General features: G+C 48.0%; 1 pseudogene; it reads left to right on the top strand.

Moving 5' to 3' along the window:
• Positions 1-43873: 43873 nt before the first annotated feature.
• Positions 43874-48225, top strand: LOC112898203 (annotated as a pseudogene).
• The last annotated feature ends 23864 nt before the right edge of the window (positions 48226-72089 follow it).

Here is a 72089-nt window from a genome sequence, read left to right as displayed (position 1 = left end):
GCATCTGACGCCGCCGCTTCTCCGACCATGTGCTGAGCCTCGGCCGCTCCCCGGCGCCACCTCCAGCTTCTAGCCACTCCACGCGTCGCTCCTTAGCCCAGCTACCGCCCTAGCTCTTCTTGCTGGCCCCCTCGCCGAGTACCACGTTGCCTCTGATGCTGCTAGTGCCGCCCGGTCTCGCCGGCACTTCTGTTCGCCACCCACCGCATCAACGCAGCCACCCAGGGCCGCGGCATTGCGCCCTTTCCACTCTCCTCTATCTCTACGGCCTATAAAAGGCCGGTTCTAGCTCACAGTCGCACTACCAGAAACCACCGTTGTCCTCCATTGTTGCTGCTCAACCATCCCACGCCGAGCTCGCCCCTCCGGCCTCTCTTCCCTTGAGCTGACCCCCAAAATCGCTTGCCCCCAGCCCCTTGAAGCTCCTCCACCTGTTCCCCATCGACCCCGCTTGCCGGAGCCCGCCGGAGCACCACTGCCACCATTGGCAAGTTACTGTCACCGTCGTCGGCCCTCCTCCGGCCACCCCGGCGTCACCCGAGCCCATCCAAAGGTAGCCCTCGTGTCCCTCATGCTCCCCCACCTATCCCTCGCCTCCGGGAAGCACCCCATCGCCGGAATCGAGCTCCCTGAGCTTTCTCTGTTCCAAAAAAATCGCGACCAGGGACCCCATACAACAATAGGAATAATTCCAGGAGCCTATCTGCACAGACCATGACTCAGATGAATAGTATCGAGCTGGATCTTTTTGAAATCTTTGGCTGAAACTTTGAAAAATCATAGTAAATCATAGAAAAATCAGAAAAATGCCAAACCAGTTTTGTTGGAATCCTTAAGTAAAATTCGACTACTTTTATTTAGGAAGTTTGAGCTGTAAGTATATATTTTCTGATGTAGATTAAATATTAGGAAATGAGTGTTTTATTTGTATCTCATGTTATATGCATGTGTTGTGGCTGAATTTTGGAACCTAGGTTGTATGTTCCAAAAAATTCGAGTACTTTACTGTTCATTTACTTAGAATTCGAGTACTTTTTGTTGTATGTTGATAGAAAGTTCATAATCTAATTCTAGCTGCATTCCTTCATGTTTAATGCTGAAAATTTTACCTTAGTTTTGCTTCAACATGTTTAGTTCACTGTAAAAATTTCATGCGCAGAAACTATGTGTATGTTTGTAAATCTATTTTTGTTCAGTTTGTCTTGTTGAGGCTAAAATAAATACTTTAGGTTGGCAATAAATGCTGGTAAATTGTTTTTACACTCCTTATCAGTGTGTTATCATGTAAGTTAATCTGTGCTACCAGATCCTTGCTGCATGTCAAGTTGTTGCATTTATTTAGTTCCTAGATATAGTTTTCTTTTTTAGTGTTACTAAGAGGTGTTTTCCTACTAATTTCAGTAGCTAATTCTTGTTTCTGAGTAAGTCATGTTACCCTTGTTGGATACTTATAACATGAGTTATGGTTACAACAAGTGTCTCTGTACGGCTGCTCAGATTTTGAGCATGTGCTTTAAAGTTGATTGCTTACGCGTGGTATTGTTTGTATGCTTGCTAAAACTAGCTCGTAACCCCAGTACAACTTAGCTAACATACCTGAGACCTTGTGACACTTGAGTCATAATGTACGACTTGGAATAAATTATGAACCATTTAAAGCTATATTTAGTCGTGTGCTTGTTGTTACAATATGATTCTTGTGCCACTTATTCGAATCTTAATTAGACTTGTTGTGCAACTCTAAAACATATGAGATGTCTAATCTGAAAGTGAAACATTTGATTTATATTTAACCTGCTGGTTGTGTGACGCTAGACTTAATTAGCTCTTGGTAGCCAAAGTCCTTGCGATAGATTGACTGAAGTTAATTTGTGCACCATGCCTGATGTGCTTGCTGCCCCTATGGCAGACTGTTGTGATGTTTGGTTAACCTTCTCTGTCGGCACACTTATGTCAGCTGATTTATCGACTGAGATGTTGGCCACACACCCCTTTAGCTATATACCCATAGGACGCACACCTATCGGCCACATACCCTCAACCACACTACAATCGGCTGCACATCTGTAAAATATATCCTCCTCGGCACAAGCCCATCGGCCACATTCTCGTTAGACTAGTTCCGCGCTTGTGATCTCATCAGCCTAGTCCAATATTAGTGTTCTGTTCCACCTAGTTCTTGTAGCAGGTCTGATTTAGATGAACCCATCGGCTGTACATCAATTGATTATTGTACTGACGTAATCAAGCCGATACAACCACACCTAGTTACCTAGGATAACACTTAAGCACATTTTAGTTAATCACAGTTAGTGCAGAGTAGGACAATCAGCTACACGGCAGATGTACCCCAATAGATGTAGGAGAACATTAAGGATGAAAACCAGCTACAGCCGACCCACCAATCGGCTGAGCACGCCGAGGCCCAAACCGTACGGATACATAGTTCGACTAGTCTACCAATACACCATCGGCTAGTTACTTGCACTAATCAACTAGCTATGCCGAAACATCACTCGACTAGTTCTACCCGATGTGTAAATCGGCTAATGTGCCGATGCACTAAATCGATTAGTATGCCGATTCACCGATCGACTAGTACACGTACACAAATCGGCTTAGCCGATGTTCACTAATCAACTAGTTTACAAATGCACTGATCGACTACTTGTATCTTATCGATTCACAAATCTAGTACATGCGCACATATCAGCTCGGCTGATGTTCACACTCTCGACTAGTTTACCAATGCGCAAGTTGAGTAGTTGTTGCACAATCGGCTACTTCCAATATTGGATCGTTACATACCCTGATCGGCTAGCGTGCCGATGTTCGCAGATTGGCAAGTTAGCATAGTAAGAGTCTCTGTTAGGCACAACCAATACAGCTTTAGCCAATCACCTAGCACCAGTAGACATCCAATCGGCTAAACCTGATGCACCCTCGTCGACCAAGGCAAGTCGATACACCAACCATTAGTTAGGAAAAAACATGCTGATAACTAGATCTAATTAGCAAGGTCCTTCCTTGATCTATCCTTGTAACCCTGTACCTTTAATATTCCTATCTCTATCAGCCGTTTTAACCTTTGCTGAAACCAAACCGGTTAATCTCTTCTGCTCATATCCAGGAACTACTCATGCTGATCCTCTTCCGAATAGAAATCAGCAGATTTCCTAATGATGTGTAGACAGTTCCCTCCTTTGCCAATTCTATCGGCTAAACTCCTGTTGTTCCAATCGGCTCTGTTGTAATCTTCAACAAGTAGCCGATTCTAATTAGTTGTCCCCCTAAAGCTCTGTCTAAGTTTAGTTCAGATCTTTCTGGTTGTTATGTGAGTAGTATGTTAAATGAGTGTTAGATTGCAACCTCATTGTGAAATGAGATAGTTTTATGTGCACACTTGAATGTAATGTTGCATTGCATGTAGATACGACTACTTCTACAACGGTACCTACGAGGTCTCCCCGGAGTCTGCAGAGGATATTCCTGAAGACCAAGTGAATGTCACCAAGGGATTATCTGAAACCCCGAACCAAAGTTCGGAAGATAATAATACTAACATTCCTGACTTCAGCCCCACCAGTAAAGGCAAGCCCCGGATATAACCCACTATTTTCTTACACTGCCATTTATATCTATTTATACATTTCTATGCATTAAGTTCTTAAGATTGTTTGGAACCCTAGTTGCATAATTCCAGGAACCAATGTACTGAACACTAGAACTTGAGTTCGATTAGCTGCTATGCTAATAGGACCGGTAGAAGTCGAGTGATTCCCTGTCACTCGCGCGATATAGGAATTGTGATGTTTACATTCCTATTATCACTATAAGGATGACGGACGGGAGGTTTGTGAGGTATCATGGTTGAGATGATACCCCGTCTGTGTTGTGGAACTTGATAAGGTCGCAGTGTGTGGTAGCGGTGGTTAAGCGTTTGAAAGTACTAGCCACATGCCGTGAAATATGGTAAGCGGTAAGCCTAGTAACCAATCGGCCCGAGGAGTGGACATACCCCCCACCACTCGTATTTTGGTTTGTCCTGTTACTCGATTCGACGTGTAGGAATACGTGTTGCTGGGCAACCAGGAGTACGGGTTTTGTAGTCGCGCTACAGACGTACGTCCTGCACTTTGGAAGTGCGTATGGTCCTGCAGTCGCTTGTGGTGGATCTGATCCACGAGTCGGAATGAAAGGCAAACGATTGCTTCGGAACGACCCTTTGGTGTTGCAAGCGTGTGTGTTAGGTTTACCCTTGCAAGGTTGAATTCGATTCAGAATCGTCCGCTTCTCACGAAGATTGAGACTGCTTGATCCCTTTGCCACATAGAGTAATAAGAGCAATTATATGGTTATCAAAGATGATGTTTGGCTAAAGATTATACCATGCTTGCTTAGTTATAAGTGCTTATCTAGAATGGATAATCACATAGAACCTGAAAGCTAAAAGTTGAAATTAAGGATCTACTTTTTATTGCTTTTCAGCTGAAATTAAACCCAGAACCATTATAAGCTTTCATAAGTCTAGTTACATGGCTACGTATACCATGAGACGGGTAAGCCTTGCTGAGTATTAGTATACTCAGTCTTGCTAGTTTTATGTTTTTCAGGTAAAGTCTTTGAAGACCCTACTCTTCCCCTGCCTTGGCCCTGTGCTCTTCCAGAAGGTTGGTCCATGGAATGGGATCCGTCCCCGACCAACATTGGTGATACCGAGTGATGTCGTGCCTGGGCTTAGCATGACATCTGTCTTGACGACGTGTTGTAAATCATCGCATATGTTTTTTCGCTGCCAAAAACCATAGTCTTAACAGTTTGTAGCAACTTTTCTAAATTTAGAACTTCGTACTGTTTTAAGAAACTCATGTATTGTAATTTCCTGTGATGTAAGATATGATGGTGACTGTATCTCTGGACTCACCTTCGTGTGAGGTAACCTTATTTGATCCTGTGTATCGGTGGTTTATCGGGACGTTACCCGACAGGCCAAGGGATTATACCATTTGAAGCACGTTGGAGCCCTCAGGAGTGGACTCGCGTACTTGAGCCGGTATAATTCAGGTTGGTTCTGCCACAACGGCCGGGGTTATGTGCAGTACCATGGCATGGAATGGTACCCCGTGTGTCTTGATCAATTTGATAAGGCCGCAGTGTGTGGTAGTGGTGGTCAAGTGTTTGAAAGTACTAGACACATACCGTAAATATGGTACACGGTAAGCCTAGTACCTGATTGGCCCAGCAAGTGGACATATCCCCCACCACTCGAATTTTGGTTTATGTACACACGCATCAATGTGTGGGAGTATGTTCTGCATAGCAGACGGGAGTACGGTCATACAGTCACGCTGTAGACGTACATCCTGCACATTGGATGTGCGTATGGTCCTGCAGTCACTTGTGGTGGTGCTGATCCACGACCCGGAATATGAGGGGAATGGTTGCCCAGAAAGGAAAGTTTCCGAGCATGTGAGTTAGGATCCCTTGCAAGGTTATGAAATTCGATTCAGGAATCCTCCATTTCTCGTGGTGATTGAGACTGCTTGATACTTCTGCCACATAGAGTAACAAGAGCAACAATTGGTGGAATAATATTGATGTATGATTTAAAACCTAACTTGCTTGTCTAGTATAGATGCTCACTTAGAATGGCTAATTGAACTAGAATCTAAAACTAAAATATGGAAATAAGGACATACTCTTTGTTGTTTTTCAGAAAAAACCTAGAACCTTTCAACCTCTCATGGTCTAGTTATGGGCTAAGTATACCCAATTGACGGGTAAGCCTTGCTGAGTATTAGTATACTCAACCTTGCTAGTAATGTGGTTTTCAGGTATGTCCTTCGAGGACTCAGTTGCTAGTTCTCCTTGGCCCTGCACTTTACCACCTGGCTGGTCCGTGGAATGGGATCCGTCCCCAGCCGGCAATGACCCTTCGGAATGACGCCATGCTTTGGGCTAAGTATGGTGCCTGCTTTGCGACGAGTAGTCGCGTTGTTATATCTTTTCCGCTGCCATCTCTGAATAATGTTCGTTAAAACTTGAAGTTTTCGAACAATGTCTGTATAAATTTGTTTCAGTTAGGTTTGCAGTACTCTACTAGAAACCGGTTTGTAATAACTACTATGATTATGTTGTAAAAATGTAACGGTGATTGTATCTCTGAACTCGCCTTCGTGCGAGGTACGCTTGAACGATCCGAAATCCGGTGGCTTCATCGGGACGTTACCCGATAGACCATTGGGTTATTCTGTTTGAAGTGCGTTGAGGTCATATCGCCTGTATAGCAATGATTTGCACAATTGAGCCAGAATAATTCAAGCGGTTCTGCCACAGAAAGCTATCCCCTAAAGGAAATCATCTAACTCCTTCTACATTGAGAGATCAGGCAACATCATTTTTGAAAGATTTACCTTAAGAATTTCCCGCACGAATCAGAAGAAAGATGAAGGGGATCAGATCTTCCGAGGAGTGGAGAATCCAAAGAACCCACGAGCAAAGAGATCCCACGGCTGTTGGTGTTTTACCGCCATGCCCACCGAGGGATACCCCCGAGGTGGTGAGTTTGTAGGTAGGGTGTCGCTGAGATCAGGAACTTGAAGGTGCAAGGAACATAAGGTTTAGACAGGTTGGGGCCTCTAAGAGCGTAAACCCTACGTCCTGTGTGGTTTGTATTGCCTTTGATGGTGATCGGGTGATCTCCTAGGTGATTCCCCTTTGTTGGGGGTCCTGTCCGCCCTTATATAGTCCGGGGGGACAGGTTTACATGGAATTTGTAGTCGGGTACAAGCCTAAGAGTCCTACCCCGAGTACTTTTCTGGTAGTTCTCTACTTTATCCGACTAGTTTTACTACTGTAGGAGCAGTTCTACAAGGCTAAGAGTAGTTACAACCTGTGTAGGGCGTGGGCCATGTCCCATCCCTTATTCTAGGAAAAGTATACCACGTGTACAGTCCCGTGTACCCGGGTCTGACAAGCCCCTGAGCTCTTCGTAGCCAAGTACTGCAAGTGTCCGAGTGCTTTTGAAGGTATCTTTGAGTTCTCTCGAACTTCATCTTGAAGATGTCCTCCGAGTACTTCCTTGGCTGCATCCAGGCTGTGAGGTGCTCATGCCTCGAGTAGTTGTCTTCTTTTATATGGGGTCAGATTAAACTCGCACTCCATATGGAGTAGCCGCCGAGCCTTAGGTTGACTCGTAGAATCAAGCTGAGCATCAATTCAATCTTGAGTCTTCTATCCTTATCTTCCAGCAGATTTGAAAAATAAGTCGCTGATAACACGTGTCCGGCAGCCCCCGAGCCTTGAATCCAAATCTCCAAGTTTTAGAATAAAGGGTCCAAAGAATCATGGCATGCAATCTTCATTGCTAAGAGCCGTGTCGTATCCAGCCCCCGAGCCTAAGAGCTAGATAAGTCGCATAGGATATGCCTAGTAGTCAGTGGCGCCAGCCCTCGAGCCTAGGTATTGGCCAAGTTGCCGCTGAATCTTGAACTACCATTGAAGCAGGCTAGTCGGAGTTGATTCCGACTAGTTTTGAAGCAGTCGGCAACGTATCATCGAGCAGAGTTGATTCCAACTAGCTTGTAGGCAAAATGAGGAGTCGAAGTATTTGCCAGTGTGTCACCGTGCATTCTTTACGAAGACCAATAGTCGCCGATGGTTGTTGATGAACCCAACATGTTGGAGTTGAATCCGATGAGTAGTTGTTGTAGTCAGTGTAGGCGAGCATTCTCGTGAAATCAGAGTAGTGGTTGGCGATTGTTGATGAAGCCAAGTGATCGGAGTTGAATCCGACTCGCCCAGCAGCACGGTCCAAATCAGGTCCCCTGCAAGATAATCATAGAAGTATGTTGTAACTGATAGACATGAAATCATGTTGGGAGCAATGCCTTTGCAGTAAATTCCATGCATAACTAGTCAAAAACTAGTACACAAAGAAATACTGAAAGGATGGGAGCGAGACCCCTTCAGTAACATAGAGTACTAGCCAGAGACTTAGTAGTCTGAAGGTTACTGGAAGTATGACATTAAAACCCCTTCAGTAATATAAGATATTAGTTGGTAACTAGTAATCAGAGCGTTACGGGAAGTATGAGAGCGAGGCCCCTTCAGTAAACTATGCATAGTACTAGTCGAGAACTAGTAAAATGGAGTCTTACTGGAAGTCTAGGAGCGAGGCCCCTTCAGTAAACTACACATAGTACTAGTCGAGAACTAGTAAAACGGAGTATTACTGGAAGTATAGGAGCGAGGCCCCTTCAGTAAACTACACGTAGTACTAGTCGACAACTAGTAAAACGGAGTCTTACTGGAAGTCTGGGAGTGAGGCCCCTTCAGTAAACTACCCGTACTACTAGTCGAGAACTAGTAAAATGGAGTATTACTGGAAGTATGGGAGCAAGGCCTGTTGGTGTTTTACCGCCACGCCCACCGAGGGATACCCCCGAGGTGGTGAATTTGTAGATAGGTTGTCGTCGAGATCAGGAACTCGAAGGTGCAAAGGAACACAAGGTTTTAGACAAGTTCGGACCGCTGAGAGCGTAATACCCTACGCCTTGTGTGGTTTGTATTGCCTTTGATGGTGATTGTGTGATCTCCCGGGTGATTCCCTGGATGATCGCTGGGTCCTTCCTTCGAGGGGGTCCTGTCCACCCTAATATAGTCTGGGATGACAGGTTTACATGGAAGTTCTAGTCGGGTACAAGCCTAGGAGTCCTACCCGAGTACTCCTCGGGTAGTTTCTTACCATGTCCGAATAGTTTTACTACTGTACGAGCAATCCTACTACATTACGAGTAGTTACAATAGTTTTACGAGTAGTTTTACTACTGTACGTGGCACACTCCTAGCAGAAGTGTGCCACGTGTACAGTCCCGTGTGCCTGGGTCTGACAAGGCCCCTTCAGTAAACTACGCGTAGTAGTAGTCGAGAACCAGTAAAATGGAGTCTTACTGGAAGTCTGTGAGCGAAACCCCTTCAGTAAACTACGCGTAGTACTAGTCGAGAACTAGTAAAACAAAGTATTACTGGAAGTCTAGGAGCAAGGCCCGTTCAGTAAACTACGCGTAGTACTAGTCGGGAACTAGTAAACAGAGTTATATTGGAAATATGGGAGTGATGCCCCTTCAGTACACTACTCGTAGTACTAGTCGGAAACTAGTAAACAGAGTGTTACTGGAAATATGGGAGCGAGGCCCCTTCAGTAAACTACGCGTAATACTAGTTGAGAACTAGTAAATGGAGTTATACTGGGAATCTAGGAGCGAAGCCCCTACAGTAAACTTGCACGTAATACTGGTTGTGAACTAGTAGAACGGAGTTGTACTGGAAGTTGGGGAGCAATGCCCCTTCAGTATACTACACGTAGTACTAGTCAGGAACTAGTAAACGGAGTGTTACTAGAAATGTGAGAGCGATGCCCCTTTAGTAATGAAGAATACTAGTCGAAAACTAGTAATCTGTTAGAGAAAGTATGGGAGCAAGGCCCCTTTAGTAAACTTGCATGTATACCAGTCGTGAACCAGTAAAACGAGTTGTACTGAAAGTTTGTGGAGGTGACTAGAAGTCAATGAGGGATAAATAAATCTTGCTGGTAGCTTCAGTCATATCCTTGGGCGGACCATGAGAATGCACATGTTGATTTATGAAAACATCACAGTTGGCCCTAAGGGATTGATGAGGAGAGCTTTCACATGAGGCGATGAGTTCCTTGGGCGGGCCAAGACAGGTCTCGGTTGGCCCAAAGGAAGGGACAATGCAATCCTATACTTGCGTTGGTACAAAACTAGTCGTTGAGCAAGGATGACTTGGCTAGCCCAAAGGAAATCCTTAGGCGGGCCAAAACAAATCGCATGTTGCCGTGCGCAGATGTCTCAGTTAGTCCGAAGGAAATCCTTAGGCGGGCCAAAACAAGTCGTACGGCGCTGAAATATTGCTCAACAAACAAACCCTATTGTGGGTAAACTCCTTGATCCCCTGACTGAGTGGTTGAACGAATTCTTTGGAAAAACCCCTTGTGTCGAGATACAAATCGAGATAATGGTTAAACAAATTCCCTAAAGATCTCCGCAAAACCTCCTTGAATCGGGTCTCAGTCTTCTCGTGGGTGATTGGCGATCTTGATTCGTTGGTGATTGCCGATGAAGTCGTGGCGCTAGTTGATGAAGCTGCATCGGGTTGTTGATGATCCCGACTAGTCCGAATAAATTCCAACTAGTCACTGGTGAAGTGAGTCCCGCTCCCGACTAATTGAGTAGTCGAAGTAGTAGTCGGGGGGTCATCGAGTGTGTCACACCCGGTTTATAAAGAACATAAACCGAGCAGTCATATATGCGCCAGGATCAAGTCATGCATATATACAATAGAATCATCAAGATATCACAACACATATCATGAATAAAAATAATATAAATAGTAAATGAATCTTTATTACAACCGAATCAAGTATCGGTTCAAGGAATGTGGAAGCGTAAAATGAATACATGAAGAATAGGGCGCCACAGGGACGTCAACTGGGAGACAACGCCTAGTAGTCATAGAATCTGTCGATGTAGTCCTCCACGTTGCCTGGTACTGAGCAGCAGTCGAAGATCCAGAGAGAACAGAAGAGTGGAAGAGGCAAGTGTGAGTACACAACTTGTACTCAGCAAATATAACACAAACTATGAGACTCTAAGGTTGGCTGACTCAACTTCATTAGCTTTTAATCTTGACAAAATTTTATTAAAGCTATTTACTACAAGTGGATGAATTACCATGAACCCACGTTGCATAAGAAATTAATCAGAATTGATTATGAACTACTGAGAACCCATACCAAATCACCAAAGATAAACCCCACTAATCAGATGGAGGATCTGGGCCGCTCATAACCGTGAGCACGGCTAGTATACCAGTTTTACACTCTCGAGAGGTTGCACAACTTTACCCACAAGTCGTGAGCTACGCTAGTTGTTCATCACACTTCCTTAGGTGAGATGACTAGCAAGCGCACAACGAGACCGTTACAAAGGATCACGTTAGTAAGGTGTAACTGCTAAGGTTTCTGGATCAGCAACGATGGGGCCCACCTCACGGGGGTACAAGCACACAGCACAGACCAAGCCGGAGGAGCAGGGACCATTGAAGCTTACCACCCCTCTTGCCCCGCAGGTAAGTTACTCCCAAACCAAAATGACCTAATTAGTAAGTCAAGACCGTCCCATTCCAGTCTTGTGGTTGCGCGGTTGTCCAGGTTGTCGCTCTATGAACCGGTCCTTATGGAGAGTGGCCAACCAAGCACTAAGCACCGTGCTGGCCCCCTAAACCATGTTTCTAATAAAACATATTTTAACAAGTCGTGAGCCGCTCAAGCAGACAGCACAGAGGGCCACTCTCAGAATCAAGTTGCATATACCATTAATCAAATTTAATTACAAAGGACCATTGAATGTGAGAGTGTAGCACCTAGCACAACTAACCAAAATGCAGCCCAAGGTATTTATATAAAGGATAAAAGTGGCTAGGAAATCCTTATAGGCGTACAGTATTAAAATGCAGTATGAAATTTGTATTTAAAAGTGATAGGATGTTCATGTTATACTTCCCTTCCTCAAAGTTCTCCTGCTGCTGCTCAAAGGCTTCTGAAGATGGTGGCTCCTGGTACTCCTCCTGTGGCTCGACGTCTACTCACGATCGTAACATCAAAACATGGTCCACACATGTAAACAATGTCAAAATATAAGAAAAAGTACAACAATACAATGAAACAACACACAAAACTAGTCTAAAGCCATTCTATGCGTCACAACGATCACGTGGATATGAAAACCACTTAAAACGGAGCTAAGACGCGAAAACTAGGGTTAAAACAAGGTCCAGGGGCTTTTCTATAAGAAAATAGGAGTTCCAGGGGGTTCTGCACAAAAACTAAGGGCTTAAACCTAATTAAAGGTTAGACTTAGGGTCTAACATGCAAAAAACACAAGGCATGGACGGCGGGTACTAATTCTAGGAAGCTCAGGGGCCTAAACCTTAAAAACAGGACCTAACTGTAATTACTTTTGAACTAGGGGTGGACTGCGGGTTGATTCCTGGAAAACATAGGGGCTCTTTAGCAAAACTGGTAGGCTGAAGCGGTATCTTTAAATCTGGGCCGCCGGATCTAACTCTAACGGCCCAGATTTGATCTCTCCCACGAAGCGGTATCTACGCGTATCAGCCGTAGGATCTTGATCTAACAGATCGAGCCACTTACTTAACTGGGTCTAATCTGGATCGCCTATTCCGGATCGGACGGCTTTGATCTATCCCATGCCCCGAACCGGTATGCTTTGCTTGGGTCCGTTGGATTTCGATCTAAGGGCTACGTTTTGGGTGAGACCCAATCTAATCATGAGCGCAGGTTACGGATCGGACGGCCCGTGGAGTTTGGGGCGCGGGCTGCGGTGATTGCTCACCGGAGACGGCCCCTGCGGCGGTGCTTCACCGGTGTTGGCCAATCTCGGCCGTCCGGGCTCGATTCTGGGCGGGGCTTGGCCGGGGAGGAAGCTCGTGACACGCCTAAACTACCTAGGGGCTCGCTTGGGCACGGCACGGCGGTGAACTCCTGTTACGGCGGCAAACCCGTGTGTGGCAGAACCAACCTGAATTATACCGGTTCAAGTACGCGAGTCCATTCCTGAGGGCTCCAACGTACTTCAAATGGTATAATCCCTTGGCCTATCGGGTAACATCCGGATAAACCACCGATACACAGGATCAAATAAGGTTACCTCACACGAAGGTGAGTCCAGAGATACAGTCACCATCATATTTTACATCACAGGAAATTACAATACATGGGTTTCTTAAAGCAGTACGAAGTTCTAAATTTAGAAAAGTTGTTACAAACTGTTAAGGCTATGGTTTTTGGCAGCGGAAAACATACGCGATGATTTACAGCATATCGTCAAGACGGATGTCATGCTAAGCCCAGGCACGACATCACTCAGGGTCATCAGTGTTGGCCGAGGACGGATCCCAATCCACGGACCAACCTTCTGGAAGAGCACAGGGCCATGACAGGGAAAGAGAAGGGTCTTCAAAGACTTTACCTGAAAACATGTAACTAGCAAGACTGAGTATACTAATACTCAGCAAGGCTTACCCGGTCATGGTATACATAGCCATGTAACTAGACTTATGAAGGCTTTTAGCTTTGGGTAGAATTTTCAGCTGAAAAGCGATAAAGAGTAGATCCTTAATGTCAACTTTTAGCTTTTGAGTTCTATGTGATTATTCATTCTAGATGAGCACCTATAGCTATTCAAGCATGGTAGAATCTTTGGTCAAACATTATCTTTGATAACCATATAATTGCTCTTGTTACTCAATGTGGTAAAGGGATCAAGCAGTCTCAATCTTCGTGAGAAGCGGACGATTCTGAATCGAATTTTTCAACCTTGCAAGGATAAACCTAACTCACACGCTTGGAACACCAAAGGGTCGTTCCGAAGCAACCGTTTGCCTTTCATTCCGACTCGTGGATCAGAGCCACCACAAGCAACTGCAGGACCATACGCACTTCCAAAGTGCAGGACATACGTTTGTAGCGCGACTACAAAACCCGTATTCCTGGTTGCCCTTGCAACACGTATTCCCACACATCGAACTAAGTAACCAGAAGAAGCAAAATACAAGTGGTGGGAGGTATGTCCACTCCTCGGGCCGATTGGCTACTAGGCTTGCCGCTTACCCAAAACTCACGGCATGTGGTTAGTACTTTCAAATGCTTAACCCGCACTACCACATGCTGCGACCTTATCAAGTTCAACAACACAGACGGGGTATCATCTCAACCATGATACCTCACAAAACTCCCGTCCTTCATCCTTATAGTGATAACAGGAATGTAAACATTACAACTCCTATAAAACTCACGAGTGATAGGCAATCACTCGACTTCTACCGGTCCTATTAACATAGCAGCTAGTCGGACTCAAGTTCTAGTGTTCAGTACATCGGTTCCTGGAATTATGCAACTAGGGTTTCAAGCAATCCCTAAGAACGTAATGCAAAGATAGATATAAATAACATAGGTTGCAGTGTAAATAAAGTAGGGTTTATGTTCGGGGCTTGCCTTTACTGGTGGGGCCAAAGTCAGAAATGTCAATATCTTCCGAACTTTGGTTCGGGGCTTCAGTTAATCTCTTGGTGATGTTCACTTGGTCTTTAGAAACATCCTCTGCAGACTCCGGGGAGATCTCGTAGGTACCGTTGCCGAAGTAGTCGTATCTACATGTAATGCAACATTACATTCAAGTGTGCACACAAAACTATTTTACTTCACAACAAAGTTGCAATTCAACACTCATTTAACATATTACTTACATAACAACCAAAAAGATCTGAAACTACACTTAGATAGAGCTTTAGGTGGACAACTAATTAAGATCGGCAATTTGTTGAAAACTACAGCAGAGTCGATTGGAAACAACCGGGGTTCAGCCGATAGAATTGGCAAAGGAGGGAACTATCTACTTTGCCTTAGGAAATTGGCTGATTTCCGTTTGAAGGAGAAATTGGCAGTAAGAACAGACAAAGGAAGGATCTTGCCGATTGGATTATCAGCATGTCTTTGGTCTATCTAATGGGTTGGTGCATTGGTCTTGACCTTAACCGATGAGGATGCATCAGATTTAGCTGATTGATATGCTTTGGTCGTGCCTCACAGAGGCAAGTCTATTGTGCTACCTTACTGATCTAGGGTTGTGTACTTTGGTCTGGGTAGCCGATTGATAGGTACACCGGTTTGGATCGATTGATAGCAAGAACCCTAAGATTGTGGGTGAATCTCCGGTACATCGACTATGTGCAGCCGATGTAGGACAGAACAAAGGAATTGTATCGATAGTAGCCGATATTAGAAAGATAACAACCGTATCAGCTAACCAGCCGATGGTAGAAACATATCACAAGAAATGTATCGGCTAACAGCTGTTGCACAGAAACATCATAGACTCAAAGAAAACGGATGCTAAGTGGCTGGGTTGATAACCTGACACTGAAGCATAGCTGTTGAGATGTATTAGCTAAGCAGTAGATGCACACAGACTAATAAGGATCCTTATACGAAAAGGATCTTAAGGAAACGGCAATCAAAACAAGGACAAGGTCTGGATGGTAGGGATCTGAGTACTCGTATGAAAATATTAACTAGATATTACACATCTCTACTTAAGACATATATCCTATGACTTACTTTTCAGCTATAACACAAGCATACAATATAAAGTACAATCAAGCATTCATTCCCTAATATTTAACCTAGATCACAAATCAAGATTTTCAATTCAAGAGCACAACATAAAACTTGTAGATGTTCACTAATTTGAAATAAAGAAAGCCTTAGAAATTTTACAAAGAACACCCTAGAACTTTTTAAATCAAAGCAATTAAGTCCCTGGTCAGGGAAAACAGAGAACAGGAAGATAACGACGATATTCCGGCAAAGGGGTTGCCAGCATTAAGAAGATTCAGTGAATCAGAGCAAACCTTGGAGTAGCCTTGGTTGTGGAGAAGAATGAATGGAAAGTGAATTCCTGTGGCGAACAAGATCGGTGATGAGAAGTGCTCGACGGTGACGAGGTTCCGTAGGTGACGAAGAAACTTGCTAGGGGATTGTAGTGGGTGGAAGATGGCCGGAGGGATATTCCTCACGGTGACCTGTGGCGACGATAGTCGGCCTTGCCACGGCGATGATGTTTCAGCGAAGGGATCCGAAGAGGCTTGATAAGAGGGTTCACGGCTTCCTTGAGGTGTTGTGGTCTTGCTCGGACGATCGGTGAAGGGTAAGAGCTGCTGGATGTCGTAGACTCAAGGAAGAAGCCGATAGGGCCGGATTGGTTCGCTATGCCGACTCCTTTGCGAACCTCAGGGTTTTCCTGCTCACGGCTAAGCCTTCTCTGCTCACGCACGTGTGACGCTGAAGCATGGCCGGCACACCCGCGTAGCCTCTTGCAGGACTGCCGCGCTAGGTTGCATCTCCGGTGCACCGCTTCTGCTCTGCTCCCACACCAACGGCCCCCAGCCTGCATGCGCGTGGTCGGTTGCCTTGCATACGCATGCGCCTGCGGAAACGAATTGAGTCGGCCGTCAGTCCCGCGTCACGCGTTGGACCCGCGTCGCGCTGTTCCTGCTTCGACCTCTGCATGGGTGAAGGGAGCTCGCCGTGCCTAGCTGCACCGAGGCTCCTCCGAGCTCGTCACGCCCGACCGCCGCCTTCGCTTGCCATCTCACACTGCAGCTCCTCCCGCATCGTGCGCAACCTTCCTGCACACCAACTCGGTCGCGGCCTGAGCTCGCCCAGCGGAGACACCGCCATGCGCTGCACGCCGCCGCTCTGCACATTGTTGCCCTGCACGCCATCGCTCTGCACGCCGTTGCTCTGCACGTCGGTGCTCTGCATAGCTCCTCCTCCTTCTCCTGTGACCGGATCCACGCTTACTCGGGTCTTGCCATGTCACTTCCGCGCACGCTTGAATCACGTGCGTTCTTGGCCCGCGTCACGTCTAGCTGCGGCCGCCCGCGCCAGACCATCACCAGGTACTCCACGCGCGGGGCCTTGCTGTCCTCGTGCTAGCCCACGCCAAACCGCCGTGCCAGAGCTCCACCTGCACGTTCAGTCCTGCACGCCGGGCCGCGCCATGCCCGCACACGCGCTTGCGCACATTCTGCTCCAGCGCCTGCGCCAACGTCGCCAGCGCCGTGCTCTGGCACCGCCTGGATCCCGAGCGCTCGCGCCGTTCCAGTGCCTGCTCGCCACGTGCTGCTCCACCCGTGCGCCCACATCACCAGCCTGCACTCCTGCCCGCGCCACTCCCAAGCCGCCGCGCTGCTTCCGCTGCGCTGCGCCCAGCTCCCGCAGCCACCCGAGCCGCCGCCAGCTCCCGCGCCCGCTCGCTGCTGCCGCCTGAGCCAGCGCCTCCTGGGCTTGCACGCCCGCGCCGCGAGCCACTCGCGCGCCTGCCTGCTCGGCCTCCGCTCCACCTGCGCGCGCTCGCCCGCGCCACTGCCGCTCGCCTGTGCCGCCCGCTCGGCGCCGCCTGCCACGGGTCGCCGCACCGTCCGAGCCGCTCGCTCCAGCACGCCAGTCGAGCCGCTCCCCGCCCACTTCGCTCGCGCTGCGCCTGAGCCACCTGAGCCACGCCGCACCGCACATGCCTGCTGCGCCAACGCCTGCGCGCCTGGGCCTGCCCGCGCTCGCGCTGCTCCCGCGCCTGCACCGAGCCGCGCCGCCAGCCGCGCCCTTGCGCTCTGCGCCGAGCCGATCTGCAGCCGCCTGGTGCCGAGCAGAGGGAGAGAGGAAGAAAAGAAGCGCTTGGATGTTGCTGCCGCTGGTGGAAGAAGCAAAGAAAGAGACGCCTGGAAGAAAGAAATAGAGGAGAAAGAGAAAAGAGACTTCCCAATGACTTATGCGCAATTTTAGAAAACTGCAAGGACCTCTCTGTAAAGCATAAATTTCCCATCAATCTAGAACCCTAATGAAGAAATGCCCAAAATTAATGTTGGAGAGTTTTTCAAACTCTACAACATTGCTTTAGGGCCCAAGTTCAAAAACTCAAAACTTATATTTTTACATGTGAATTTTTGAACAAAGGTTGGATTTGAATTACTTTTGTCCCACAGAGTGTAACTTTATAAAATTCAGGACCTAAATGCAAGCATTTATGACACGTCATGATGACGGGATAGACACGTCATAATGATTGGATAGACATGTCATGATGACTTGCACCTTTTACACTTTAGTCCTGAGTAACTTTGAGAATTACTTTTGTAAATCAAATACTTGCATAAAAGGACTTATACTTTTATAAAATTACATAAATACCCTTATTTTCACAACTTTACCCAAAATTTTTACACACTTCAACACATACATTTTAGATGCAACTTTCGGATAAATATATATTTTTACAAGACATAAGGTAAGAAAAACATATTTGCAAAACTACCCTTCACTTAATTTGAGATTACCTCCCATCCAAATACATTTTGCAAAAACAACCCTAGGTTTTTCTGTAATTATAAAAGTACCCTTTTTACTTGCACTTTAAATTTTCAAAAGCTTCACATAAACACACACAAGCTTTACACTCACAAGCACATACTTCACACTAACAAAATATACGTCTAGCTTACAAGCACATGAACTGTCACACCGTGCGCGCTCGGCGGCGCTCCGTCATGACGACGTTCTTCCCACGGGGCTGGCCTACAAGCTACGACTTCTACCTTAAGAGCAAGAGGGGATTGGGGCGGTGCTCACCGAGGCACGAATTTGGCCGTGCTGCCGTGCGGGGTGCCGGTGTCGAGGTCAAGCGGCGGCGCGCACGGGGTGATCGCGGACAGGCTGCGGTAGGGCTCCTCCTGGTCTGCTGTTCCTCCAAATCGACTCGTGCGGGTCCTACGAAGGTGTACAGGGGGTCAGCTCAGCCCATGGCTTACCGGCGGCGAGCAATTGCTCGGGGGCGGCTTGCGGCTTACCTACGGTGGCGGCTAGGGTTTGGGTGACGGTGAGGGTAAGGCGCAGAGGGTTAGGGTTCAGCTTTAAGGGGAGAGTCGGGGTATTGGCATGCGGGCCGGGCGCGGGCTCACCGGGATTCTTGGGAGGGTGTTGCGCGCCGGGGAAGAAAGAGAGAAGGGGGAGGACTGAGAAGCTGACGGGTGGGGACAGGCTGCCAGACAGAGAGAAGGGAGGAGGCGCGGCTTGGGCTGGCGCTGAGGGAGCTGGGCTGGGGTGGCTGTTGGGCCGCGGGGAGAAGAGAGGAGAGGGAAAGGAAGAAGTGGGCCGCCGGTGAAAGAAAATGGGCCCGAGGAAAAGGAAGAAAGGGGGAAAGGGCTTGGGCCGCGGACTAGGAGAGTTGGGCTGCCAGCTGGGCTGCTCTTCTCTTTTTCTTTTCTTCTTTTCTTTTCTTTTTCAAAACAACTCAATTCAATTTGAATTCAAATGGGATTTGAATTCAAACTTAACCATTCAAACAAACAAAAGAGATGCACCAGCATGAATGCACAAACATGTTGACCCTAAAGTAAGTTTTAATTACTTGTGAATAAAATTAGTTTAAATGCAAGATAAATCAAGAAAAACCTTAGAAATTTTATTTAAGCCAAAATAAATTCATTAAAATTTAGGAAATTTACATTAGGGTGTTACAAACCTACCCCCCTTACAGGAATCTCGTCCTGAGATTCGAATAGGCTAGCTAGCAAAGAGATCAGGATATGCCTTCCTCAGCTCATCTTCTCGCTCCCAAGTAGCCTCATCCTCTGTGTGATGACTCCACTGAACACGGCACATCTTGATCTTCTTGTTCCTGGTAACTCTATCAGTCGTCTCCAGAATCTTCACCGGATGCTCGGTGTAAGTCAGGTCCTCTTGCACTTCCAACCCTTCCAATGGTGCGTGCTCTTCTAGCACTCTCAAGCACTTCTTCAGCTGAGATACATGGAAGACATCATGCACTCCTGAGAGACTAGGAGGTAACTCCAAACGATATGCCACCTCACCCTTCCGTTCCAACACCTTGAACGGACCAATGTATCTAGGGGCTAACTTCCCTTTCACATTAAACCTGCGGATTCCCCTCATCGGCGAGACCTTCAGATACACATGATCATCCACTGCAAAGGTCAAATCCCGATGACGCACATCCGCATAGCTCTTCTGATGAGTCTGTGCGACCCTCAGGTTCTCTCGCACCTGCTGTACCAGCTGTTCTGCCTCCTCAACAATATCTAGACCAAATACCTGCCTCTCGCCAATCTGATCCCAATACAGCGGAGTTCTGCACTTCCGACCGTACAAGGCCTCGAAGGGAGACTTCTTCAGACTGACCTGATAACTATTGTTATACGAGAACTCTACAAACGGCAGGCATTTATCCCAGCTGGTACCATACTGAATAGCGCAGGCTCGAAGCATATCCTCCAACACTTGATTGGTTCTCTCTGTCTGTCCATCCGTCTGAGGATGATAGGCGGTACTGAAGCGTAGCTTCGTATCCAACGAATCATGTAACTGCTCTCAGAACCGTGAAGTGAACTGAGATCCTCGGTCAGATATGATCTTCTTCGGAACACCATGCAGACAGACGATCCTGGAGATGTACAACTCTGCGAGTCTGGCACCAGAGTAAGTAGTGTTCACCGGGATAAAGTGGGCAACCTTCGTCAACCGATCCACTACTACCCATATAGAGTTGTACCCTTTCTGAGTACGAGGCAATCCCACAATGAAGTCCATGGTGATCTCCTCCCATTTCCACTCTGGAATCTTCAATGGCTGCAATAGACCTGCTGGTCTCTGATGCTCTGCCTTAACACGCTGACAAGTGTCACAGATAGCCACGTACTCCGCAACGGAACGCTTCATTGCATACCACCAGAACCGTTCCTTGAGATCATAATACATCTTTGTGCTGCCTGGGTGAATGGAATACGCCGTATCATGAGCCTCACTCAAGATCAGCTTCCTGAGATCCTTCACATCTGGCACACATATCCGTCCCTTGTACCACAAAGTACCCTGATCATCTTCCCTGAAATGAGGTGCTTTGCCAATCTTGAGCAGCTCACGGATCTCCTGCAGCTTCTTATCATCTTTCTGATGCTGCCTAATCTCTGCCTCTAGGGTGGGTTCTGCCTCAAATGATGCACTCGAGGTGTGATGCAAGAAACCCAGACTCAACTGCTCAAATTCCTCGCATAACTCCTAAGGCATCTGAAAAGCCACGGCCATGTTAACATAGCTTTTCCTGCTTAGAGCATCCGCTACAACATTGGCCTTGCCTGGATGATAGTGAATCTCCATATAATAATCCTTGACTAACTCTAACCATCTTCTCTGCCGCATGTTCAGCTCACTTTGACTGAAAATGTACTTGAGACTCTTGTGATCGGTGTGAATATCACACCTCTGCCCAAACAAGTAATGCCTCCATATCTTCGGAGCATGCACAACTGCGGCTAACTCCAAATCATGAGTGGGATAATTCACCTCGTGCCGGCGCAACTGCCGTGAAGCATAAGCTATCACTCTGCCTTCCTGCATCAGGACGCAACCAAGACCATCCCTTGAAGCATCACAATACACTGTGAACCTCTTGCTCTGGTCTGGCAGGGTAAGGACTGGCGCCGTAGTTAACCTCTTCTTCAGCTCCTCGAAGGCCTTCTGACGCTCATCAGTCCAGGAGAAGTCCACACCCTTCTCTAGCAAGGAAGTCAAAGGCTTTGCAATCTTGGAGAAATTCTCGATGAACCTCTGATAATATCCTACTAAGCCTAGAAAGGAGCGGACCTCCTTCACTGTCTGTGGTACCACCCAGTCAAGCACATCTTTCACCTTGACGGGGTCCATAGCAATACCTCCCTTGGAGATGACATGATCGAGGAATGAGACCTCGTCAATCCAGAATTCGCACTTGCTGAGCTTGGCATACAGCTTGTGCTCTCTGAGCCTCTGCAACACAAGCCTCAGATGTTTCTCATGCTCTACCTCTGTCTTGGAATATACCAGGATATCATCAATGAATATCACCACAAAGGTGTCCAGATAATCAATGAAAACCTTGTTCATCAGATGCATGAAGAAAGCCGGAGCATTGGTTAGGCCGAAGGACATGACCGTATATTCGTATAGCCCATACTTGCAGGTGAATGCCGTCTTCGGGATATCCTCGGGATGAATCTTCAGCTGGTGATAACCCGAACGCAGATCAATCTTCGAGAACACACAAGCACCCTGAAGCTGATCAAAGAGATCCTCAATATGAGGCAATGGGTGCTTGTTCTTGATGGTGACCGCATTCAGATCCCGATAATCGATGCACATTCTCTTCGCGCCATCCTTCTTCTCTACAAGCAATACAGGAAAAGCCCAAGGAGAGAAACTACGATGGATATAACCCTTGGCTAGCAACTCGTCGACAGTCTTCTTAACTTCCTCATGCTCAACGGGTGCCATATGAAAAGGCCGTTTAGCAATAGGAGCTGTGCCAGGCAAGAGATCAATAGAAAACTCAATATCGCGATCAGGCGGCATACCTGGCAGATCATCTGGAAAGACATCCGGGAATTCAGACACCACGCGAATACCATCCGTGGGTCTAACCTCCATCTGGCAAACAAATCCAGAAGGCTTCGAAGCACTGACTGTGACATCCTGTACATCCGGTGCTGACAAGTGGACAGTCCTCTGAGCACAATCAATCCTGACACCCCATCTAGCAAGGGTCTCCATTCCCAAGATCACATCGATACCCTTGGTGTCTAGCACCATCAGATTTGCACTAAACTCTACCCCCCTTATGACAACACTGACTCTGGGACAGAAGATATGAGACCTCAACTGCCCTCCCGGTGAAGATACTAACATGCCCCTCTTTAACGTGCTAGTATGAATGCTATGATGCTCGACAAAAGACCGAGTAATGAAGGAATGCGTAGCACCGGTATCAAAAAGCACTGTAGCAGGGTGGGTATTAACCATAAACGTACCAATAACCACGTTGGGAGCCTCGGCCACCGAATCGGCCATCACGTGGTTCACCCTGCCCTGGGATGGCGCCTTGGGCTGAGCTGGGTGCCCCTGCGGTCCAGACTGCGCCTTCCGGGGACAGATGTTGGCGTAGTGTCCCTGCTCGCCGTAGTGATAGCACGCCCGTGGGAATGCTGGAGCCTGCTGTCCGGTAGGAGGAGTAGGCACTCCCTACCGTGGAGCTGGAGGAGCCGGTGGAGCTGAGCATGCCGGAGGTGCTGGAAGCCTCTGGCCCTGTCCCGCCTGCTGCAGCTGAGGATGAGGCGGGTACTGCTGCTGTCGCTGCTGGTATGACTGGATCTACCTCTGCTGCTGCTGGTGGTGGTACTGGTACCGAGGCCGAATGTTGCTGCCAGACGCAGCAGGAGCTATCTTCCTCTTCTTGTCCTCAATCTCCCGGCGTTTGCGCTCGGTGTTGAGGGCAGAGTCAACCAGATGGTTGAAGTTGTCGAAGCGGTGGTTCATGAGTGCGTACTCCAGGTGAGCATCCAGTCCCTCCCTGAAGCGCTCCTGCTTATCGCCATCGTTCGCTACCTCAGCGGGGGCGTAGCGAACGAGCTGGAGGAAACGATCACGGTACTCGGTCACCGTCATAGTTCCCTGAAACGATAAGCACTAGAAAAATAAGGATAGAAATCACTCAGCATTTCCGGTTTCACGGAGATAAACAAGGGTGGGCTTGAGCTCATTGCGGAAAGATTTTACTCCAATTTACCTGCTTAAGCGCAAGGAACTCCTTGTGCTTCATCTTCATCACTCCAGCAGGGATGTGGTGGTTCCTAAAGCACCCCCGGAACTGGCCCCAAGTGAGGACGTCGTGGTCCCGGGCTGGATAGGACTCTCACCAATCGAGAGCCGAGCCACGCAGCTGCCCTGCCGCGTATAAGACTCGCTCCCTGTCGTCGCACTGAGCGACATCCAACTGGCGTTCCACTGAGCGAAGCCAGTCGTCAGCCTGGAGTGGATCAGCCGCATGGAAGAACGTCGGTGGGTGACCCCTCAGAAAATCCGCACGCCTGTCGCGGTGCTGCTGTGGTGGAGGAGGTGGTGGCTGAGCGTGGATCTGCTGCAGAGTCTGAATAGTGTTGTTCAGGGTGCCATCATCTGCATCTGGAGCTGGAAAAACTGCTCCAGAGTCAGAGGTGGGGGCATCGGCAGCGGCTGGTCGGTACCCTGGTTGTTCTGCCCCGGCTGGCCAGAACCGGTGCCGGTGCTCCTGGTGTTCACCATCTGTTTGCAGCAGAATAAAGTTTATAAGAGACAGATATTGTACGATCCTGGAAAGAAAACTCTGGCAGGATAACGTAGGGAGTAAAGAGTGTACGGTTTTTCCACTCAACGGTCTATCTCAATTTTATTACTTAATTCAAGTTTGCATTAAAGTCATTTTGCATGAGCAAGTTTAACTTCTAACTATGCAATCAACCAAATATCCAAATCAAACACTTTGCACAATCACAAACACTCAATACTCAAACATTAGTCGAGTTTATCACGCCACTCGACTACACAAACATGCACTCTAGTGTATTTTTCCTTTGCGAGGCACCCTAAGCTTATTAGGACCGACAGAAAATTGCAGGCCAACGTCTATGGAAAATATCAAACTAATTCTTAGAAAATACAGAGAGGGTTAGCAAATTGAGGTTTAAGGCTCAAGGAATAGAAGCAGAAACAAATGTGTGAGTTTGGCGGAAGCAAGGCAAGCGAAAGGATTTCCATAACTCGACCATTTCTATCTAGGCTTCGTCCTACAGTCGACACGGCTCTGATACCAATTCTGTCACACCCGGTTTATGAAGAACATAAACTGAGCAGTCATATATGCGCCAGGATCAAGTCACGCATATATACAACAGAATCATCAAGATATCACAACACATATCACGAATAAAAATAATATAAATCATAAATGAATCTTTATTACAACCGAATCAAGAATCGGTTCAAGGAATGCGGAAGCGTAAAATGAATACATGAAGAATAGGGTGCAACAGGGATGTCAACTGGGAGACAACGCCTAGTAGTCGAAGAATCTGTCAATGTAGTCCTCCACGTTGCCTGGTACTGAGCAGCAGTCGAAGATCCAGAGAGAACAGAAGAGTGGAAGAGGCAAGTGTGAGTACACAACTTGTACTCAGCAAATATAACACAAACTATGAGGCTCTAAGGTTGGCTGACTCAACTGCATTAGCTTTTAATCTTGACAAAATTTTATTAAAGCTATTTACTACAAGTGGATGAATTACCATGAACCCACGTTGCATAAGAAATTAATCAGAATTGATTATGAACTACAGAGAACCCATACCAAACCACCAAAGATAAACCCCACTAATCAGATGGAGGATCTGGGCCGCTCATAACCGTGAGCACGGCTAGTATACCAGTTTTACACTCTCAAGAGGTTGCACAACTTTACCCACAAGTCGTGAGTTACGCTAGTTGTTCATCACACTTCCTTAGGTGAGATGACTAGCAAGCGCACAACGAGACCGTTACAAAGGATCACGTTAGTAAGGTGTAACCGCTAAGGTTTCTGGATCAGCAACGATGGGGCCCACCACACGGGGGTACAAGCACACAGCACAGACCAAGCCGGAGGAGCAGGGATCATTGAAGCTTACCACCCCTCTTGCCCCGCAGGTAAGTTACTCCCAAACCAAAATGACCTAATTAGTAAGTCAAGACCGTCCCATTCCAGTCTTGTGGTTGCGCGGTTGTCCCAGGTTGTCGCTCTATGAACCGGTCCTTATGGAGAGTGGCCAACCAAGCACTAAGCACCGTGATGGCCCCCTAAATCATATTTCTAATAAAACATATTTTAACGAGTCGTGAGCCGCTCAAGCACACAGCACAGAGGGCCATTCTCAGAATCAAGTTGCATATACCATTAATCAAATTTAATTACAAAGGACCACTAAATGTGAGAGTGCAGCACCTAGCACAACTAACCAAAATGCAACCCAAGGTATTTATATAAAGGATAAAAGTGGCTAGGAAATCCTTATAGGCGTACAGTATTAAAATGCAGTATGAAATTTGTATTTAAAAGTGATAGGATGTTCATGTTATACTTCCCTTCCTCAAAGTTCTCCTCCTGCTGCTCAAAGGCTTTTGAAGATGGTGGCTTTTGGTACTCCTTCGGTGGCTCGACGTCTATTCACGATCGTAACATCAAAACATGGTCCACACATGCACACACATGTAAACAATGGCAAAATATAAGAAACAGTACAACAATACAAAGAAACAGCACACAAAACTAGTCTAAAGCCATTCTACGCATCACAACGATCATGTGGATACAAAAACCACTTAAAACGGAGCTAAGACTCGAAAACTAGGGTTAAAACAAGGTCCAGGGGCTTTTCTGTAAGAAAACAGGAGTTCCAGGGGGTTCTGCGCAAAAACTAAGGGCTTAAACCTAATTAAAGGTTAGACTTAGGGTCTAACACGCAAAAAACACAAGGCATGGATGGCGGGTACTAATTCTAGGAAGCTCAGGGGCCTAAACCTTAAAAACAGGACCTAACTATAATTACCTTTGAACTAGGGGTGGACTGCGGGTTGATTCATGGAAAACATAGGGGCTCTTTAGCAAAACTGGCGGGCTGAAGCGGTATCTTTAAATCTGGGGCACCGGATCTAATTCTAATGGCCCAGATTTGATCTCTCCCGCGAAGCGGTATCTACGCGTATCAGCCGTCGGATCTTGATCTAACGGATCGAGCCCCTTACTTAACTGGGTCTAATCTGGATTGCCTATTCCGGATCGGACGGCTCTAATCTATCCCATGCCCCGAACCGGTATGCTTTGCTCGGGTCCGTTGGATTTCGATCTGAGGGCTACGTTTTGGGTGAGACCCGATCTAATCGTGAGCGCAGGCTACGGATCAGACGGCCCGTGGAGTTTGGGGCGCGGGCGGCGGTGATTGCTCACCGGAGACGGCCCCCACAGCGGCGCTTCGCCGGTGTTGGCCAATCTCGGTCATCCAGGCTCGATTCTGGGCGGGGCTTGGCCGGGGAGGAAGCTCGTGACACGCCTAATCTACCTAGGGGCTCGCTTGGGCACGGCACGGCAGCAAACTCCTGTAACGGCGGCAAACCCGTGTGCGCTCAGCGGTGCTCCGTCATGACGATGTTCTTCCCACGGGACCGGCCTACAAGCTATGACTTCTACCTTAAGAGCAAGAGGGGATTGGGGCGGTGCTCACCGAGGCACGAATTTGGCCGTGCTGCCGTGCGGGGTGCCGGCGTCGAGGTCAAGCGGCGGCGCGCACGGGGTGATCGCGAACAGGCTGCGGTAGGGGTCCTCCTGGCCTGCTGTTCCTCCAAATCGAGTCATGCGGGTCCTGCGAAGGTGTGCAGGGGGTCAGCTCAGCCCATGGCCTACCGGCGGCGAGCAATTGCTCGGGGGCGGCTTGCGGCTTACCTACGGTGGCGGCTAGGGTTTGTGTGACGGCGAGGCGCAGAGGGTTAGGGTTCAGCTTTAAGGGGAGAGTCGGGGTATTGGCGTGCGGGCCGGGCGTGGGCTCACCGGGATTCTCGGGAGGGCGTTGCGCGCCGGGGAAGAAAGGGAGAAGGGGGAGGACTGAGAAGCTGACAGGTGGGGATAGGCTGCCAAACAAAGAGAAGGGAGGAGGCGCTGCTCGGGCTGCCGCTGAGGGAGCTGGGCCGTGGTGGCTGTTGGGCTGCGGGGAGAAGAGGGGAGAGGGAAAGGAAGAAGTGGGCCGCCGGTGAAAGAAAATGGGCCCGAGGAAAAGGAAGAAAGAGGGGGAAGGGCTTGGGCCGCGGACTAGGAGAGTTGGGCTGCCAGCTGGGCTGCTCTTCTCTTTTTCTTTTCTTCTTTTCTTTTCTTTTCAAAACAACTCAATTCAATTTGAATTCAAATGGGATTTGAATTCAAACTCAACTATTCAAACAAACAAAATAGATGCACCAGCATGAATGCATAAACATGTTGACCCTAAAGTAAGTTTTAATTACTTGTGATATATAAATTAGTTTAAATGCAAGATAAATCAACAAAAACCTTAGAAATTTTATTTAAGCCAAAATAAATTCATTAAAATTTAGAAAATTTACATTAGGGTGTTACAGAGTGCCCTGGCGATGGCGAAGTAGTCGTCGAGGAGTCGAGGGTCCTGCCGTTTTGGAACGGTGCTAGGCCCAACAGGTTGTCGAAGGTGGGCTAAGCTAGGTAGCTTGGAGAACTTCGTGCCCTTCCGATACCTGAGCCTGCCCGACCAGGTTGAAAACAAAGAAAGGTGGACTGAGCCGGGTAGCTTGAAGGACTCTTGCCCTTCCGATACTCAGGCCCGCCAGACCAAGTTGTAGTACAAGAAAGGTGAGCTGAGCCAGGTAGCTAGGAGGACTCATGCCCTTCCGATACCCAGGCCCGCCCGACCAAGATGGAGGCGCAAAAAGGTGGGCCGAGCTATGTAACTTGGATGACTCGTGCCCTTCCAATGCCCTGGCCCGCCCTACCAAGATTGAGGCACAAAAAGGTGGGCTCAGCCAGATAAATTGGAGGACTTGTTGTTGGTGTTTTACCGGCTGCCCACCGAAGGGTATGCCCAAGGTGGTAAGTTTTTGGTGAGGGGATACCGAGACCAGGAACTCGAAGGTGCAAGGAACACAAAACTTAGATAGGTTTGGGCCGCGAGGCGCGTAATACCCTACATCCTGTATGGTGGTTTGTATTGCCTTGGGTGTAGAATGATCTGATGATCCTATTTTAAGAGGGTCCCTGTCCTCCCTTATATATCCGGGAGGTCAGGGTTACACGAATTCTAACTGATACTAGCCAAGGAATCGTACCAGAACCTATCTCGAGTAGATTTCTTCTGTATTGGTTAGCTTTATCTCCTATTTAAATGGGATAAATAAGAGATAAGTAAGATGAATAAGAGATAAGGCGGACTTAATCTCTTAAGCGTCTTTAAACTACGCTATATACACAGTCCCGTGGCCCCGGGTCTGACAAGCCCCCGAGCTCTTCGTAGCTGAGTACTGCAGGCTTCTCGAGTACTTTCGAAGTAGTCTTCAGCTTCTTTTGAAGCTCCATCTTGAAGTCCTTCTTCGAGTACTTACTTGGCTGCATCGAAGTTATGAGGTGCTCATGCCCCGAATTATATTTTAGATATGGTGTGCGATTGAAAAATCGCACTCCATATGGAGTAGCCCCCGAGCCTTAGGTTGAATTAGAGAATCAGGCTGAGGATCGCATTAATCTTGAATCTTCCTTACTTTTTTCAAAATAAATTCGAAAAAATTAGTAGTCGATGCCATGTATCCCGCAGCCCCCGAGTCTTGAATCCAAATCTCTCAATTTTGGAAATAAGGATCCAAAAGTCGTGGCATGCAGTGTAAAAATATCCATATGGTAAAAAACTGATGTGATGGTACAAATGATGGAATTTAGATTAGACATTCGAAAAACCCCTTTTTTCGGGACAATTAACACTGAAAAAATAGTTAAACCAATATTTTATCTAAACAATCCGCCAAATGACCTCTCAACTTCCAAATATTCCGTGAAACGACTCTTCAACTTCAAAATAGTAGAACTGTTCCCAGCCGCTGGTTATTTAACCCCGCGGTAATTCCAAGTAAAAAACTGTGCTTTCAATCTGCAATCTGCCAAGAGTCGCCAAAATCCCCAAATAGAGCCGCGCTCCGCCTTCATCCTCCCAAAGAAATCCCAACCCCCCAGATCTCCCCACCCCTCTCCCCGCAGCCCCCGAGCAACTCGTGGCGAGCGGATCCAGAGATGGCGCCCAAGAAATCAGAGAAAGAAGGGAAGAAGAAGGAGGCGCAGCCACCGACCGGAGAGTGGACACACAGTAAGTGCTCCTTCAACGATCTCAATAGGCTAGTTTTCGAGGGATTGCTCCAAGACAAGAATCTTGTCAATTGGCGCCCCTCATTCCGTGAACCTTTCGCCATGGAAAATGTTGACGAAATCGTCACATTTTACCATTTTGCCGAACGGGGTCTGGCCCTCCCCTCTTGTTTTTTTTTCCGCGGCCTCCTTTACTATTACGGGCTTGAGCTCCATCACCTCAACCCGAACTCAATTTGCCACATCTCGATTTTATCCATTTCTGTGAAGCCTTCCTTGGAATCGAACCCCACTAGGATCTTTTCCGCTTCCTCTTCCGCGTCAAACTACAACCCACCTGCAAGAATCCTTCTGTTGTAGGGGGTGCCGGCATCCAACTCAGACAACAATCCGGCGACAAGTATCTTACATACAAAGTCCCGTCCAACATTCCCGGGTGGAAAAACCATTGGTTTTTATATCGAAAATCATGCCCCCCAACTCCCAAATAAGTCAAACAGTCCACCTGTTGTGAGCCCGGAGTGGAACATCAAGCTTTCCAGGGCGGACATGGATCAAGTTGAGGAGCTGTTAGACACCATAGTAGCACACAAGCTGATGGGAGTGACCGGCGCATCTGTCATGTTTTCCTTTTTCAAACGCCGAGTCCAACCAATCCAACAATGCCACCATCTTGGCTTTGAGTACACGGGCGCTGAAGATCTGTCTCGCATATGCGCAGAGGGGCTGTCAGATGAAGCCGCGCTCCTCTGAGTCAAGCGGGTGCTGTTGGATGTGGATGCAGTCCCCTACATCCCAGGACTATTCTCTGCACGAAGTCCACCAAGACCGATGAGTATTCGACTACTTTTTGTTGAAAACAAACTTTGTTCTACCGCTGCTAACTGAAAACCTTCTGTAGGGGCACATAGAGCTGTACCGGAGCTACCCGCCGCAACCCGACATCCCTCGGCCGGACCACCTCCTCCCCAGCGCCGCAGCCGAAGCCAAGAGGGCCCGAGTAGCCAAGGCTCTGCCCGGTAGCGAGTCCACAGAGGGCGGAAGCCCCCGGGCGGAGAAACAAGCCAAGGAGGAGGCAAGTAGAGGCAACTCCCCCGGACCATCCGTGGAGTTGGCCAATACTCTGCTTGCGGTCCCGCAAGGTCGCCGGGTTGTGCGCAAGCGAAAAGCGAAAGAAATCGAGTCCTCCAGGTATGAAGATGCTGCCTTGTTGTCATACACCAATGTTGTTGCATGCTAACATTTCCCGTTTGCAGTCCTCCAGCTTCTCCACCCCAGCTCGGGTGCCCAGAAATGGAAACAAACCCAACGGCCTCTGCGGCGGTTGCCATTGCCGTGGCGGACACCACGCCAAAGGCTGGTGTGACCCCGCCACCGACAACGAGTACCCCGCGACGGGCTATGCGGGTGAAGAAGGCGGTCATGAAGAAGTCGACACTGTAAGTTTGCACTCTGTTGCATAGTAATCATTCAACTCTTTTCGACTTGTATGATGGTATAACTAAGTCTACATTATTAGGTCTGCAAGCGCCACTCCACGCAAGTCGAAGCCGGCTGCTGCTATACCAGCCCCCAAGCCAGCAGCCCTAGAGGAGCCCACGCCCCAGGAGCCAGCCCCCGAGGTAGACGCGACGCTGCCCGACTTGCCGCCCCCCGAACCACAACAAGCCGAAGCCAGGACCGGTGGTGAGGAACAAGTCGAGGCCCCTGATGCCGCTCCTGCGAATGGCACAGGTAAGCATCTAACCGCCCAAAGGCTAGCTGCCTAGACCCAGGCGTTATGTACTAAAAATGTCTGGACTTGCAGGTGCCTAGCAGCCACCTTCTGGGGAAGCCGCAGGGACCTCGAGTCCCGAGGAGCTGCTGATGGCCGAGCTCGGGTGCCAGGACGTCATCGCCGCTGATCTGGTGGATGACCCAATGCTGACGGCCGGCAACATAAAGACCTTCAAGAAGGCGTACAAGGAACTGTATGACTTTGCCATGGTAAGACCTGAGTACTTTTCTGCTTGTATGCATTGTCGAGTTGTTTGTCTGACTCCCCTCCTTTATGCAGAACGTGATCACTCACTCACAAAAGAAATCCGAGAAGTTAAAGGCGGTCGTGAGTGGTCACCAAGAGCTTGCTGCCAAGGAGAAACGCATATCCGAGGAGCAAACGAAGAAGAGCTACCTCCGGAGAGAACTCGACATGCTGAAGCACGAACGTACTCGAGAGACATGGCTTCTCAAGAACAACCTGTGCAATCTCGAGGAGCGGCTCAAGGAAGAGAAGAAAGCACACCAAGGTAGGCATTTTTCCTTCATCAAGTACTTTCCTTTAGCAGGTTTCCTTGGACGCTGAAAATATCTTCACCACAGAGCTTAGGAAAATCTTAAAATACAAAGAAGAGCTGCTTACTGACATGAAGAATATGCTGTATCACCGTATGGATGACATCGAGAGGCTGCAGAAGGTAATCGCCGATACTGAAGAACAGTTCGCCGACTGCCTTCGGCAAATCAAGATGCTGGGCGACGAGAAGGGGCGGTGGGAGAAGGAACTGGAGATCCTCAGGGAAGCCGCCCAGACGCTCATGGATATGGTGGATCCAGCGGAAGAAGGTAAAGTAGACAAGCAGCCACTACTGGAGCGACTTCGTGGGGCGCTGGAAAGAGTCATCAAGTTCCTCGCGGAAGCCCCGGTCGCATGCGTCAGCCATGCCCTTGCATTTGTAAAATCTTTTTGGCCAAAAGCTCCGCTGGGAATGTTCGTGCAGGGAGTGGCTGCAGAGTGCACTGAGGAGCAGTTCAACAAGTACCTCCAAGAAGCCCAACCTGTAGCAGAACAGATAGTACAAAGTGTACTGCAAGATTAGGGTGTAAAGAACAAGTACTCATTATCTTGTATATATTCTTATTTGATATCTCTACTTGTGTATGCCTTTCCAATCTATCATCCAGAGTTAAAGGTGAAGTAGTAGACATTACCCCGGGTGCAGCGACCCTGGAAGTAGCCATAGCTCCGAGTAGGGAACCATCCCACAAGTTAGATACAACCCGATCGCGCGGGCCTAACTAGTTAGGAAAGAACACGAGCACCATCACAGGGTTGTCGTACATATGGCAGGGAGAAACGAAGCTACCCCGAGTGCAACGACTCTGGGTGTAGTTGAAATCGCTCCTTATGTGAGCGCGTCCAACAAGTTAGGTATAAACCAATCAAGCGGATCGATTTTGTTGGGAAAGGATGCGGGCATCGCCACGAGACTGCCGTGCTCGAGGCAGAAGAAGAAACTACTCCAAGTGCCACAACTCTGGATGTAGTCGAAATCGCTCCTCATGCGAGCTTATCCAACAAACTAGGTATAAACCAGTCGAACGGATCGATTTTGTTGGGAAAGGACGCGGGCATCACCGCGAGACTGCAGTGCTCGTGGCAGAGGAAGAAACTACTCCGAGTGCAACGACTCTGGATGTAGTCGAAATCGCTCCTCATGCGAGCTCATCCAACAAACTAGGTATAAACCAGTCGAACGGATCGAGATTGTTCGGCAAAATGCGATCGTCATCACAAACGACCATCGAAGGTCATGGCAAGAAATTGATAAACCACGGACAATGCTGTAGCCTCTGCCAAACTTGCGACAAGAAGTCGATGTATCATGAACGTGGCTGTAGCCTCCGTGAAACTCATGACAAGAAGTCGATTTATATAAAACATGCACATTGCCGTAGCCTCCATCTGTTCATAGAGAGAATTTCAATGTGAATCTTGTGGCACGTAGCCTCCAAATTGATTCGGAAGAAAAAGATCACCTGAGCGCCCGGAGATCAGCTATTTCTGAACGTTTTCTCATGGGTAGAACTTGCGCAGGTTCTGAATGTTCCAAGAGTTCGGAACATCTTGGACCTCGGGATATTGTAGTCGATATGACCCCAGTCTTGTAACCTACTTGACGACGAACGGTCCTTCCCACCTCGAGTTGAGCTTGTGTAGGCCGGACTCGTCTTGGATGCGACGTAGGACTAAGTCGCCTATGCTGAATGACCGTTCCCTCACATTGCGATCGTGATATTGCCGAATCCCCTTCAGGTATCGAGCTGACTGAACGAGAGCGGTGCAGCGAGCCTCTTCGACAGAATCGAGCTCTAACTGCCTCGCTTCGTCCGCCTCGCCTTCATTGTACATTTCAACCTGTGGGGATTTCCATATGATGTCGGCCAGTAAGATAGCTTCAGAGCCGTAGATGAGGAAAAACGGAGTTTGTCCTGTGGCTTTGGACGGCTGAGTCCGGAGCCCCCAGATGACATGTGGCAATTCATGTATCCACTTTCCTCCTTTTTTGTTGTTTTCATCATAAAGTCTTTTCTTGAGGCCCTCCATTATCATGTCGTTGCCCTTTCGACTTGACCATTGGCCCTTGGGTGTGCAATAGAGACATATTTGACCTTGATGCACGTATTTTCACAGAACTCCTAGAACTGGTTAGCCGTGAAGTTTGGTCCCAGGTCCGTGATAATGGTATTCAGGAAGCTGAAGTGATGCAAGATATCAGAGATGAAATCAACAACCCAATCTGGCATGAGCTTGGCTATCGGCTTGTACTCGATCCACTTGGTAAACTTGTCGATAGCCACCAATACATGGGTGAAACCGCCTGGCGCTGTTGTGAAAGGCCCAATCATATCTAGGCTCCAGCAAGCAAACGGCCAAGATGGCGGTATGGTGATGAGGCTGTGAGCCGGGAAATGAGATTGCTTTCCAAAGAATTGGCAGTTTTGGCACCTCCGCACGAGGTCTTCAGCCTCGGTCACTGCAGTGGGCCACCAAAAACCAGCTCTGTATGCTTTTCCCACCAGCGTTCTCGAAGCTGCGTGATTGCCGCAAATGCCCTCATGTATCTCCCGCAATATGTCATAGCCATCTTCTTTCGTGACGCACTTCATGAGCATCCCTGATCGTGCGCCACGCCGATAAAGCTTGCTGTCGACCAGGACAAAACCCGTGCTTCTGCGCATGACACGAGCTGCCTCTGCGCTTCTTACATCCACCCCTGCTGGAAGTTTTTGATCCTGGATGAAGTCGATGTAAGCCTCTCTCTAGTCCTCCCCAAGCATCATAACCTCCCGATTAGGCTGGTGAAGGCCATTATCAGTGGTTACCTATGGTGAGGACTTAATGGATGGCTGTTTCAGCTCCTGGATGAAAACTCCCGCTGGAACCTGAGCATGGGTGGATCCTAGCTTGGACAGTATGTCCGCGCCAACGTTGTGTTCCCGTAACACATGATGAACCTCCAGGCTGGAAATTTTGTTTTCCAGCTTGCGCACTTCTTCTACATAAGCGTCCATCGTCTCCTTGTTGCAGTCCCACTCTTTGTTGACTTGTTGAATGACAAGAAGAGAATTGCCGTACACAAGTAGTCGCTTGATCCCTAGTGGTATCGCCAAACGAAGCCCGTGAAGCAAGGCTTCATACTCGGCTTCTTTATTGGATACCTCCCAATGGATCTGGAGGACATACTTCAACTGTTTGCCCCGTGGAGAAATAAATAGGACTCCAGCGCCGCCGCCGTCGAGCTTGAGAGATCCATCGAAATACATGGTCCAATGCTCTGGCTTGTCGACTGGTGTTGGAATTTGATTCTCTCTCCACTCACCCATAAAATCGACTAGAGCTTGAGACTTGATTGTAGTCCGTGGCTTGAAGTCGATTGACAAAGCCCCAAGTTCCACTGCCCACTTTGATATACGCCCCGTGGCATCTTAATTATGAAGAATATCCGCCAACGGAAAATCCATAATCACAGTGATCTTGTACTCATCGAAATAATGGCGCAGCTTTCTTAATGCAATTAGAATTGCATATAAAAGTTTCTGAACTGCCGGGTATCGTACCTTGGATTTGGAGAGTACTTCGCTGACGAAATATACAGGCCTCTGCACTCCAAATGCATGGCCTTCCTCGCCTTGCTCGACTACAATAGCACTGCTGATAACATGAGTTGTTGTCACGATGTAGAGTAGTAGACCTTCCCCCGGCAGTGGTGCTGTGAGGATCGGCAGAGACTGAAGGTGATGTTTCAGATCCTGCAGGGCCCGCTCGGCCTCCTCCGTCCATTGGAACTTATCTTGGCATTTCAGGAGCTTGAAGAAGGGTAGCCCTCTCTCCCCAAGTCGGGAGATGAACCTGTTCAGGGCTGCCATGCATCCTGTCAGCTTCTGTACATCTTTAATTGTGGCCGGAGCCTCCGTATCAGTGATGGCCATGATCTTCATAGGATTGGCTTCAATTCCCCGGTTGCTGATGATGAACCCGAGCAACTTTCCTGATGGTACTCCGAAAATACATTTGGTTGGGTTTAACTTCCACCGAAATCTGCGCAGGCTGCTGAACGTTTCTTCTAAGTCTGCAATCAAGTCGTCAGAATTCCTGATCCTGATGACCACGTCATCCACGTAGGCTTCAATGTTCCGATATAGCTGATCAGCAAAGCACATCTGGATTGCGCGCTGATAGGTAGCTCCCGCATTTTTCAACCCGAAAGACATAGTTTTGTAAGCATATATCCCGTACGGGGTGATGAATGCGGTCTTGATTTGATCTTCCTCCTTGAGTGCAATCTGGTGATAACCTGAATAACAATCAAGGAAACAGAGAAGCACACATCCTGCCATCGAGTCGATGACTTGATCAATGCGCGGTAGCCCGAAGTGATCCTTCGGGCAATGCTTGTTAAGATCAGTGTAATCAACGCACATTCTCCATTCATTATTCTTTTTCTTTACAAGAACAAGATTAGCTACCCACTCTGGATGGATTACTTCTTTAATGAATCCAGCCACGAGAAGTTTAGCTATTTCCCATTTGATTGCCGCATGCTTGTCATGAGCAAACCTCCGCAGCCGTTGCTTTTTTGGGCATGGCCTGTGGGTGTACATTCAGACTATGCTCGATCAGTTCCCAGGGCAGCCCTGGCATGTCCGCTGGTTTCCACGTGAATATGTCTCAGTTAGCCCGAAGGAAACTGATGAGCGCGAGTTCCTATTTCTCACCTAAGCCCGCGCCGATGATGGCGGTCTTAGATGAGTCACCCTCCTGGAGCTGGATCGACATGAGGGCCACATCATCAGTCGACTGGATGCTCGACTTGCTGGCCTTTCTTGAAGGGATCTCCAGCCCGAACTGAGAGAGCTACTACGCGGCCACGAGTACTTCCCCTGAAGCATCTGGCACACGAGTAATCGAAGCATACTGGATCGCCTCCTGGTTGCAGTCTTACGACTTCTTCAAGTCACCTCGGAGAGTGAGTACTCCACTTAGTCTTGGCATCTTGAGAAGTAGATAAATATAATGCAGCACTGCCATGAACTTGGCGAGTGCCGGACGGCCTAGTATGGCATGATAAGAGGATTCGAAGTTAGCCACTTCGAATTTAGTGAACTCCGTGCGGTAGTTCTCCCTCGTGCCGAAAGTGACTGGAAGAACCACCATACCAAGTGGGTGCGCCGCGTTACCTGGTACGATGCCGTAGAAAGGGGACTTGCTCGGAACCAGCATGTCCGTGAAGTCCAGGCCCATCTTTCTTAGAGTGCTGGCGAAGATGAGGTTGAGACCAATCCCACCGTTGATAAGCACCTTGGTGAGCCTGACTTCTGCCACCACTGGATCCAAGACCATGGGGAACTTACCGGGCTCTGAGAAGCTCATCCACTGATCGTCACGGGAGAACAAGATGGGGACCTCCGACCAACGGAGTGGTCGTGGTACCGCCGGCTCGATGGACATGATCTCCCGGAGAAGCAGCTTCTGGTCCCGCTTGGAGCCAAAGTCTCCCTCGCCCCCGAAGATGACGTTGACGGTCTTCGAAGCATCCTGGAACTTTGTGTTGCGCCCTTGATCCTCTTGGTCATCGTCCTCGGGTTCCTTGTCTACTGGCTTCTTGTTCTTCTTGCCACCACCGGAGTTGCTGAATGTCCTCCGGAGGTGGTAACAGTTGATGGCCGCGTGATTGGCACCTGGATGCCATGGGCATTTCTTCTGCAAGAGCTTCTCGAACTCCTCCTGCGTCGTCGACTTCTTGCCGCGCGAAGGACGCTAGACGGCCGCGATGAGATCATCTGGCCTGCATTTTTGGGGTGGACCCGAATAGCCCCGCTAGCTTTTATCGTTGCGGTTGTCGTTTGGACGCCTCAGATTGCTATCTTGGCGCTGCGGGAACCGCTCCCGCATCTTCTCCTCCTGTTCGGACCAGTCGTGCATCATATCATGAAGGCCCGCAACAGTTTTCAGCCTGTTCCGCCCAAAGTCTCTGTAGATGCCTGGGTTGGTGATGCCGTTGTAGAAGCAGTCGATAATATCATCCTCCGAGATATTCGTGATGGTAGCACGGATGTTGAAGAAGCGACATGTGTAGGACTGCAGGAGCTCGTTACATTCCTGTTTACACTGAGCAAGATCGTGACGAGTACTTGCGCGAGCGATCGCCCCTGGAAGTTGTCGATAAAGACCTTCTTGAGCCGCTCCCAAGAGTCAATCGAGTTGTTGCTGAGGCTCTCCAGCCACGTGAGCGGCGCAGGGTCCAAAGCCATCGGGAAGTAGACGACCTTGGTGATGTTGGAGCCCCCTGCGACTTCAATGGCCATGGAGTAGCAATGTAGCCACTGCTGAGGAGCTTGCTTGCCATCGTACTTGGTGATGCCGATCGGCTTGAAGCCCTCAGGGTACTTGTAGCTGCTGAACCGTGCTGAGAAAGCTGGGAAACGGTCGTTGCAGTCAGTATCTTCGGTCTCGACTTCTTCGCGAACCTTGCACCTGGAGTCTATCACGGACCGCGCATCGCGGCCTTCATTGATGTGCTGGCGCAGGTCTTCTGGAGGAGGCTGATGATTGGCCTGTCGCGGGTTGCCCCCTGGAGGTGGATGCTGCCTCCCTCCAGGGGCCTGACTCCCGCGAGCGTTGTCATTGTTGTGGCTGGGCTGAGGTCGAGGACGGCCGCCGGCCGTTCGGCTATGAGCCTGGCTCTGGCTCTCGCCCACGCGCTCCTCCTTGACGGTAGACGCCGGGTTATGCTGATCCAACTGGATCCAGGCCCTCTGCGCGTAAAGAAGTGCTTGACGCACATTCGGATCATTACTGTGCTCGAGTATGGCCATAACCCTGGCGATGTTGGCCACCTAAGTCCTGAAGCCTCATTCGCTTACGACGGCGAATTCAGGGTCAAGCTCGCGCTGCATAGATCGCCTGCGCTCGTTGACCCTCCTCCGCCGGATTGTGCGAGCTCTGTTCCTGGCCCTCCGTGCCTCACGATCAGCATCATTTTCGGCGCCAGCGTTGGCTGTGACCTCATCCTCAGATACATTATCAAATTCGGCGATGGGCAAATCACCATCATCCTCACCTTCTTCCGCCATTAGCACCTGGCGAGAGACGAGCTCATCAGAGCTCGCGTCGACTAGTTCAGTCGACTCCTCTGCCACGGTGGCCAACGGCCTGCCCTCCTGGAAAGGCAAAGGCTCGAGGTGTGCCACAAGTTGATCATCGGCCTCGAGTAGATCGGAAAGGCTCATGCCCTTCCAATGCACGAAGTGCCCCTCCGGAGTGGAGGTGATCATTAGACTGTTGGTGCCAAAACAACCCGAAGCCCCCCGACATACGGTGGCTTCAGGCTTTTGGAGTAGAGAATCCAAGTCCTCCTCCAATATGGAGAGGGACTCGGAGCCATTGTCCTCCTGAAGATCAGTGGCCAAATCACACTGGCCGAGTCGTAATCGGCTACGCGAGTCCTCAGATTGGAACAAGTCCAACCCAAGGAAAGTTGTTGCAGCGCCGGGTGAAGTCGTGTTGGAAGCAGACTCCTCCTCGATCCTCGTCGCGGATTGACGAATCAACAAATCATCGAGATCATCGACGAACTTGTCGAGGTCACTTTGAGGAAGCGCCGCGGGAGTTTTCGGCTTCATGTCGATGAGGAAACAACGGAAATCGCCCTCGCCATCTGCGATGCAGACCCACGAGCCAAAAACAAAAGTTGTACCCTGAGAAGGTACTGACTTGATGAACTAGAAAGATGCCATCGAGTTCGCCGGTGGATCTTTGATGCGCACCGCTACCTGGCACGCCAGCTGTCGGTGTTTTACTGGCTGCCCACCAAAGGGTATGCCTAAGGTGGTAAGTTTTTGGTGAGGGGACGCCGAGATCAGGAACTCGAAGGTGCAAGGAACAAAAAACTTAGACAGGTTTGGGCCGCGAGGCGCGTAATACCCTACGTCCTGTATGGTGGTTTGTACTGCCTTGGGTATAGAATGATCTGATGATCCTGTTTTGAGAGGGTCCCTGTCCTCCCTTATATATCCGGGAGGTCAAGGTTACACGAATCCTAACTCATACTAGCCTAGGAATCATACCAGAACATATCTCGAGTAGATTCCTTCTGTATCGGTTAGCTTTATCTCCTATTTAAACGGGATAAATAAGAGATAAATAAGATGAATAAGAGATAAGACGGACTTAATCTCTTAAACCTCTTTAAACTACGCTATGTACACAGTCCCGTGGCCCCGGGTCTGACACTTGTGCCCTTCCAATGCCCTAGCCCACCCTACCAAGATTGAGGTGCAAAAAGGTGGGTTGAGCTAGGTAACTTGGAGGACTCGTGCCCTTCCAATGCCCTGGCCCGCCCTACCAAGATTGAGGCGCAAAAAGGTGGGTTGAGCCAGGTAACTTGGAGGACTCATGCCCTTCCAATGCCCTGGCCTGCCCGACCAAGATGGAGGAGCAAAAAGGTGGGCTGAGCTAGGTAGCTTGGAGGACTCGTGCCTTTCCAATACCCTGGCCCGCGCAACCAAGATGGAGGTGCCATCAGGCCGTGATGGCCGTTTGATGAACGTATGGCATTGTTGATGAGGTCCAAGTAGTCGGAGGGGACGGAAGCCATTCGATGGATGTTGGCTAGTCCTTCTGACTTGTAGTAGACGATCCAAATCCTCCTCCGACTTTTAGTAGGCGATCAAAATCCTCCTCCAACTTGTCGTAGATGATCCAAATCCTCCTCTAACTTGTAGTAGTGGAACTTCGACCGAGGGGGATTCGGTTTGGGGGGGTTCTGAGTCGTCGATCGAGTCGTTGATTGCACGGTTGATTTCCATGCGGGTGGTACGGTTGCTTCGTGCTTCTTCTAGTTGGAAAAATTCAATTTCTGGCAAAACCATTGGCAAAGTTGTATGGGAGCAAGGCCCCTTCAGTGAACTACGCGTAATACTAGTCGGGAACTAGTAAACGGAGTGTAAATGAAAGTTTGGGAGCAAGGCCCCTTCAGTAACATAGAGAACTAGTCGGGAACTAGTAATCTGGGGTTTATTTGTAGTTTGGGTGCAAGGCCCCATTCAGTAACATAGAAAAACTAGCCAGGAACTAGTAACCTGAGCGTTACTGGAAGTATTTGATAGACAATCACATAGGTGCTTTGGTAGTCGCATGGCTCGGCTGTGACAAGGTCCCTATGTCATTGCCAAACGCCCGATCCGTGGCTGCTGCGAAAGCATTGTTGAGGTTCCTTTGGTACATTGGATTGCGAGTGCAATTTTCCGCATTCCATCTGCGCTAGGCGCGTTTAGCATTCTTCAACCGCCAGATCCTTCGGTGCTCCTTGTTCTTCCCTAGGGGGCATCTGCCGTGGGCTCATTGGCAGACACGTCCGCGAGTTGTTCGTCATCATACTCGGAACCCAGCTCGTTGTCATCCACGTTGCAAAGGGAGGCCATGTAGACTTGATGATCCGGCGAGTTGTTAGCCGTATGGCTGTACTCGAGTAGCTCTGTGCAACCGTCTCCCTCTTCCGTGATGGGAGAGAGAGGTTTGCCCTCTTGGAAGGGTAGTTCCTACGTGAAAGTGACAATGCGGGAGTCGTAGTCGAGTAGTTCAGAGGGCTCTAAGCCCTTCCAGTACATGAAACGGCCTTGCGGTGTAGATGCTATGGTTAAACCCAGATGATTGCCCAAAAACGATTCGGGGTAGTCATCGGGTTGCGAATGGTTTTTGAGAGCGGGGCCCCCCGACAAGCGGTGGCTCCCTCATCTTCGAGTCCTTCTCAGCTCTAGCTTCAAGATGTAGTACTAAATAGCGAGTACTCTTCATCGGAGTCCGAGTACTTGTCGAAAATGGGGCCCCCCAACAAGCTGCGGCTCCCACGTCTTTGAGCTTTAGCAGTAGATCTAAGTCCTCCTCCAAGTCGAAGAGGGACTTATATTGTGTGGTCCCCTCAGATCAGTTTGAGTCCGATCCGACTAGTTTTGCTGCATCACGAGTGGAAGTCACGTCGAAAATTGACATCTTTTCAATCTGCAGGACCAGATCAGGAGCAGGGACTCGACGAGGTTGTCGATGAACTCGTCAAGGTCGATGTGTCGAGTTGGTGTACAGGCCTCCGGCTTCCTGGAGTCGACTAGGTGGCTGTTGAAGCAACCCAAGCCGTTGGCGACGCAGATCCAGGACCCGAAGACAAAAGTTGTGCCCTAATCGAGCACGGTGTTGGTGAAGTTGAAGGATGCCATCGGGTTCTCTGGTGGATGCTCAATGAACACCCCTACCTGGCACGCTAGCTGTCGGTGTTTTACCGCCATGCCCACCGAGGGATACCCCGACGTGGTGAGTTTGTAGGTAGGGTGTCGCCGAGATCAGGAACTCGAAGGTGCAAGGAACACAAAGTTTAGACAGGTTCGGGCTACTGAAAGTGTAATACCCTACGTCCTGTGTGGTTTGTATTGTCTTAGGTGATGATCGGGTAATCTCCTGTTTGGAGGGGGTCCCTATCCGCCCTTATATAGTCTAGGGGGCACGGTTACATGGAAGTCCCAATCGGATACAAGCCCAGGAGTCCTACCCAAGTACTTTTCGGGTAGTTTCCTATCATCTCAGACTGGTTTTACTACTGTATAAGTAGTCCTACTATGCTACGAGTAGTTACAACAGATGTATGGTGTGGGCAACATCCCATCCCGTATCCTAGAAAATGTATATTATGTGCACAGTCCTGTGGGCCCGGGTCTGACAATGCCCTAAGGATATAACATTTCTGATACCATTCTTGTCTATAAATAAGGTCTCATCTCTCATTCAACACACACCACAAAAATGTAGGAACAATGTCATACCACACTACTACAGAAACGATCTTTCATCCTCCTCATTTGTCACGGCCAGTTTTGGGCTTGGGACTAATGAAAGCATTAGTCCTGGGTCCAACATGTAGGGGCCTATCGGGAAGATGGGTGGACATTTAGTCCCGGTTGGAGCCACCAACCAAGACAAATGAGGGGCTTTTAGTCCCTGTTGGTGGCTCCAACCGGGACTAAATTCCCCAGGCCCATTTATCCCCTTCTTCCTCCCCTGCCCGAGCCATTTCCCCATTCGTGTTCATCCTATTTTTGGCTCTCGAGTGAGGGGAGGTCATGCTAATTTTCTCCACGATCTGTGAAGGCTTTTGATTCCCCCATCCATCCAACGGTTTAAAGGTCATCCTCTCATCTTCCATTGCTATTGTAGCTCATTTCACGGTTTAGAAATAGAGATATTGAGGTTTTTTAGATTGGGAAAAATGTTGGATTTTATTCAATTTATACACCATTTGAGCTCAAATTACTTAAGGTTTGCATAGAGTAGAATGTTATTTTTTGGAATGGGAGTATATACATAGAGAGAAAGGAATACTATTTAGAAAAGTATGGATATGATGAAAATGAGTATAGTAGGATTTTTTATTTTTAGAATGAGAGTATTTATATATGACCATATGTGGATTTGAATGTGAAATGTGAAATGTGTGAATGTGAAATTTCAAATTGAATGTTTATGTGCAATGTGATATGTCAAATTGAATAATTATTGAAAGTGAAAAAATAAGTGTACTTGGTATTATACTATGAATGAATTACTATGACACTCTAATGATATATTTATTCAGGCTCACATTGAAACCATCGAGAAGTAAAAAAATCTTTGTTTCAAAAAATGTATGTATCGTTAACCTTGGCCATGCGGTGATGACATTGCCATTCAGGACCAACATGATATACATGACACGGTGTGGTATAAGGACATGATGAAGGAGTGATTTGAGCGAGGTGAGGATGCCACCATTCGGACCAAGGCTGTACTACTTCGTCATGTCCCTATACCGCATCATGTCACGAATATCAATGTTGGCCCGAATGGTAGTATCATCACTGCATGGTCAATTTCAACGATAGTTACATGTTCCTAAATTGAGATTTTTTTTGTTCTCGATGGTTTTCCATATAGAGCCTGAAACAAAGTTGTGAACCTTGATTGCATCCCATATTACATAGGACGATGAGTGTTCGTCTCAAACTAAAGAGTGTCAAAATAATTAGTGTTCGCCTCTAATAATTAATCATGTTGTGTAATGGATCATGTAGACCTTTTAATTATTTTTCATGTTATCATAATTATGAAAAGTTATTCATTTATTACATTTATTTGATACGTGTAACAAAATTGATATTTTAGATGTTTTAATTAATCATGTTGTGTAATTGTTCATGTTATGTAAAATACCATATTGTGCAATGCAGATGGACCGATAATGGATGTACAATGCTAACCGATGTTCCAAGGAGTTCATTGATGGCCTCCATTATTTTTTGGATATGGCCGAGGCAAACAAGAGGAATAGTTTCGTGTGCTGCCCGTGCATCCATTGCCAGAACAAGAAGGATTACTCCTCTTCAAGGACCCTTCACAACTATATTTTTGCTAATGGTTTCATGTCCAATTACATTTCACTACTAGATTTTTACCCTATTGCCACGAGACGCATTACAACAACACGGAATCTATTGCAATAGGTAGATTTTATTGCCACTATTTCAAAATACAGTTGCAATATGTGGAAAATATTGCCAAAAATATCTTGTGTTGCTATAATCTTGATTTCCATTGCATTAAGTATGTGTTATTGCCACCATTTGAGATATGGTTGCAATATGTCGATACTATTACCACACCTATACTGCGTGGCGATAATATTGAATTTTGTTCTAATAGCTAGATATTATTGCCACCATACAGTAAATGGTTGCATTAATTCATAATATTGCCAGGATAACATTATAACAATCTTTGACTTTCATTGTAAAATGTTCATCTATATTGCAATGAAAAAATTAATTGGTTGCAATTAGTTGACAATATTGCAACTGTTTTCTTATGTTGTAATAATGTGAACTTTCATGGAAATAATGTTTGCATAGAGAGAGTGTAAAATGAAATTACTAGTAAAAATACATCAAATGCGCCTCTAGTGTAGTGGTAAAGGGCTAATTGTGTGTCTAACAGGTCTTAGGTTCGATTCTCATGAGTAACAACTTTTTACGTTTTGGATTTCTGATTATTATTATACATGAAAATATTTGGTTGCAAAAATGACTTTATTGCCACAACATTTGTCGTTGCAACCACGACATCAGAAGTTGCAACAACTAATGCAATGCTTCATTGCATGGCAATTACACATATCGCAACATGACACAAATACCGTTGCAATGCACCTATTACCTCAAAGATAATTGCAACGGCTCGCAACCAAATTTTGGTTATGGCAATTTGTACCTATTGCAACTATATTGGCCCTATTGCCACGTTTCTTCATCAGTTGGCATACACCAAAAATCTAGTAGTGTTTGTTGGACCAGCCATGGAGAAAAAGGGGTTATAATGGAGGATAATGAAGAAGAAGTTTTTGACGGCAACTTTTCTGGCCACACGGGATTTGGTGCCTTTGATGATGATGCTGCAATGGAAGAGCCTGAAGGAGAGGTGGAAGATGATGATCCCAAAGATGATCTTGGGCAGACACTGCGCAATGCACGTGAAGATTGTGAAAGTGAGAATGAGAGGATGGAGTTCCAATAGATGTTAGCGGACCACCGCAAGTTGTTGTACCCAGGATGCGCAGATGGCTTGAAGAAGCTTGGCATTACTCTGGAGTTGCTACAATGGAAGGCAACGCATGGTGTATCTGACAAGGGATTTGGTGAATTACTTAAACTTTTAAAAAAATGCTTACTAAGAATAACGAGTTGCCTGCCACAACATACGAAGCAAAACAACTTGTTTGCCCTCTAGGTTTGGAGGTACAGAAGATACACGTATGTCCCAATGACTGTATCCTGTACCGCGGTGATGAGTACAAGAATTTGGATGTATGCCCCGTATGCGGTGCATTGAGGCATAAGATCAGGAGAGACGGCCCTGGAGAAGTCGAGGGGGAGCATCCTAGGAAGAGAGTTCCTGCCAAGGTCATGTGGTACTCTCCTATAATACCATGTTTGAAGCATCTGTTTAGGAACAAAGATTATGCTAAGTTGATGCGATGGCACAAAGAAGAACAAAAGCAAGACACAATGTTGAGACAACCGGCTAATGGATCCAAGTGGAAAAAAATAGATAGAACTTACCGAGACTTTGCACTAGATGCGAGGAACGTAAGGTTCGCTTTGAGTACAGATGGCATGAATCCTTTCAGTGAAATGAGTAGTAGCCACAGGACTTGGCCTGTGACTCTATGTATATACAATCTCCCACCATGGCTCTACATGAAGCAAAAATTTATCATGATGCCAGTGCTTATCCCGGGCCCAAAGCAAGCTCGTAACGACATTGATGTGTACCTAAGACCATTGGTCGAAAAATTGTTATTGTTGTGGCATGAAGAAAGTGTACGGATGTGGGATGAATACCGACAGGAGAACTTTAACCTACGAGCCATGTTATTCGTAACCATCAATGACTGGTCTGCTCTTAGTAACCTATCAGGACAAACGAACAAGGGATATAGAGCCTGCACACACTGCTTAGATGAAACTGATAGTGTATACTTGACTCACTGCAAAAAGGTTGTATACAGGGGTCATCGTGTTCTCCCCATCAAACAACAGGTACAAGGAGAGGCAAGCATTTCAAAGGGCAAGCAGACCGTACAAAGCCGATGCACTGAAGTGGTATGCAAGCCTTTGACATGGTAAAGCATATAGAAGTAGTATTTGGCAAGGGACCTGGTAGCCAACCTGTTCTGAGCGAAAACGGAATGGCACCCATGTGGAAGAAGAAGTCTTTTTTTTTGGAGCTACCATATTGGGAAGTCTTAGATGTTAGCAATTCAATTGATGTGATGCATATCACGAAGAATCTTTTTGTCAACCTGATAGGATTCCTAGGAGTGTACGGGAAGGCAAAAGATACACTAGAAGCACGGCAGGAATTGCAACATATGGAAGAAGGAGATGGCCTACATCCAGAACTGAGAGAAAATGGAGGGCACCACTTAAGTCCTGCCAGCTATACTCTTAGCAAAGAAGAAAAGAAAAGCATGTTCGACTGCTTGAGAAGTATCAAGGTCCCATCTGGATACTCCTTCAACATAAAAGGAATCCTGAATATGCCAGAGAAGAAATTCACAAATCTAAAGTCTCATGGCTGTCACGTGCTTATGACTCAACTTCTTCCGATTGTGTTGCGTGGGATTCTGCCTGAGAACGTTTAATTAACCATCGTAAAGCTGTGTGCTTTCCTCAACGCAATTTCTCAGAAGGTAATTGGTCCAGATGATCTCATAAAGCTGCAGAACGATGTGGTACAATGTCTAGTTAGCTTTGAGTTGATATTTCCACCATCATTCTTCAACATTATGACACATATCCTAGTTCACCTTGTCAAAGAGATTGATATTCTCAGACCTGTATTCCTACACAATATGTTCCCTTTCGAAAGGTTCATGGCCGTACTAAAAAATATGTTCATAATCGTGCTCATCCTAAAGGAAGCATCGCTAGTGGCTATGGAACAGAGGAGTTCATTGAGTCTTATGTTGACTTTATTGATGATCTTAAACCGATTGGAGTTCCTGAATCACGGTACAAGGGGAGAATACGTGGAAAGGGCACACTAGGAAAGAAAACATATATCTGTATGGATGATTTCTCGTTCAAAAAAGCGCATTACACGGTTCTTCAACAATCCTCCTTGGTGGATCCGTACATCGAGGAATATCAGAAGATTCTATGCTCCGAATTTCCAAAAAAGTCTGAGGCCTGGATTACACGTTGACACATGAATTCTTTCGCCAGTTGGTTGCGGAAGCATCTAATGCATAACATGGATATACCAGAACAACTAGCATGGTTGGCTAGGCAACCATCTTGGAGTATCCTAACATTCCAAGGGTACGAGATAAATGGGAACACATTTTACACCAAAGTCCAAGATAAAAAGAGCACCAACCAAAATAGCGGTGTCCATATGGATGCCACAGACAACAACGGTAAAAGGGAGACATATTATGGTTACATAGAGAAGATATGTGAACTGGATTACGAACCCATTTTGAAGATACCTCTCTTTCGGTGCCAATGGGTGAAGCTGACTGGAGGAGGGGTAACAAACGATCAGTACAGGATGACAATAGTGGTCCTCAACAATCTTGGGTACAGAGACGAGCCATTCATCCTAGCCCAGGATGTCGCTCAGGTTTTTTACGTGAAGGACATGTCCAGCAAGCTAAAGAAGGGGATAAACAAACAAACAGATGAGCCAAAGCGGCAAATAGTTCTTTCGGAAAAAAAAAACATCGTTGGAGTCGAGGACATGACAAACCTGTTGGAGGATTGTAATAAGTTTGTTGAGATTCCTCCTATTGCGGTGAATGCTGATCCATGCATCCTGCTAGCCAATGAGGATGCTCGATACTTGCACCGCAATCATAATCAAGGGACATATGTGATGAGGAAGACAATTACCGTACCAGTAGATGCTGATTTTTAATGTATTAGAATCATTATGTATCATTTTTATAAATATTTGATGAACAATTTGTATATTTCGATTATATTACTTCATCATTGTTCATTGTGTTTTTATAAATATTGTAGTTTTCTACTTAATTTTCATGTTCAAATATAATTTATTTCATCAAAATTTAGTACTCAATTATCTAAATTTATTTCATCAAACTTATACTAACACACACACAATAGTCGAGCACTGTCATCTCCACCTCTTCCGGCGGCGTCTCCTGGCCCACAACAGTCGAGCACTGCTGTCTCCACCTCCCCGCGTAGCCTCGCGGCCGTGCCTCTCTTCACCGTCACCACCCAGGTCCTCAGCGCCACCGTCTCCACCTCTTGCGGCGGTGTCTCCCGGCCCGCAACAGTCGAGCGCCGCTGTCTCCACATCCTCGTGCGGCCTCGAGTGCCAGTCGCCCCCGCGTGCTCTCTCGCTGGGGACGTGCGGAGGCCTCCAACTGTGCCGCTTCCCTGACCATCCCGGGCCCCCTCCTCATCGCCTAGCCCTGATCGCGCCGCTGCCTGTACGTGCAACGCCCCTGGCCGTGCAACAAGCAGCAGCAGCCTCGTGTCGCTGGCCGCGAGACGTCGTTGTGTGTGTGTGAGTGGGCCCGTGCGGGCCGTGTGCACGCGAGTGGGACGTGTGTGCGTGTGTGTGTGAGTTTTGTATGTGTGTGTTTATAAATTGAGGTGTGTGTTTATGTGTATGTGCACGTGTGTGTATGGTGTGTGTGTATATATGCATGGTGTGTGTGTGTATGATCTTTGTAGTGTATGTTTACGAAAATTTAACTAACTGGGAAATTTTCATTTATGTAGTCCCTCGCGTGTCGACGTCGACGTTCGGTCCTCGTCCCCCTGCTCGGCCTCGCGCGCCGACATCCGATCCTCACCGGCACCACCGCCTTCGCCCCCTGGTCGACCTAGCTCGCCGACGTCTACAAAAATGTACATTTCTAGAAAGTTTCTAGATATTTGTATATTGAAAACTTCATGTATATTGCATACTGATTTTAATGACTAGAAAAGTTCTAGAAATTTGTATATTTACTTTAATTAGTAGAAAAAGTTCTAGAAAATTTGTATAGTGGCTACTATGACTAGATTAATTTGTAGAAAATTGATAGTGACATCACTAACTAGATAAAATTTTTGAAATTTCATGTATAATTACTTTAGTGTATATTTCTAGAAATTTCATGTATAAGTCCTTAGAATTCGTATAGGGCTGATCTAGTATTATTTTACATAAGTAACCCTGAAGTCTATTGTTACTTATGTATAGGTCCTTAGAAATTGTACAGGGCTGATCCTTAGCATTATTTTTTATAGCTAACCCTGAAGTCTATAGTTACTTAACTATAAGTCCTTAGAAATTTTATAGGGCTGATCCTTAGTGTTATTTTACATAACTAACCTTGGAGAAGTCTATAATTAATTACGTAGAAGTCCTTAGAAATTGTGTAGTTACTTAGTGTTAATAATTTTACAACACTTCTTGATTGTTTATTTGTATTCTATTACTATTTAAGATGGACCCGAGAGAGGATGAAGTTGGTAATTAGTTCCTAATGAACATGATTGCCGATGGTAATATCAAAGAAGAAGAAGAAGCCGGTGCTGATGCTCATCATCATGTCGAAGAAGAAGAAGTAGGTGATGATGATGCCAGCAATACCAACATATACCACATATACCACAATATGTCCAATGATGGGATTGAACAATCCAACGATGGTGCTCATCAACAAACCGAGAATGTATATATATCTAACATTTCATTCTTCTATATGTATATATATGAAACAATATAGACAATGACTATTATTGAACATGAATAATAATATGTCTTTTAATTGTAGCCTTCAACATCGGAGAAGCGTAAATGAGGCAAACGAGGCCCGACCAGAAAATTGGAAGGGCGATACATTATTACAGAAGTGGCACATGATGGCGAACCCATGACTCCCGCCAATGCTGCAGTGAAATACATAAGAGAATGTAGATGTCTTGTGAGGGAACATATCCCGATCAGCTTTAGGTTGTGGAAATCAAATAATGCAAATGAGCAAAGTGTAGCGGTGCCTCAAAGAGATAAGGAACAGTCTTGGCGTGAATTAAAGAATAATTTCACACTTCCACCAGAGTCTGAAGAATTAGTTAAGGATTGGACCTTCAGGAAGATGGCCACACAATTTCAGACCTTCAAGAAGAATTTGGTTAAGGATTATATCAAGCAAGAGAAAATGCCAACATTTACAAGAGCACTTGAAAAATAGAAGGACCACTAGGATGCATTTGTGGCATATAAGTGTTCGGAGCTTGGTATTCAGTGGGTGCAAAGGAACAAAGAAAATGCATTGAAGAAAAAATATCACCACACTCTAGGGCAAGGTGGCTACAAGGTCGGGAGAAGATGGAGCAAGATTTGCTTGATAGAGGTATCACACCTGCAACCTGGCCTGAACGTTCAAGAAGCTAGTTTTATGGTCATGGCAAAACCTTGAACCCAGAGAATGGCGAGTGCATTTTTGGTGAAAGAATTCAGCGAGCAGCCAATAGACTACAGGAGACCATAGAAGCAGTTGCCCAAGGAATATTCCAGCCCGATAGAGAAAAAGATGAGCTGACTTATGCCCTTGAGTTGTTAGAACATCATGCTCGAACATGAGGCAAAGGCGTGATTCCATGGAAATATGGGTTCAGCCAGTACATCGACTCTTACAGAAGCCGACAAAGAAGGAAGAACGAGTAGCAAGCGCGCTTGAGAAGGCTCGAAGAGCAGTTGTTACTGATGATGCAAGAATGGTGGAGGAAGTTAAACGATAAGTTGCCGTAGCAATGAGTCAGCAGCAGCAATCACAACCGGCTTCGGAGCTTCCTGTCGATAACACAGTTGAAACCGGCCAGCAACGCTATCCTGTGGATGATATCACTCAACGGACACCTTGTGCTCTGCAAAGTAAACGGTTGGCTACAGTACTATTGCGTCAAACCAACCAGGAGACATCTACCATGGACAACCAATTCCTGTTGGATACGCTAAAGTAGGTGTGGAGGAGGTGTGCCAGGATTATGAGATGCTCGAGCTCGACATTCTTGGAGGTGATGGGAAGATGACACCAGCAAAGACCATTCATGGTTGGATCCATCGGGACAAGCACAACATCCTCCTGAACCCTACTGATCAGGCATCAAGGCTAGCATCTCCGCAACCTCCTCCAAGGGCATGCAGCATGAGTCCACCGTCTCCGCCACCTGCACCATAACATTCTCCTTCAAGGGCACCTACATGAGTCCACAGTCACCTGCTTCATCTCCTGGGCAGCCGGCTTCTCCTCAGTCACCTCCTCCTAGTCAGCGGTCTCCTCCTTCACCTCCTCCGCCACTGGCAAAGAAGCAAAAGCAACCGCCAAAAAAGAAATCATCAGTTAAAGAGCCTCCGAAGAAGAAGCAGCAGATGAAGAAGAAAGCTAAGGGGAGAAAACTTATGAGGAATGCTGTGAGGAAGCTAAGAAAGCGGTTGACGAGCACTTCAAACCGAAGAAGCTAGAAAAGAAGGAAATTCATTCTAGCAGATTCAGCCTTTTTCTTAAAAATGACCGATGCAAATAGGAGGAAATTCATTCCACCATCAAACTATGACCTCTCAATTACCAAATCATATGAGAAGAAGAAGAAATCTGCTGGGTCATCATATGTTCCACAGCACGGAGCCTAAAATAAGCAATCAATTGAACCACTCGTCGTGCTACCAACAAAACAACAAGGGCTAATTGCTTTTCTTGGCACCTCTCTTCTCTCGGCGGATCAGGTTGCATGGCGTGATGAAATTGAAACGCACCCCATAGTTGCTAGATGGAAATATAAGTTTCGCAAGAGCCTTGTTCCCCCGGAAGTGGTGCTTGTGCTTCCAACGCAAATGTGCAGGCTACATGATTACTACATGCTCGTGTCAAGCCGTAACGACTGCATGCTGGGTGCACGGATTAAAGATGAAGATTACTTTCGTGGCGAGAATGTGATGTGGTTGTATTTCGAAGAATTATACCAACTATACCATCAAGACGCCCTCAACATCAGTTTCATCAGCACCTAGCTTCTATAAATGGTGTTCTTCAATTTTCATTTACATAATTAGCTAATCTTATTACATACCCTCAATCCGTAGATTCCTTGCTTCTTTTGTATCATGTAGAATGGAGATTCAAACTTGCAGAAAGAATGACTACTTGAACTTGGGCTTCGTCGACCCAGTGGTTGTGAATTGTGTTACCGTAAAGGACAACCCTCAAGAAATATTTTATAACTTATACAAGTTCTTATCCATTCAGCATTACAAGCAGAATATAGTGTTTCATTACAACTTTCCGTGAGTGTTTTCTGCCGTATAACCCTTTTACTTTTGTATAATTGAATTTTTCTAACCCTACCAAAAAGTGGCTCTGTATAATTTTGCAGAAATCACTAGATACTAATTAACATAATTCCTGACATGCGCTTAGCGATTGTTATGGATTTATTGAAGAAAAAGACAGAACTTTACCAAGACATTACCGACTTGTTGAAAAGGTAATTACTAGTTGTGATAATTCCTTAAATACGCTTAGTGATAAATATATTTATTCGTTCTCCGTCATGCGCAGGGTTTGGGAAAAGTTAAGTGGAAAAGAACCACGTAATTTCAAAGGCGAACTTAGATTGAAGATAGACTTCCCGGTACGTATTGGATGCTGCTTTGCACGTTTCATTTGTTTTATTATATATTCATATGGATACCTGATGACTTCTTTTATCTTAAAGTGTTTGAGACAGGCACAAGGCAATAATTTATGTGCATACTATGTTTGTGAGAATATTCATACTCATGTAGGTTCTTACAAGACATATACTTCTTAGGAAGCGGAAGTAAGTAATAAACAACATTTTGTAATATTTCAACTAATTTTGAAAATTATCATAATTAGTATTTTTCACTTTTTTATAGATCCATAGGATGCGGGATCAGCTCCTTGCAGAAGAAAGAGTTTTGGTGATTCAAGAAACTATGGTAGAATTTATTTATTTATTTATGAGCAAGTCATCAAACCAGATGCTAAATTCCACTATGATGGACACATTCTTGATTTGATAGAAGTAGTAAATATAGCATAGATGTCATATAAAACTTTATTGCACTTTGTATGTATATATGTATGCATGTTTTACTTTGTTGCACTTTAGTGGTGAATCCCACTTGCTATATATATATATATTAGTGCATTTTATACTCAGCTCGAACAAGCGCGCGTGTAGGAACGTATAGTAATACTATAAAATACTATGTAATTTCGAATATGAAAATATAACTGAAATAAAAAAATGAATGGAAGGAAAGGAACATATTAAAAAAAACCTAAAGGGAGTCCCTGCCTCGCCGCGGCTGGGAGCCTCTTTAGTCCCGGTTGGGAGCCTCTTTAGTTACCAACCGGGACTAAAAGATTTTTTGTCCCGATTGCTAGACCCGGGACTAAAGGCCCGAACCATTAGTCCTGAATTGGCGGTTCCGGTTGGGAAACCGGGATAACATAGGTTTCCCAACTGATAGTAGCGAGCCTTTCTGTACTAGTGCTAGCATGTTGATTGGGCATGGCGCCATATGCCTTGCCTTCTAGCATCTAATTATGTTGAATATGTAGCTTGTATTATTTTACACAATATAAATTTGATAGCTTTCAATTGATGGTAAGATCGGAAAATTTTGCCAAACAGCTGGGAAGTCGGTGTGGCCTGACATGAACTGGTGGGCATGAAGCACGGGAAAGATGCAAAAGCTGTGATTCAGAAACAGAGACCTGATATTACTGGAGTATTCTATGTGCCTCGTTATTCATTGGTTCCTAAAGACTACTGCTGCAACCGTTTTTGGATTCGGGTCAACTGCGTGATCGAAGCTGTGACTTTGAAAATGCTGTCGTGTACAAGGTTCCGATGGTTGGGTGATCCATAGGCTGTGTACTGGAGCATGTGCATGAGCAATCATGGTTCCAAATCACTAAGAAAAGTTACATGGTTGCAGCAATGATGTGGAAATAATCCACCAGATATAAATAATAAACTGCTCTCCATCTATCTCTATTACTCCCTCCGTCCTAAATCATTAATCGTTTTGACATTTTTAGATACATAGTATTTGCTATGCATCTAGATATACGTTATTTTTAAGTGGATAGCAAAATTTATGTACATAAAAAAGTCAAAACGACTAATAATTTGGGGCGGAGAGAGTAATAGAGATAGATGGAGAACGGTTTATTATTTACTATCTCCATGCAGTTGTTCTGTGATATAGTTTTACATTTTCCTAGAATCTTATTGCGCGACAATAAGATCAAGCATTGTTGGCATGTGGCTAATAGATGATAAATTATGAGTATAATTTTTCTAATGCTTGTAGGGTGGCTGGAATTTACGAGTTTACTTAGATCAGTACGCACATACCACTACAAATCTCCCTTTTTGCAATGTATATCCACATCCACCATTTAAATGTAAAGTAATGGCCAATGCAGTAAAATTTTGCCAAGTATGCTGAATTGCTGATAGAGTGAAAAATAAATACCATGCCACCATGACGCATTTGACGCTGATGAAGTGTTGAGGGGGTTTATGGGCTGGCCCAGAAGATTGGAAAGCGGGAGGCGAAGCAGCAGACAGACTGAGGCCGGATATTCACGGCCCGGAGGAGTCTACCACAGTCCACACTCCACACCATCCATCCAGCCACTCTCCAGGCCACCGCCGCACCTGATTCCCGAACCCTACGTGCTACGGCGATCCCGCCGCCGGCCGACTGCTCCAGGCCTCTCGCCGGGCGCTAGCAAGTTCCACGTTCGGGAATGTTTCCTACCCGCTTGCTTGTTTCAACTGTGAATTTCGCATTCGGTTCTTGAGCGTTTTTGTTGTGAACTGCTAGTAGGAAGCGATTTCGTTGTGGCCGCCGGACGGGAGCCGAGGAACATGGCGTCGGCGGGGATTCCGTCGTCGTGGGAGGAGCTCCAGGAGGACCTCCTGGGCCAGGTTCTCAGGCGCCTGCCGTCCCTCGGCGACCGCGTCCGCCTCCGCGCCGTCTGCCGCCCCTGGCGCTCCGGCGCCGCCGCCCGGCGGCACCCGCTGCTGCCCCCGCCGCTCCCATGGTTCGCCTCCATGACGGCAGCCTCGTCGACCATCCCGGCGCCCCCGTCCGCTGCGGGCCCATCCTCCGCCAGGGTGTCGACTTCTGCTACCTCCCCGTCGACAACCTGGCCTTCCTCGTGCACCACGACGGCGGATGCCCTCTGATGAACCCTCTCACCGGTCTGACGCTCCCGCTCCCGAAGCTGGGCCCTGCTGAGCGCCGAGAGATCGACAGTTCTACCGTCTACGGTCCATCTTTGATCCGAGAGGGGCATGTTAAGGTGAAAATCCTATTCTCTCCAGTCGGTCCTACGCCGGGTCCCCTTGTCGCAACCATAATTACAGAAGGATACAGCGTTGCTGTGGCTCCTGGCAAGGATCATGATGCGATCAGCATCAGCATGCGTACAGAGCGTCCTTTGGACCATCTATCTAACATTCTAACGAGGATCTCTGATATTGCCTTCTTCCATGCGGACCTCTACGCTCTCACATATGATGAAGGGCTTCACATCATGAAGCTTGATGTCTGTGGCCTCAGCAACCCAAAATTCTCGCAAGCCTTCCGTCCGTGCATCGCTGATGACCCCAAGCAGCAAAACATATACTTTTGCCATGACCCCAATCAGCCGCAAGTATTCGACCCAAAAGACATGCCTCCTGGGTGCGTGGTCCGGTGTTACCTAGCAGAATCTGATGGCAGGCTGTTGATGGTCAGGCGGTGAATGAGCTTTCCATGGAAGCCTCGGCTGGGAGACCACGACAGGACTTTCCGGTTTGAGGTCTTTGAGGCAAACCTTGCCACCATCCCTTGACAGTGGGTGAAGGTGGAGAGTTTGGGTGGACAGGCACTCTTCCTTGGTTTACAATGCTCCAAGTCAGTCCTTGGTAGCCAATTTACAGGTGGAGTTCGTGAGGATTGCATCTACTTCATGCATAGGGCTTTTGACCAACCATATAGGCAAAACGACCTAGGTCACCCTATGGATCCTCTTGCCGACTATAGCGTGTACAACATGAGAAACGGGGATATCACGCCATTGCTGCCAGAGGCTGTGATGGCAGAGCTGCAGCGCAAACGCCAATTTCTGACATGGGTTTTTCCTGCTGATGAATAACTTCCTTCTGATCTTAAGTGTTTTTTTTTTTGGTCATGGGAACATCAGTATGCTCGACATGTGTTTACTTTCTTTTATTGGCAATCAGTTGAATGATATGTAGAATCAAGCTATGCAAAATCTAGAATGCCTTTGATGATTAAACCTGTTATTTGATGGGATAAGTCTTTGTACTGTTGGTCTTTGCAGTCCTCGGCATGGTGGTCTTGCTGCCCCAATCAGGACAGCATCTACCAGAACAGCATCTATCATGACAACATTTAGCATCTTAGACTAGTTTTTAGAACAACATCTTAGACTAAGTATCACTAGTATTTAGACTAGCATCATAGACTAGCATCTCAGCATATGCTTGGCTGTCTTATCCAGCTATAAATATGTATCCTCAATTCCTCAGGTGGGTATGGCATTGTGTGAGAAATAAATCAGAAAATTGCCCCAACTCCTAGTGTCATCCTCTCGATGAGAGTAAGAGTTTCGATACTAACATTATTTGCATGCTTTGGAAAATTTGTCGCCTTTCAGGTCAACATTTTGTAATAAGGCATTGTGTATGATCTGACAAGTGATTGATATGGTTTAATGTTGTTTGTCTATGAATTTGCTGAACCTGTGGGTGTGGCCTGAAGCAGGCTTTGGAGTGCAATATTTTCTTAGGCAGCTGTTAGTCTGAGTTTTTCCCCCCAGCTGCTGTGTGTAAAGCAGTCTGGTATTAGTATGTTGTTGATTTTTCGACTGGCAAGTATGGCTTAAATTTAAAACTGCTTCTGGATTGGTCCTTTGAGGCTGATGTGTAACTTGTAAAGTTACATAACTGTTTGGTTTTGTATGAGGGCATAGTATTACAGGATTTTTTTTCAAGTTATATATCTTGGGGATTTCTTGGCTACAACTCTACATTATGCTAACAACTGGTATCCATTCTATTCTGTATCTTAAATATCTCTTACTCATCTCCTTCCCACGCCTCCCTTTGTCCTCAACCGGAAGCAGGAACACTGGCTGTCCCTGCTCACCTCTCTTCCCCTGCGCAGACGGGCAGCAGCTCATTTGAGGCAGCCTCCTCCCCACGCAACAGCCCCCCACTAGCACGCCATGTCCGAAGGATAGTTTCAGCGCTCGGTCGCCCTGAGCGTGCGGCACCGGCAGGAGGCCGAGCTCGCCATGGCAGAGGAACACGAGCGAGCGGCGGCAGAGACCGTTGCGGTGGCAGCGACGACGTCAAGGCTGGCGGCAGCGGAACTGGTAGCAGCAAGGGTGGAAGTGGAAGCAGCGGCGGCGGCAGATGCAGCACGTGCGGCAGCAGTGGAGCTTAAGGCTCTATGCGGCAGTAGCATCAGCAGCTCTGCCTTCGTCGATGGCAGCACCCCCATGAGCGCGGTGGCGGCAGCCCAGATGGGCGTGGACGCACCGGCGGTGCTCCTAGTGGGGACGTGCGTGGCAATCACGCTCCCGGCGGCGGCGGCCGGGTCGACGGAGATCGCGGCCTTTATAGACAGCGCCATGGTCACCACGGGATCCAGGCTGTTGCCAGGGATATTGGCCTCGGTGGTGGGTGGCCTACCCTCACCAAGACCAACTATGTCGAGTGGGCCGCGATGATGAGGGTAAGGCTCCAAGTGCCGCACATGTGGGAGGCAGTTCGGTACGGCGACGTCGACTACGACAAGGATCGATAGGCGCTGGATGCCCTCATTGCTGCAGTCCCGCCAGAGATGCAGTTCTCGCTTTCCAAGAAGCAGATTGCCAGTGAGGCCTCGGATGCCATCGCTGCGGCACGCATCGGCAACAACCGCGCCCGCAAGTCCACACTGTAGGCACTTCGCAAGGAGTGGGAGAATCTGGCCTTCAAGCCAGGTGAGGACGTTGATGACTTTGCTCTTCGTCTCAACACTCTGCTACAGAAGATGGTGTAGTACGGTGATGACACCTACGACAAGGAGAGAGCTATTGAGAAGCTCTTCCGCTGCCTCAAGTCGTCGACAGCGATGAGCCACAGCCTCTCTCGGGGCCTATTACCATTGGCGGGAAGCTCCATCTCACTCCGGAACAGTTGGAGGCCTGCTAGGGTGACAGGAGGAAGGGGGAGCCCTCCTCCTCGTCAGGCGGCAGCAAGCGCGGCAAGCAGCGCAAGGCGCGCTGAGGCGCCTAGGCCGGGGTGCGAGGACGTGCTGAGGGTGGTGCCGCTGGGCGGCCCGCACAAGCCGGCACGAGATGACGCTTGCCACAACTACGGCAGGGTTGGCCATTGGGCCAAGGACTATCGACAGCCATGACGCGGCTAGGCCCACATCGCACAGGTGGAGGAGGAGGAGCCGGCTCTGCTCCTGGCGGCTCTGCTCCTGGCACACGCAAGCATCGAGCTACCTCTAGCGGCATCGGCCGCAGCGGCTTTCCTCCACCTTCACGAGCCGAGGGCACACGCCTTTCTCGGCGACGCCTCCAACAATGACAAGACTGACGGGTGGTGCCCCGACATCGGTGCCACCCATCACATGACCGGTCGGCGGGAGTTCTTCATCGAGCTTGACCCCAGCGTCCGAGGCTCTGTCAAGTTTGGGGATGCCTCTGGCATGGAGATCAAGGGCATCGGCTCCATCTTCTTCACCATCGAGTCTGGTGAGCACAGGCTACTCACCAGAGTCTATTCCCGCATTGAGGAACTCTATCATCAGCTTGGGACAGCTGGATGAGAATGGTTTGTGCGTGGAGATCAAGGACGGAGTCTTGAGGATTCTGGATTGCCATCATCGCCTTGTTGCCAAGGTAACCAGAGGCACAAATCGACTCTACATCTTTAATGTGCAGGTGGCACAACCTCTCTGCCTCACTGCTCGTCGAAACGATGAGGCATGGCTGTCAAGGATAGGTCCCTTGGGTACCGCAAGGAAGCTACCCGTGAGAAAAAAGAAGTCTGATTCCTACTAGGATTCCACTGTAATCCTATTAGGACTCATATCTTGTAATCCTACTAGGACTCCTACCTTGTAATCCTACTAGGAACCCCGTCCCCTAGGATATATAAAGGAGAATAGGGATACCTAGATAGGCAGAGAACCAATAGAGAACCAACAGAGAGCAGCCAACAGGCAACGCAACACCCAAGCGTAGGGCGCAATATACAACACCCCAAAACAGGACGTAGGGTATTACGCTACTCTAGCGGCCCGAACCTATCCAAATTTGTGTCTTGTGTCCTTGCATTCACCTTCAAGTTTCAGATCCGGTGATTCCTCACCAAATAATCACCTACCTTAGGGTATCCCTACGTAGGCTGACGGTAATAACATCGACAGCTGGCGCCCACCGTGGGGCCGATCGTCGCGATCATTGGGCGAATTTGAAGGACCTCTTCATCAACATCAATCCACTCAAGGCGATGGATTGCTACTTTGTACATATGCATCGGCGGATCGATTCATCAAGTTCGAGATCGGATCCTTCAGCGAACAGCTACATCGACCTCGACTACCCGGCTCGACTTTACCTCGCGCTGCAACGTCGATGCACCGCAGCCGTCAACCTCGACGACCCGGTTCAACTTTAGCTTGTGCCGCAATGTCCGCGCGCAGCAGCGACGGGTTCGACTACTTCGACTTCGCGAGGAAGCTCGGTGGCCCGCTAGCGACTACTTCGACTTCGCGAGAAGGCTCGGCGGCCCGCCGGCGATCACTTCGACTTCGCGAGGATGATCGGCGGCCCGCCGATGACTATTTCGAATACTTGTCTTGACTAGAAACTAGTCGAGGGGGAGCCTCACAGCAACGACTACATCAACTACTCGTCTTGACTTGATAACTAGTCGGAATTGACTCCGACTAGTTGAGCTTCATTAACAAACTGTCGTAGCTCCATCAACGAGCTCCACGGCTTCGTCGACATTCGTCCACGAATCAAGCTAAGTGACTTGTACCTTTTCCGACTTGTTCTTCACAAGATCGGCTACCTTTTTGGGTACGCCTCTTGACGGGTATGAAACCCTCAGGGGCTACACCAGGATCGACTATCTATCTGTGTACGTCTCTCAACGGGCATTGAAACCTTCCAGAGCTACACTTCGCCGACTACTTATCCGTGTACGTCTCTTGATGGGTATGAAACCCTCCAGAGCTACACTTCGCCGACTACTTATCCGTGTACATCTCTCGATGGCCATGAAACCCTTCAGAGCTACACTTCGCCGACTAATTATTCGTGTACGACTCTCGATGGGCATTGAAACTCTCCAGAGCTACACTTCGCCGACTACCTTTTGCGCACTGCACATCCTCTTTGTCGCATGACGACTACTTTCTGCTTGTTGTCTCCTCTTAATGGTCGCTAATCTACTCGAGTAGCAAATGCCTTAATCCATGAAACCTCGAGTCTCCAGTCATGACCTAAGCGACCGTCTTGTATGAGCGAAGGCAAGAGACCTAAGCGACTCGTACATGCTATGGGCGAAGGCTAAACTGGGACCGGGGGAATGTAAAGAGTGGACTACTCAGGAGATTTAAATAGCCTAAAAAAGATATCGACACAGCAATTTTTACACCGAGTAAATTTTGGTGTCTTCACATTATTACTGAGTACTACTCGGTATCTTCGCATTATGCTACATAATGTATGCATTGTCTTTTTTCAGATCAAGCTTCGGCAACAAGCCTCCAGGCAGCACGGCGTGCCATCACAATTCCGCTAGTTTCCAGGCTCAGGGGCTGGGCGATGCACACTACTCGACATGGCTCCTTCTGCTCTCCTGGCTCATAAGCTCGGGGACTGGACGCCACAAAACTACTCGAAGACGACTCATATGAAGACTGAGAGTGCAGAAGAAACCCTAAGTCACCGCATGGTTAAATAAACCAGCGGGAGGCTCAATTTCACTGTGCAGAAGGCAAAGAGTTTTTCTCAGGATTTCAGAGTAATACCAATTCAACGATTTTTGGATCCTTTTTCTAAACTTAAGGGTTTTGGATTCAAGGCTCGGGGGCTGCAGGATACGTGTCATCGACTACTTATTTTTTGAATGTACTCGAAGCATAAGAAAAGAAGATTCAAGACTAATTTGACCCTCAGCTTGATTCTTCGATTTAACCTAAGGCTCGAGGGCTACTCCATATGGAGTGCGATTTTCCATCGCACCCCATACAAAAGAAGACTTGAAGCTATTCGGGGCATGAGCACCTCATAGCCTCGATGCAACCAAGGAAGTACTCGAAGAAGACCTTCAAGACGGAGTTTCAGAAGAAGCCGAAGACTACTTCAGAAGTACTCGAAATGCCCGCAGTACTCGGCTATGAAGAGCTCGGGGGCTTGTCAGGGATAGATCCCCTGGGTACCAAAAGGAAGCTACCCGTGAGGAAAAAGAAGTCTGATTCCTACTAGGATTCCACTATAATCCTATTAGGACTCATACGTTGTAATCCTACTAGGACTCCTACCTTGTAATCCTACTAGGACTCCTACCTTGGAATCCTACTAGGAACTCCATCCCCTGAGATATATAAAGGAGGGCAGGGATACCTAGATAGGCAGAGAACCAACAGAGAACCAACAGAGAGCAGCCAACAGGCAACTCAACACCCAAGCGCAGGGTGCAATATACTCTAGCGGCCCGAACCAGTCTAAATTTGTGTCTTGTGTCCTTGCGTTCACCTTCAAGTTCCAGATCCGGTGATTCCTCATCAAATAATCACCTACCTTAGGATATCCCTAGGTAGGCCGACGGTAAAAACACCGACAGTAGCAGTGGCATGAGCGCTTCGGGCACCCTCACTTCGAGGCCCTGAAGTAGCTCAGTGCCAAGGAGATGGTGCTAGGCTTGCCATGCCTCGACCACATGGAGCAGTTCTGCAACGTCTGCGTGTTGACGAAGTAGAGGCGGCTCCCCTTTCCCCAGCAGATGAGCTTCCAAGCCAAGGAGAGGCTCGAGCTCGTGCACGGGGACTTGTGTGGCCCAGTGACACCGGTCACACCAAGAAGAAGCTTCAATGCGTTCATGGAGGAGCTCGCCGTGAAGTTCACCGGAAAAACAAAAACGAAGGGGGATGGTCAAACGGTGACGGATTGATGAAACGAAAGACACTACGGCGTAGACAACGAAGAGAGGTACCATGTGGTGTAGATTGTTGATGCCGGAACGCGACGGTTTGGTCAAAAAAGCTCGCCGGAGAGTTCGCCGGAACTCTAGTTGTGCAAAACTTTGGCTTTAGATGTAGGAGGCTACGAGCGGTAGCTGCGAAAAAGGCTGTACTTTTGTAACCAGCGCGTCGCGCAGATCGGCAGCATATAAATATTGTTAGGGTTTAGATGGGTGCAAACACATGAGATATTTTATTATTTTCGGAATTGATTAATTTCGGGATTCAAAAAATTCCAGAGAAGTTCAGAATTGATTTTTAGGCCGTGAAAAATACTCCAAAGCTCCAAAAATTCGGAAAAAATCTCATAAATATTTTGGAACGTGATGAGTCCAACTAAAAATAAGAGAACTCATGAAAAGAGATTTCCAGGAATTTCCAAAAGCACTGGATTTGCTCTAGGAAATTGAGAATAAAAACCAGCAAAATATGGAAATATTCTCAAAAACTTTATTAAAAAGATGTTCACACAACCCAAAATTGATACCAGGCCGTCTCAGCACCCAGCTGATATCTTTCATGCCATGTGTGCTTGTATTACTTCACATGAATGGTGTACGAATCGAATCCTCGTTCAGAAAATGAAAAGCTTGGTACAATGCGCAATTGCAAGCAGAAAACCATATTGCATTCAGCGGGACCTCGTGTGAAGTTTCCGGAGACCTCGTGTTGACAGTTCAATGTGTGTGTTGATCATCATTGATTTTTTTGAATGCTTAGTGCTTGTTTAACTGTACAGTTCTATCCCCAAACTTCATTTCAGAACCTACAGATAGTGCAATGTCTCTATGAAACATCATCTGAACTTAATCCAAAGTTGGTTATGACGATTTCTGAAATTTCCATCTGATTTTGATTATCACTTGTGCTGTGTCTTAAACTGGAAAGATACAACAAATACTTGAAAGATACAACAAATATACGGTTTCATCATCGGCGTCTGATGGGTCAACATCCGCAATCAACGCTCCGTCTATAGATGTATTTCATGATGAGCTGGCCACCGCACTTTCTCTTGGTTGGAACTAATCGGCAAAGTTTATTATTCTAATTTTGCATGTGAACTTGCAAATTATCTATGCAAAAAGAATACTATTCTCACTTTGCAAAGTAATGTTGCATGTTACATTTTCGGTTATTGTAGCGAAGACTATAGCACGGGAAAAAAAGAAAGGGCAAAAAAGACTATTCTTTCCAAACCCTCCCTTTTGTAGAGCTGGAGTTAGCCAATCAACCAAACACACAGAACAACTCCTTATTTTACTGGAGTTGGTGGAGTGGAGCTGAAAAAATCTGGAGTTGGTGGAGTGGAGCTATTTTTCTTTCTACAGCTAGAGTGCTCCTTGTTTGGCGTCATATCACGACATTTGATTCATATATTCTACTTGACGATTTGATAAGATCACGTTCGCATTTGATAAGCCCTGAGCAGAATCTAGGCATTACAAGCACATATGGTTTACGAGTTGCTGCATTTGGCAGACAGCAGGGAGTATCAAGCAGGGATTGTGGATATTGGCACACAAACTAGGGGCTCCGTTTATAGAGTATCGCACACGTCGGGTGCATGTGAAGGGGGACTAACTAGGGGCTCCAGACTCCTTGTGTGCAAAAGTTCTGAAGGCGAGGTATTTCCCAAATAGCGATGTTCTTCAAGCAAAAGCAGGCAGAAACATGTCATATACATGGAGGAGCATTCTGAAAGGTATTGATATGTTGAATAGAGGTGTGATATGGCGAGTGGGTAATGGAAGCAGTATACATATATGGTCAGATCCATTGCTTCCTAGGAGTGGTCCAGAAAACCAATAACACCGAAGGGGCACAATGTCTTGAGTCCTGTGGAGGAGTTGATTGATCCGGCTACTAGTGAATGGGATAATAAGTTGGGTCGGCAAACTTTCTGGCCACAAGATGTGGACATTGTTCTGTCGACTCCGGCGCACCATGATCTGGATGATCTAGTGGCGTGGCACTATGACAACAGAGGCAACTTCTCGGTCAAATCAGCATACAGAGTTCAGAATGACCATGAGAAGAGGAGTACCAGGAGGGGAGTCGCATCATCCTCGAGTGGCGGGCCTGCGATTAATCTGGAGTTGAAGAAGTTGTGGAAAATAAAGTGCCCTAGCAAAATAAGGCACTTTTTATGGAGGTTTGCGCACAACAGCTTGGCTTTGAGGCGAGTGCTGGAGCATAGGGGCACGGAGGTAGATACACGTTGTGTGGTATGTAACAGACTGATTGGAGATGGTGGGCACATGTTCTTCAAGTGTAAACATGTCAGAGCTGTCTGGTAAGGGGTGCAGATGGAGGATCAGCGAGAGCTGCTGGCAGGCAAAAGCTCGCCCTTAGAGGTTATTCACCATATCTTGCAGTTGAACGGGGAGGTGCAAATGAAATTGGTTGTTTTGCTTTGGCATTGGTGGAATGAAAGGAACAGAATCAGAGAAGGGGAGAAGAGAAGAGAGTCGCAGGACCTAATATACTTGATTCAGAGAAATGCAGAGGAATTTCTGCATCTGGAAGCCACCGAAAAAGTGTGCATAAGCAAGGCAATTCAGAGTTGGCAGAAACCAACTGATGACTTTGTTAAGATCAATTCTGATGGAGCTTTCTCGGCTAGCACAGGTGAAGGAGGGTGGGGATATGTGATACGGGATGGAGATGGAGAAGTAATCTGTGCCAGGGCTGGCAATTTATCGCACCAAACAAATGCTCTTCAAGCAGAAATAAGAGCGTGCCTGCAAGGGGCCAAAGCTGCACCTCGGTATGAGTAAGATACGGTGATCTTGAAATGGACTCACTGGTTCTGAAGATGGCTATGAAGGACAATTCGTATCGTCCGTTGATGGTGCTAGTAGCTCAATTTTCACTCTTATTGACCTGAGAGGATGACACTCAAGTTGGGGAAGTTTTCTGGATTTTTCTTCATTCACACTCACAATGCCATGCCTTCCAACGGGAGGGGTGGCCACATATATATACAGCAGGCTGCTGGGCAGCAACGAGGCCAATAATGCTAGTCTAACATTAGTCTAACTGTTGTCCTAGAGAGGACACTAACTGCTGTCCTAGAGAGGACAGTAACTGCTGTCCTACAGTCCAAGATGCCTGCAGTCCAAGATGCTAAGGACTACAAGATGCTAACTGCTGCTAAGGACTAAGGACTACAAGATGCTAACTGCTGCTAAGGACCACAAAGATCAGCAGCAAGGACTTATCCATCATTCTCCCCCTAAATCTTGTGCGTCGTCTTGTGGGAAGATTGGGCCATCTTGTAGGAAGATTGGACCATCCCAGTCCTGGAGCAAAGCTCAAGGAACTTGATCCTCCCAAGGGGCTTGGTGAGCAGATCCGCAAGCTGATTCTTGGTGTTGATGTAGCTCGCCTTGATGCTTCCTTCCTCCAAGCAACCTCGGATGAAGTGATACCTCACCCGGATGTGCTTGCTCCGTTCGTGGAAAACGGGGTTCTTCGCCAAGGCCAGAGCGGACTTGCTGTCCACCCTGAGCTCCACTGCTCCAGTGTCTCTGCCGAGTAGATCACCAAGCAGTCGAGCGAGCCAGAGCGCCTGAGTCGACGCGGTGGAGGCCGCTATGTACTCGGCCTCGCAGCTGGACAAGGCCACCACCTGCTGCTTGACCGACTGCCAGCTCACGAGGCACTTGCCGAGGAGGAAGAGGATCCCGCTCGTGCTCTTGCTGGTGTTGATGTCGCCGGCGTGGTCGCTGTCGCTGTACCCGACGAAGTGTGCCGCTCCAGGGCACCTCGGGTAGTGGAGACCATGGTCGAGAGTCCCCGCAACATAGCGAATGATCCTCTTCACGGCCTGCTGGTGCTCCGTCGTCGGTCGCTGCATGAACCGACTGACGTAGCCGACGGAGAACGCCAAGTCCGGCCGTGTGTGGGCGAGGTAGCGGAGGCTCCCCACAAGACGCCGGTACTGAGTAGCGTCTACCTCCTCCGCCGTGCTGTCACGGCTCAGCTTCAGCCTTTCCTCGATCGGAGTAAGAGCTAGGTTGCAGTCGATGAGCCTAGCGAGCTCGACGACGCGCTTGGCGTAGGCGGTCTGTCGAAGTGTGATCCCGGAGTCGTCCTGGTGCACCTCGATCCCCAGGTAGAAGGAGAGAGGCCCCAGGTCGCTCATCTGGAAGGTGGCCTTCATCTCCTCCTTGAACGCCGCCACCTCCGCATTCTTGGTGCCGGTGATCACCAAGTCATCAACGTAGACACCCACCAGCAGGGCATTGCCTCCTTTGCCCCGCCGGTAGATGGCCGCCTCGTGCGGGCTTTGCTCGAAGCCCATCCCCTTGAGCGTGGAATCCAGCTTGGCGTTCCACGCCCTCAGGGCCTGCCGCAAGCCATAGAGGGCCTTGCGCAGACATAGCGCCTTACCCTCCTTGCTGGGGATCGCAAACCCCGGCGGCTGGTTGTAACACCCTAAGGTAATTTCCTCAAATTTTAATTAATTTATTTGGGCTCGAATAAATTTTCCAGGGTTTTCTCTAGTTTATCTCGTATTTAAAGTAATTTTATAACACAAGAAAATAAAATTTATCATAGGATTAAAGTGTTTGTGCATTCATGCCGCAGCATTGTTTTATTTGTGTTGAGGGTGTAGATTTGAATTCAAATGGTATTTGAATTCAAAGGATTTTGTTTGAATGGGTAGAGTATAGGAAAAGAAAAGGAAAGAAGAAAGGATAAAAGAGAAGCAGCCCAACCCTCTCCCAGCCCGGCCCACTCTCCTTTTCCCCTCTCTTCCCTCGGGCCCAACTCTCCCCTCCTCTCCCTGTCCGCGGGCCCTCTCTCCCCTCTCTTTTCTCCCCTGGGCCCCCTTCCCTCTTTCCTTACATCCCGGGCCCTCCCTTCCTCCCCGCGTGGGCCAAGCCGAGGCCCATCTCCCCCCTCAGCCCGAGCTAGCGCCCTCTCCCGCTCGCCCTCTCTCTCTGGCGAGCTGGACCCACCGGTCATCCCCCCCCTCCTCCCCTGCTTCTTCCCCGGCGCAACCCCCTCTCCGAGGATTCCGGCGAGCTTCTTCCTCTGGGCCCGCTCGCCAGAGCACCGCAGCCGCCTTACAAAGCCGCCGCCTGCACCTAGGGTTCTCCCCCGTCGCCGCCACACCCCGCACGCCTAACCCTAGCCGCCAATCGCGCTCGCCGCCGCCGCGCGCCCCGGGCCGCCGCCGTCCCGCCTCCTCGTTGGTCGCCGCCGTCGTCCAAGCCTCGGGAACTCACCCCGGGGTGGTAAGGATCCTCCCCCGCCTCTCTTTTTTCCTCGGTTCCGCTCCTCCGCGGCCGCGCGCGCTCACCGGAGTACCCTAGCCGCACGCCGCCGTCGCCCGGCCGCTACGGCCACCGCTTCAGCTCCCTTTTGCCCCAAGTGGGTTCCCCGTGTTCACCTCCCTCTCCCCGTGCTAGCCTTGTCCCGAACTAAGGCCGGAAACGCCCGATTGCAAGTGCTCCGGCGAGCCTCCGCCGCGCCCGACGCCCCTCCCCCGCCGGAACCGGCCGGAGATCTGTCCGCCGTCCGATCCAATCCTAACGGTCTGGATTAGATCCAGACCGGTACTCAACCCGCGCCGCACGATTTCAAACCGACGGATCGGATTAGATCTCGGTCAGGTGCAGATCTCAGCCACACGTTTTAAATCCTGTGGCCCGCGTGAGTGCAAGCCCTAGATCTCTCTTGAGCCGTCCGATTTTGATCCGAGCGTCCAGATCCGCAGATACCCTTTCGCGGGACGGATCTAATCTGAGCCGTCCGATCTTAATCCAGCGATCCAGAATAGAAGATAACGCTTCAGCCGCTTCTTTTGCTAAAGAACCCCCGGGTTTTCTAGGAATCAACCCGCCGTCCACCCGTGAGTCAAAAATAATTACGGATAGGTCCTGTTTTATGCGTTTAGGCCCCTGGCTTCTCTGGAAATCTAACCCGCCGTCCAGCCTGAGGTTTCTAACCAGCTAGCCCCTGAGTCTATGCTTTAATTACGTTTTAGTCCTCGGTTTTGTCCAGAAGCCCCTGGAAGTCCTGTTTTTCTTACAATTAGGTCCCTGGATCCTGTTTTAAGCGCAGTTTTCACGTTTTAGCTCCGTTTTAGATGTTCTTTATATCCACGTGATCGTTGTAACGCGTAGATTAGTTCTAGGCTAGTTTCATGTGCTGTTTCCATGTAATGTTGTACTGTTTTCTTATGTTTTGCTATCGTTTGTGCATGTGTGTATGTGTGGACTATGTTTGACGATCGTGAGTAGACGCGGAGCCTTTGGAGCAGTACCAGGAGCAGCCGTCTTCCGAACACTTCGAGCAGCAGCCAGGAGAGTACGAGGAAGGCAAGTATAACATGAACCTCCTATCACTTTTTAATACAAGTTCATACTGCATTTTAATACTGTATACCTATAAGGACTTTCCTAGCCACTTTATATCCTATATATATCCTTTGGGTTGCATTTTGGTTAGTTGTGCTAGGTTGCTGCGCTATGACACACTTGGTCCTTTTTAATTAATTTTGTTAATGGTCTTATGCAACTTAATTCTGGAGCCGACCCTCTGTGCTGTGTGCTTGAGTGGTTTGTGCGTCCTAAAAATATGTTTTTGTTAGAAACATGGTTTAGGGGGCCAGCACGGTGCTTAGTGCTTGGTTGGCCACTCTCCATAAGGACCGGTTCATAGAGCGACAACCTGGGACAACCGCGCAACCACAAGACTGGAATGGGACGGTCTTGACTTACTAATTAGGTCGTGTTGGTTCGGGAGTAACTTACCTGCGTGGGCAAGAGGGGTGGTAAGCTTCAATGGTCCCTGCTCCTCCGGCTTGGTCTGTGCTGTGTGTCTTGTACCCCCGGAGGTGGGCCCCATCGTCGCTGATCCAGAATCCTTAGCGGTTACACCTTACCAACGTGATCCTTTGTAACGGTCTCGTAGTGTGCTTGCTAGCCATCTCACCTAAGGAAGTGTGATGAACAACTAGCGTAGCTCACGACTTGTGGGTAAAGTTGTGCAACCTCTCGAGAGTGTAAAACTGATATATCAGCTGTGCTCACAGTCATGAGCAGCCCAGATCCTCCGTCTGATTAGTGGGGTTATCAACCTTTGACGAGGGCGATTCCCCGGGTGGTGTTGGTTTGGATGGTTCTCAGTAGTTCTTAATTAATATTGATTAATTTATTATGCAATTGGGTTTATGGTAATTCATCCACTTGTAGTAATTAGCTTAAATAAAATTTGCCAAGACTAAAAGCTAATGCAGTTGAGTCAGCTAACCTTAGAGCCTCATGCTCGTGTTATACTTGTTAAGTACGAGTTTGTACTCACACTTGCCTCTCTACTCTTCTGTTCTATTTTGGATATCTTCGACTGCTGCTCAGTGCCCGGCAATGTGGAGGACTACGTCAGCGGCTTCGACGACTTCTAGGCGTTTGTCTCCCAGTCGACGTCCCTGTGGCGCCCAGCTCTTCATGTATCTCTTTTACGCTTCCGCAACTCTTGAACCGATTCTTGATTCGGTTGTAATAAAATAATTCATTTATGATTCGTTTACGATTTATATTAATGTTATTCGTGACATGTGTTGTGATATCTTGATGATCTGTTGTATATATGCGTGACTTGATCCTGGCGCATATATGATTGCTCGATTTATGTTCTTATAAATCGGGTGTGACAGATTGGTATCAGAGCCATGTCGACTGTAGGACGAAGCCTAGGTAGAATTGGCCGAGTTTAGGACTTCTGTTCTCTTGCTCGCCTCCGCAAATCCTCAACCATCGTTTTTCTGCTCCCATTCCTTGAGTCTATAGCTTGATCTTTCCTTAGACGTTGGCCTGAGTCGCATAATCTTGTAAGTTATAAGTTTAAGTTGTCCCGATAAAAATACGCTAGAACGAGTGTGTTAGTCGAGTAGTGTGGAAAACTCGACTAAGTTGTGAATATTGAATGTTTGTTATTGTGCAAATGTTTGATTTGGATTTTTGGTTGATTGCATAGGCTAGTAGTTAAACTTGTTCATGCAAATCGACCTAACCCAACTTGAACTAAATAATAAAAATTGAGTTAGAACGTTGGGGGTAAAACCTATATTCCTTTCTTTCTGACATCTCTTTCCGAAGTTTCATTTCCGCAGCTGCACGGTATCTGATTCTCATAAATTTCGTTTGTTGCAATCAGATGGTGAACACCAGGCGCACCGGTTCCGGTCCTGACCAGCAGGAACAGAACGACCAGGGTACCGGTCAGCCGCTGCCGATGCCGCCACCACTGACCCCGGAGCAGTTCTTCCAGCTCCAGATGCAGATGATGGCTACCCTGAACAACACAGTTCAGGCTCTGCAGCAGATCCACGCTCAGCCACCGCCTCCTCCGCCGCCTCAGCCCCGTGACAGGCGTGCGGATTTTCTGAGAGGTCACCCTCCGACCTTCTCTCACGCCACGGACCCACTCCAGGCGGACGACTGGCTTCGTTCGGTGGAGCGCCAGTTGGTTGTTGCGCAGTGCGACGACCGGGAGCGGGTTCTGTACGCAGCAGGGCAGCTGCGAGGTTCCGCTCTTGACTGGTGGGAGTCCTACCCGCTCGGGATCGTGAGGCCCTCACGTGGGACCAGTTCCGCGAGCGTTTCAGGAACCATCACATTCCTGAGGGCATCATGAAGATGAAGCAGAAGGAGTTCCGTGCTCTTAAGCAGGTGAAATTCAACGGAATTCCCTACCATTTCTTTTGAGCTTGATCCATCCTCGATTTCTTTTGGTAAACCTGATCAATGAAGCGATTTCTATCCTTGTTATCTGTGTTCGTTATTTCAGGGATCTATGACGGTGACGGAGTATCGTGACCGTTTCCTTCAGCTTGCCCGCTACGCCCCTGCTGACGTCGCTCGTGATAGCGATAAGCAGGAGTACTTCAAGGAGGGACTGGATGATCACATCCAGTATGCGCTGCTGAACCACCGCTTCGACAACTTCAACCAGCTGGTTGATGCGGCCCTCAACACCGAGCGCAAGCGCCGGGAGATTGAGGATAAGAAGAGGAAGATGGCTCCATCCCCTTCGGGCAGCAACACCCGTCCCCGCTACCAGTACCCTCCGCAGCAGCAGCAGCAGAGGCCGCCCCAGCAGTACCAGCAGCGGCAGCAGTACCCGCCTCGTCCTCAGCAGCAGCAGCAGGCGGGACAGGGTCAGAGGCTTCCGGCGCCTCCGGCTCCACCAGCTCAGAGGCAGGGGCACCCACTCCTCCTCCTGGGCAGCAGGCTCCGGCACTTCCTCGAGTGTGCTTCCACTGCGGCGAGCCAGGGCACTACGCCAACGTCTGCCCTCGGAAGGCGCAGGCGGGACAGCAAGGGCGTGCAGCACCGCCCAAGGCCCCAGCTCAGGGCAGGGTGAACCACGTGACGGCCGAGTCAGCGGCCGAGGCTCCCAACGTGGTTATTGGTACGTTCATGGTTAATGCC

This window comes from Panicum hallii, chromosome 6, assembly GCF_002211085.1.
Source record: "Panicum hallii strain FIL2 chromosome 6, PHallii_v3.1, whole genome shotgun sequence".
Taxonomy (NCBI): Eukaryota; Viridiplantae; Streptophyta; class Magnoliopsida; order Poales; family Poaceae; genus Panicum; species Panicum hallii.
This window is presented reverse-complemented; position numbering and strand designations above follow the sequence as displayed.